The sequence below is a fragment of the Cyprinus carpio genome, chromosome B1 (assembly GCF_018340385.1).
Source record: "Cyprinus carpio isolate SPL01 chromosome B1, ASM1834038v1, whole genome shotgun sequence".
Classification (NCBI taxonomy): Eukaryota; Metazoa; Chordata; class Actinopteri; order Cypriniformes; family Cyprinidae; genus Cyprinus; species Cyprinus carpio.
Window position 1 is genome coordinate 33,604,912 of NC_056597.1, and position 72,089 is coordinate 33,677,000.

Here is a 72,089-nt window from a genome sequence, read left to right on the forward strand (position 1 = left end):
GACATGAACAACCATTTAATCACTTAATTAACCCTCGCACTGAGTTCCTCAATGAGGTTAAAATTATATTAGATTACACCAATTACAGATGTGAGTCTGGAGGTTACTTGCGTTGCCTGTTTAACGGGGTTCCCTTTTGTTGTCGCTGAAAAGGGGGTTTCCCGAAGTTGCTGATTGGCTGGAAGTTCAGTAGTCGTTGAAGTGACGTCTTGGGAAGCCCGTGGTTGGGCGTTGGTTGAAGATGCAGAGTTGTGGGCTGGTTGTAGTTTCAGACGGGCACGCGAGGTCAGACTCGGAGACACGGCGTTACTAAACTTAACTCAGAACACGAAACTCTCAAACGGAAAAGAAAAGAAGTAAAGTTTGACGAGACTAGGTGGTGTTTTTCTTCTCATCGTGGCTAAGTAGCAGCAGGCGTGCAGGCCGAAGCACGCTGGAACGGCGCTCGAAGAACGCTAAAAGTGATGACAAAGCATGACTAAAAGCTAAAGCTAAAAGCTAAAGCTAGGATCAGGCTAAAAGCCGGCATGACTGATAGCAAAAGCTAAACGAAAGCTAAAAACTAAAAGCATGACTAAAAGCTTAAACTACAAGCAAAGCTAAAAGCAGGCTAAAAGCTTAATTTGATGGTGTCCTGAGTATTTAAACTGGCCTTTTGGCCACACCTCAAATGTTGTCTTGACCAATTAGATATTGTCTTTTCTCATGGTGTTGCGATGTTTGTCCCACCCATTCATAAATCATATGTTATCTTATCAAGCACGTGGTCCGAATTTTCCCGCTCTTGCAGGGTATAATTTGGACATGATTCCTATAACAAGAATATGATACATTTGACAAATAACTGATGGTCAGAAACGTTTCAAGCAAGAATATTCGAACACCACACATACTAAACATGAATATGATCCCTTAAGCTATTCAAGAGTTATTTAAAAAGACATACACAATAAGTGATTAGAAACATTAAAATCAAATGTGTGGCTTCATGTATGATATGGAGGTTGAGCAATGGACTGATATCCATTTAGAAGTCTTTTTTGAGTTCATTTTTGGTGCATATATGCATTGGAAGGCATTCTCTGTTCCATTCTGGGGAGAAAGGATATGTCCTGTGAAGACCAGAGGGGTTAACAGGTCTCCTTAGGAATTTCAGTCTGGTTTTGCTAGGTGGGGGGAAGTCAATCCAACGATCATGTTTACTCTCATGGCTTTACATGTGAGGTTCAGACTGTCCATTTCTTCGATTACTTGCCCCAAATTAGACAATCTCTTCTTGAAATTGAAATTGAAATTGTCAATAATTGTTCTAATGGTGTTAATGTTGAAAGCTGTTCTGTGAAAGAGTTGCTTATCAGACTGTGGTGCTGGGAGTTGATTTACAACATCCTGCCTTTCTGTGGAATTCGGCTCATGTTTCAACCAGGCTCCCGATCGAATCTTTAATTTGTCTGGTTCACGCTACAACTGCATATCCAACACACCTGAGAAAAACACTGACTTTCCTTCAGAGGCACATTCTCAACATTAGAAGATGGACACAAGCACTGCCAGTAACTTTACTCTGAATGATCAGCCTTTTGTATTAGATCCTCATGCCTCAACTGTACCATTGCCCAAAGTGCACTTGAAGGACATTCACTCTTTTGAAGTTAATCCAACATGTTGAACCACAAATTAGTATAACCTATGGTATAGATGATTGCCAGTCACCTTTTTTGTGATTCCATTCTTTTAGAAAACATGCACAGGAATCATATGTACTTTTGGTAACAAAAATGACTCAGTGCAGAGTCTGCAGTACAATTATATTATAATATAATGGAGAAGGGTCTGGCTGCAGACTTGCACTTGCACTCTCAGACACTTGCACGTCTGCTAGTGACAACACTTGCAGTCTTTTTTATTTTAGATTTAGTTCTACTTATTGGTTACTTCTTGTTTGAATCTCTCAACATTTGTTTTTTTCTTGTGTAGGTATCATTGACTGGAAGTCTGTCAGTCCAGATGTGAGGAAGACCTACAGAGTGAGTTGGAGCTCAGCAGGTGTGATGGCTGTAGATACTGTAGCCATGGAAAGAAGAGGGTCTTCACAGCTTTCTATTCAGACAAAGAGTTTGCTGGATTCTGTTCTATGGACTGCTACTACAGAATGAATGATTGGTCTATCTATCTATCTATCTATCTATCTATCTATCTATCTATCTGTCTATCTATCTATACTTGAATTGGCAACTAAAACAAAGATTTTTTTTTTTTTTTTACTTGAATTGGCAACTGAAACTGAAAGCTAAATAAATGTTTTAGTGGATAAAGCTGTGTCTGTTTGCTTATGCAACTTAACATAAGGTTACTAAACTCTTCTGACTAATTTTTATATTTGATAATTTAGTGGTTTTGTCAAATATATATTTTTCTCTATCAGGCAAAACATTTCTTGAGGGTAACACATTACAATAAGGTTTCATTTGTTGACACTGATGTATTAACATTAACTATGAGCAATGCATTTGATACAGTATTTATTAAACTTTGTTAGTTAATAAAAATACAGCTGTTTGTTGTTTGTTCTTGTTAGTTCACTTCACAGTGCATTAACTAATGTTAACAAACACAACTTTTGACTTGAACTTAAGAACAGCTGGTGCGACTAACCGTGTTAAGAGATGTTTGTATGCTTGAAAAATAATTGTAATTTGTTTTTGATTATTGATAAATCAAGACTTCAACTTGCGGTGGTGATGACGTCAGTAACCCGCGGCATGCAGAAGTTTTGAAGGTACTTTCAAAAGTCATTTAAAATAATATTCTTAATATCATTATTACCGTTTTTACCTTGGAAGAATTACATTTGGTTTTATAGGATTATGTTGAATTTATGAATTTATAGTTTCCTTTTAATCTGCGATTAAGAGTATATGGCTCGCTATCTTTTTTTTTAACAGCCAGCTTTCGCATTACCTTTTGGCACGCCCATTGCTCCAGGCTGCAGTTACCCCTACTTGAAACAGACGGGCAAACAAAAAAATATTAAACTTTCATTGTTGATTATTGCAGCTGAATGATTCTTCAGCATAGGATTACCAGCATTTTAAATACAATCTGTGGAATTTCTTAAAAGTTGTTTGTTCAAAAATCTTTCAAAAGAGTCTTTCATTTAGACTTGCAAACATCAAGAATCAACCTGTGAACCTCAACGACGGTGAAAATCAAAAAAGCATGTTGCAGGAGACTTGTGTTGCAGTGCATTCTGGGTGCCACCAATCAAAATTCATCCATGGCTCCCATGATGCACTGTGGCATGAATAAATTATTACCTGAATTGTCTTAGTAATTTCCTTTATTCTTACTGTTCTATTTTTGTTTTCAATGCTACTTTTAGTAGTTTGTTTTCTAATTTTTAGAACTAATGTTTTAGGCTTTAAATAAGTTCGGTGATTCAGGTCAAATGATTATTATGTAAAAACATAACTAATATCACACTATCATGTTTTTATTTTATAACAACCAAACCATATCTAACTTTAAAAACGTAAGGGTCAAGAGCCCAACTAAAGCAAACACTGACCACTATAATGGTGACATTAAAATAGTGATTTTCATCTTTGTTGATTCTGCTCGTTAACATCAGGTCTCATCAATAATGGTCAATCATCACTCAGTTAATCACTTAATTATCTCATTAACTTGAACTCTGATTCAGTGTTAATTTAACACTCCTATTTTAACACTTTCACACTCTTGAGTGTGGTCTCACATGTACTCCCAGCAGAGTTGATTTCACTCTGGATTTTTTGCTGTGTATATTTAAGGCTTGAGACAGTAATGTATGGTTTTCTGTAAAGCTGCTTTGAAACAGAATCAAAAGTGATATGCGCTTAAAAATGACTTTTTTTAAAACTGTTTATTTACATTGATATCTGTCTTTTTAGGACTGAAGCATTTTATATTCATTCTGAGGTAAAAATGCATTATTTAAAAAGTGTGAATTGTATGCATTGCTAGCATCATAATGAAACACAATCACAAAATACAGTTTCCAGATGAGTTTCAAACACAGATAATCATAAACTCACGCTATTGATACTGTCAGGTTCAGTGTCATGCACACACATTTTGAGGGGAAGTGGCCAAAACCAAAAAAATAAAAAGGGAGCACTAACGACAAAGGTGCTTGTCAATACAACCTATCCAGTTGTTACAAATATATGAATAAAAGAGAAGACAGCACACTCTGTAATAAATTCAGACTTTATTGTAGATGTTTAGATAGAACATCACAATTACACATTGCTGATAATAACAGAAACTATTTACCATTTTACATTTTGATATTTACCAGTTCCTGTTACAGCAAAACCATTTTTTTTTTATTATTTGGTGCTATGGTACTATTAGTGAGAGGGGCACCGCAGAGGGGCAGTGCCTCTAGCTCTCTGTGCACGGCTCTGGTCAGGTTCCTGTGTTTTAATTGTTTGTTTTATTTATTTTCATCTTGACCACAGATGGCGCTGTTTATCCAAGATTAATTTAGTCTCTCAATATATAAATAAATATATACAGTACCTGTAATTATTAATCACATTAATCTCTGACAAGAAAAAAAAATATGATAAAAGATTGTACATAACACAGCTACAGATGACTGACGCCTCAGTTTAATGAGAGCTGCTGCTGTTTGCATGTCTGTCCACCAGATGCCACTGTCTCTAATGAATGTGATGTACTCAAGAAACAGTTTTTACACTTTTAAAAGTTAAAAACTTTAAATATTACAATTCTGGGAAAATAAGCCTTGATAGAATAATTCTGTTAAAATCTCTGTAAAAATGTGTTTTATAAACTTTTTTTTATCTGCATGTGTTTGCTCTGTTTGTGAGTCCTGCATGTTGATATGCACTATGTGTGAAATAATAGTTTCACTTCCCTGTTTTATTAATAGCTCTCTCTCTCCCTCTCTCTCTCTCTCTCTCTCTCTCTCTCTCAGAGGAAGTGGGCGTCTCTGTCACATTCATCTGTTCATGTTAAACATGTAACCAGGAAAGAAACACTAAAACTCATCTGAACACACATCGAGAGCTTCAGAAGAACTGAATCTACTAACAACAGAGAAGATCACTGAAGAAGAGAGAAGAATGAAGATCATCTGGACTTTCACTCTGCTGATGATTCCTGGTGAGAGTCTGACTAAACTTATGAAAGCATTTGAAGGTTTGCCTCATTTAAGCCTCATAATTATCATAACTACAGTGTTGTATTAAGATGCTGGTTTGTTGTAGGTGTGTTGAGCTCCATCAGTGTGACGGGATATTCAGGAGGAGGAGTCAGCATCACATGCAGATATGATAGAGGATATACAGGAAATGCAAAGTATTTTTGTAAAGGACAGAATCCAGGATGCTCTGACCTCATCAAGACTAAAGAGAAAGATAAATGGGTTGATTCTAGAAGATTCTCTCTGTATGACGACACAAGAGCAGCAGTTTTCACTGTGACCATCAGAGATCTGAGAGAACAGGATTCTGGGACGTACCAGTGTGCAGTTGATATCTCTCTCTATGGAGATTTCTACACTGAAGTGAATCTGAAAGTTGTAACAGGCGAGTAACTGAGACTCTCAAACCCATGATGATCATCAACATCACACACTCAACACTGACTGTGATTACTGCGGTTTGTACGCTACATGTGATCCAATAAAAACACCAGAAAATCAACAACCAGGACAAATATAATATATTATATCTTCCAGTATAGGATTTACACTTATAAAATTAGTAAGCAACCAGATATCTTAATTAAGTACCAGTTAAAATCTAAGGAGAAAATATATGAACACAGTGATAAAGAGGGAGAGATTGTGTGTGTGTGTGTGTGTGTTAATGAAAGAAGATGAAGTGCCATGCTACATCAAGAACATCATCATCATCATCACACTGATATCTGAGTTTGTGTTTAGCAGATCAAAATATCAGTGCTGTGAGAGGATATTCAGAAGGAAACTTAATTATTAACTTCAAATATGAGATGAAACATGAGAACCAGGAGAAATACATCTGTAAAACTGGAGCAGATCAGTGTTTTACTCTAATAAACACTGACAGAGCAGCAGAATGGACACATGACGGCCGATTCTCTGTTCATGATGACAGATCTGCTCGTCTCTTACCTGTGTTTATCAGAGAACTGAATGAGAATGATTCTGGAGAATATAAGATTGCAGTCAAAGTTTCTGAACACTACAGTTTCTTCTCTGAGTTTCACCTGAACATCAGAGACGGTGAGCTGCTTTCTTTCACTCATGCATTTGTTTCTGTGCTGAACTGATGAATCTGTTGTTTAATGTGAACTTGATTTGTCTCTCAAGCAGCTGATTGTTGTGAGAAGAGCATCAGTCTCTCAGCTGCTGCAGGAGGATCTGTGAACATCAGCTGCAGATACCCACAATCCCACAGTGCTGATGTGAAGTTTGTCTGCAGGAGATCTGGATCTGATCTCTGTGCTGAAGAGACGTCTGTGAAGGAGAGCAGAAGATGGAGCGCTGAGGGACAGATGCAGCTGTATGATGACAGAGAGCAGCAGCTCCTGACGGGAATCATCAGTCATGTCACTCAACAACATTCAGCTGAATACTGGTGTGGAGTTCAGTCTGATCAAGGACACAAGAGCCATCACACGAGTCCTCATCAGCGTTACAGGTACAGATGACTTTCTCACTCATATTAACCAGAATATAATCAAAATCACAAAGAACTTCCACTCAGATCACAGTGTGTCTTATATCATGTTGATTGACTGCAAAGAAAGTAATTATTGACATTTTTAAGCGACCGGATTCTGTTCATACAGGTTAAACAGACAGAACATCTAAAATTAACCTGTTGATAAACAAAGCAAAACCACAAACCACAGTTAAAAATAAACGGCAGCTTATGATTGCAGTCTCTGCAGGTAAAAGTGCAGTTTTGTGTAGAATAATGTTGCTGTTCTGCTCAGTGAGAAACTACACACAGAGTAAAGCAGAGGACAGTGTTTGTGTGTTTTATTCTTCATTTCTTTCTTTAAATGTACAGTATCAGCAGATCTGGACTCAGTTTGAAAGCAGCAGCAGTGTGTAGTTTTCTGTCTGGTTGTTTGGTGTTAATACAGTGTTTAGTTGGTCATTTAGGCACAGTATTACTGTAGTTTTTTTATTATTATTTTTTTTTTTTTTACTTGATCAAGTTTGCTCATCTGGATGCAGTATTAGATTTTAGCACTTCTGTGAGTCACTTCACCAGTCTTGTACTATAGTGAAGAAGCTGCAGTTAAAGATGCTCATCCAGTAACCTGCTATGAACTGTTTTATTCACCGAGAAAACATAGGCTTCAGTCACAGAAACTCAGACAGACAGCTTGCAGTTTTATTTTCTGAGTGTCTCTGTATCAGCAAACATTCATTCTGGGTAGTGAATGTGTGAATGACATCAGTAACATTTACCATGGGGAAAGTCATGTCAAGTTCTGTGTGTGAAAAACAACAACAACAAAAAATCCATAAGAAATGCATTGTTTTATTGCTTTATATACAGATATTACAAAAACAAATTCACCACCACCATCATCATCATCACCATCATCATCATCATCACCACCAAAGTCATCATCATCATCATCATCTGCTTCTTCTTTCTCATCAGTCAGAAGTCCACTGATCACAAGTGTTTCCAAATCATCTCCATCCAGTTTCACATCCGCAGGTGCTGAAGTACAATCATGTGATTCATGGTTTAGCTTGTGAACATCTCTGACACCTGAAAGATATTACTAAACATTAAAAAAAAATAGATTTTTTTACTGTAGCATATTTAAAGTAATTAAATACATTGAACTATGTGTGTAAAATAATAATAATAAAGTCATTGTATTTTTGTTGTTATAGACCTGTTGAGTTGAATTTGCATTTTGGCAGTTTGTGTGTCATTAATGAATATTTGACTTCCAGTAGCTTGTGGGTTCAAGAATAAGGTTTATAAGTCTTAACAAGGTGGGAGTCTGCATTTCCTTCCACAAAAACAAAATGCTGTGGTATATTTTTGGGGTGTCTTCACACAGTTTAACCTCAGGTTACAGTATATTTAAACAGAGCTGGGTTACAGTGATGTTGTGCTCAAAAAGTCTGTTTAGGATTATCTGAACAATCTGTACATTAAACTATATATAAGCATTACAGATGTGCAAGTGTGAGACAAGAACATCATTTACTGCGCTTAATGTACAGCGTGAAACCTTGAAACCTGCAGTCTGGCCAAACCTGTCACAAACGTCAAGATACGGCCATGATCTGATCTGATATTTGCTCAGAATGATCAGACTGATGGATCTGATTGTTTCTGTTTTCAGGCTCTTCTCTGATCGTTCCTCTGGTTCTGGTTCTTCTGGTTCTGATCATCGTTGGTCTCTTATTTCTGTTTCTCTGTAAGAAGCATCAGTCTCGAGGTAAAGCTCCTTCTTAATGTCTTTAGATGCAGAAACTCCCTTACTACGGAGTTTAAAACAAATATTTGTTCATCTGTTTTCCCATTTTGAGTCTGTCGCCACCTACAGGCTGCAAAGAGACATGAGGAAATACAGATATTTGATGATGATACTGTATGTGAAAACAGACTTCAGTGTTGAAATGTGATATAATGTCGTTAATTTAGACTCTTTTCTTTAGCAGGCGGTAATTCATCATCTCAGACTAGAGCAGGAAAACATGAAGTGGTTCGTATAAAATAATATGTTGAATAAATGTTAAAGTCTTCCATAATGAATATCTTCAGAGCTGTAAATAATTTCTGCATCTCTCTGCAGGTTTCTCACACTGCTTGTGATTATGAGGAGATTCAAGACTCTCACAAACAATTACCTACAAACCCCTCTGATTCATCTAACACTGTTTATGCCACAGCTCAGTTACCCACAAACCCCTCTGTTTCTCCTGACACTGTTTATGCCACAGCTCAGTTACCCACAAACCCCTCTGTTTCTCCTGACTGTGTTTATGCTAGAGTTCAGAAAGACACTGGTGACTCTCAGATCTTGATCACATCTGCTGAGGACCTGAATTACTCCGTGGTTAATTTCCAGAAGAAAGCAGACTGTCCTGACAGTGTTAGATTGAGGAATAATCACACTGTAAAACCCGACAAGTAACTTAACTCAAACCGTTTGAGTAAACAGATATCCTTAAAAACCTGACAAGGTAGGTTTACTCAAACCGTTTGAGGAAACCGATTGCCTTAAACCTTTTAAGATTTAAAACTAACACACTGTAAAACCCGACAAGTAACGTTACTCAAACCCTTTTGTGTAAACAAATATCCTTAAAAACATGACAAGTTGGGTTTACTCAAACCGTTTGAGGAAACTGATTGCCTTAAACCATTTAAGTTTTGAAAATTTAATAGTCGTGAGTACTCTGAACTTAATTCAGTTGAGTTCACTGAAAGAAGATATACATTGAAATTAAATAATTAAGTGATTAATTGAGTGAATAATTGAGCATTAGTGATGAACACCTGATGTTAACAAACAGAATTACTGAAGAAAAGAGAGACACAAGAACTACAACTGACTTCAGACACAGCCTCACTAAAACCTGACAAGTTATGTTAACTCAAACTGTTTGAGGAAACCGATTGCCTTAAACCATTTAAGTTTTAAAACTAATAGTTGTGAGTACTCTGAACTTAATTCAGTTGAGTTCACTGAAAGAAGATATACATTGCAATTAAATAATTAAGTGATTAATTGAGTGATAATTGTGAATTATTGATGAACACCTGCTGTTAACAAACAGAATTGCTGAAGAAAAGAGAAACACAAGAGAACTACAACTGACTTCAGACACAGCCTTAGATAAAATAAACTGAAATAAAATACATTAAATCTCTCAAGATCTGATTAAACAACCCCACAAACAGCATCACCAGCTCCACTTATTAATAACCAGACTGACTTTATTTCTGTCAGACGTCTACAGAAGATCTGATTGAGAATTAACTAAGGTTTAGATGTTGATTTATTGTTTCATTTAAAATAACCATGTTAGAGATCAGTGTTTGCTTTAGTTGGGCTCTTGACCCTTGACTTCTGTCTTAGTTTTTTCTTTGGCTGTTGTAACCATTTGTTGTAACTCAAAAGCCCAGAGAAAATATCATCAAGTGTTATACACACACTCACACTCTTAGAAGCTGCTTTTATCCAAAGCAACTTACAGTGCATTCAGGTTAACATTTTTTTTTTATCTAACCTGTACCTAGATGTTGGTTGTTATACTGTATATTGGTGATGATAATCACTGATTATTGAACTGTTCGGAATCTAATCTCTGATGAAATACGTGTTGTGTAATTAGTTGGATTGATTACAGTAAAAGTGATCCTAAGAGCCAGTGGTCCTATGATAATCAGTTAATATAAAGAACTTTCCAAACAGTTTGGTTTTCTGTGGTGTCACTTAGTCACACACAGACATCAATAATCAGCATATGAACCTCAACAATGGTGACCATAAAAAAAAAAAAAAAAAAAAAAAATGCAGCAGCAGAGCATGCTGGGAGCCATGGACTGAGTTTTGTACTACAATAGTGCCCAGCATGCATTGCAGCATGTTTTTTTTTTTTTTTTCCGTAACCATTGTTGAGGTTCATATTCTGATTATTGATGTCTGTGTGTGACTAATTGACATCATAGAAGACCAAACTGTTTGGAAAGTCCTTTATATTAACTGATTATGAAAGAACCACTGACTTCATGAATGGCTTTCATTGTAATCAACTGAACTAACTATAGAACACTTATTTAGTAAGACTTTGGACTCTGAACAGCTCCATAATTGATGATTATCATCACCAATATGCTGTATAACGACCAATACCTGATCATATTTTCCTCTGGGTTTTTGGAGTTATAACAAACATGTTTCAAAAAAACACATGGTTACAACGTCCAAAAAAAAAATAATCTAAGACAGAAATCAAGGGTCAAGAGCCCAACTAAAGCAAACACTGATCTCTAACATGGTTACTTCAAATGAAACAATAAATCAACATCTAAACCTTAGTTAATTCTCAATCAGATCTTCTGTAGACGTCTGACAGAAATAAAGTCAGTCTGGTTATTAATAAGTGGAGCTGGTGATGCTGTTTGTTAACAGCAGCTGTTCATCACTAATGCTCAATCAGCACTTAATTAATCACTTGATTACATAATTGCAAAGTTTTAAAACTTACATGGTTTAAGTAAAGGCAATCTGTTTACTCAAACGGTTTGAGTTACTGTGACTTGTCAGGTTTTACAGTGCAGGATTACAGTGAATATGCTGCTGTCAATCATCTCACTGCCTGACGACACACAGCAGATAATCTCATTGAACTGAAAGCTTTGATTTTGGTTTCAGGCTTCCATGTTTCATATTTTTGTTATTTTTTTGGCTCTCCTCTGCTGTATATTTAAGACAGTCTTGCAGGTCAAACTTTTGACTGTCGACGTGAAGGATGTTTAAATGACAGAGCAGTGTTTTGTTCTGCAAAGAAATGATCAGAAACCCTTGAGTTTTTGGTCAGCATTTGATGTAAATAAGTTCTGAATATTTCTGAGACAAAAGAATATGTGTCTGTGATCAGTTAGTTTGGTTAACGTTAAACTACACGTCTGGCTACCTGCGGTTCTTGTGAAACTTTTATTAAGTCTCAGTGTTTAAAAGTTCTCAAACTTTTACACATGCAGCAGCTATTGCTTTTTTTCCTCAGTGTTCATTTTAAAAGCTTGTTAACTTAGAAAGGAAAATTTAGTAAACCAAGATGAAGTCATGATATTGTATTCAAATATGATATGAATGGACTATGGAAAGCTGAAATGATCAAGAAGCAAAACTTCTGTCCTCTGAGATGAAGTGTGAGAGGGAGTTATTTTGGTTAAATATTACCTGAATGTATATGAGTACATGAATGAGTGAGTACATTAATTAAAAAAATAATAATACTGATGATGTGCACAGATAAATATTTTATAATGAATACTGCAATGTTCCATAAAAAGAAACAGTGCATTTTGATTTCAAAGCTATTTTAATCAATCAGCAATGTGCTTATTTGGTCACCATGGTAACCGCTGATGGTTGCAAGTTTGTCCTCTAGATGTCGCTGTCAATTTACAGTCTTTGAGATTCTAGTCTGAATAAAAATTCTGGGTATATTTTTGTAGAAATATCTCAAATAATGCTTTGAAAACAAATTTGAATTGTCAAACGTCCATGAGTCTTGCATGTTTATCTGAACATATATTATCATATCTTCTCTTTTTATCTCTCTCTCTCTCACTTCCGGTGTGTTTGTTGAGTGTGAGCAGATGGAGTGGTGCGAGTGTGGGTGGTGACTGTGAGTGAATCATTTTTCTTTTCTTTTTTTCTTGCTTAAGTTTTTGTCTTAGGCATTACACGAGGAGTTGGCCAAGATGGCGCTCTGACTATTTTGAAGAAAAGTGCGTATGTTTATCTTTCTTTTGATGCATAAGAGGATTTTATTATGATTATAATGATTGAAAATCGGAAAATCCGGAAAAAAGGAAAAACAAGAATGTGTGTCAGGCCAATGCTAATCCTGCTAAAGCTGCGTTGACAAAACAGCAAGTTTCAAACAAACTTTTGAGTGACAATTTGCATGATTACCTCGAGTCAGAAATGGATTGTGCAGATATTATGCCTCCTGAAGTAGGGGAGAGTGGGGTAAGTTGTCACACGGGTAAGTTCTCACACTGTTCATAACTCCAACACTAGAGGCTCTATCTCAAAAATCAAATAGCCACTTTGTGTGACTACTTCTTCTATAGTCAATTTCCTGTTCACATGTGGTCAAGATCACTCTAATTTGAGGTTAGCACAATTTTCTTATTTTTTGGCTTAAAAAGTAAAAATGTGCACTTTAAATTTTATGCAATACAACTTTGTTAGGTATGAATGTTAAACATTATTATTTTGCATATAATAGAGGAGACAATAATGTGTATTTTCTTACTTTCGCTGATGTTCCAACTATTCTGTCCCTGCGGCAAGTAGGTTGCACTTCGACAGATAGTTAAACAGGATGAGGGCTGAACGAAAAGTCAAAACTGAAGGAGGTCTTTTTCAGTGTTTTACTTGAAATCTTCAGTTGCACAACATCGTTTTCTTGTGAAACTATGATGCAACACAAAACATAAATTAAGTATAAAGTATGAGTAAAGGTAATTTTAAAGAAAGAAATACAATCTAATATTAATATGTGAGAGGGAACAACAATCTTATTCAAATGTACAACAAATGTTTCTTTTTAACAGATGAAATTCAATAAACAGTTTAACTTACAGACAATGGCCTCTGGCATGAAATAACAAGAATATAGCTTTTATCAGGGAGACATCTAGACATCAGTGCTGCATCACTGCTGTTGTGAAGTGAAACCTAAGATGGCTGCCATGACCTCTAACCTAAGTCACATGATGCACCTCAACCAATAAAATAAACTTAAAATTAAATGACTATACAAACAGTCAGAACACCAACATTAGCACACATGTCAGTTTGGGGCAAGTTGTCTCAATGACTTTGGGGCAAGTCGTCACATGTGACAACTTGCCCCAGTACAAATAAACACATAAAACATGCTCAAAAAAATTGGGATGTATTTTTGGAAACCAAGTTTGCACAGATCGACCCATTCAGAACTCTGCCCTGCCAGACCCCAGCACCAACTCTGCCCTGCCAGGCCCCAGCACCAACTACTTTCAAACTCCTCCCTGCCAGGGCCCAGCACCAACTCTGCCCTGGCCATGCCCCAGCACCAACTCTGCCCTGGCAGGACCCAGCACCAACTCTGCTCTGCCAGGACCCAGCACCAACTCTGCCCTGCCAGACCCCAGCACCAACTACTTTCAAACTCCTCCCTGCCAGGCCCCAGCACCAACTCTGCCCTGGCTATGCCCCAGCACCAACTCTGCCCTGGCTATGCCCCAGCACCAACTCTGCCCTGCCAGGACCCAGCACCAACTCTGCTCTGCCAGGACCCAGCACCAACTCTGCCCTGCCAGGACCCAGCACCAACTCTGCCCTGCCAGGACCCAGCACCAACTCTGCCCTGCCAGGACCCAGCACCAACTCTGCCCTGGCCATGCCCCACCACCAACTCTGCCCTGGCAGGACCCAGCACCAACTCTGCTCTGCCAGGACCCAGCACCAACTCTGCCCTGCCAGACCCCAGCACCAACTCTGCCCTGCCAGGCCCCAGCACCAACTACTTTCAAACTCCTCCCTGCCAGGCCCCAGCACCAACTCTGCCCTGGCTATGCCCCAGCACCAACTCTGCCCTGCCAGGACCCAGCACCAACTCTGCTCTGCCAGGACCCAGCACCAACTCTGCCCTGCCAGGACCCAGCACCAACTCTGCCCTGGCCAGGCCCCAGCACCAACTCTGCCCTGCCAGGCCCCAGCACCAACTCTGCCCTGGCCAGGCCCCAGCACCAACTCTGCCCTGGCCAGGCCCCAGCACCAACTCTGCCCTGCCAGGACCCAGCACCAACTCTGCCCTGGCCAGGCCCCAGCACCAACTCTGCCCTGGCCAGGCCCCAGCACCAACTCTGCCCTGCCAGGCCCCAGCACCAACTCTGCCCTGCCAGGACCCACCACCAACTCTGCCCTGCCAGGCCCCAGCACCAACTCTGCCCCGCCAGGACCCAGCACCAACTCTGCCCCGCCAGGACCCACCACCCACTCTGCCCTGCCAGGACCCAGCACCAACTCTGCATAGTCAGATACAGGGCATCTCTTTTGTTCAGAGGTTAAACATGTTAAGTTAAGCGAGTTATCTGCAGCATTCCATTCAGTTATCATGGATCTATGTGAAAGCCAGAGAACGTTTGAGTATAAAGTTCAATGTAAATTGGTCTTGCCACTTAATGTGTTTTGATTGAAATGTGTATTGTTTGGATTGAAATAATTGTTTTTCCAAATTCTCTAGGCATGATTATTTATATTTCCAGTTCTGGTTTGAATTAAAAAATTTAAATCAATAAACACAATTAAGTAGTTGTGTTCTTATTTTTAGATAATCTAGTGTGACAACTTACCCGCCAATGGGGCAAATTATCACAAGTGCACATTCTCTATTCAACAGTCTACAGCTCATGAGATAAGTTATGAAAATGTAATGAAAACAACATATAAGACTGCATTCTTTCATTTGGTATGACTTATATCATTGTGATGTATGGTGCTCAGTAAATGTTAGACAGTTTGAAAAGTGTGACAACTTACCCCGCTCTCCCATAGTTATCCCTCCTCTCCCCAAAACGCCATGTAAGTCTCCTGTTATTAAACAGCGGAAGATAGAGAGTCTAGATGCCGCTAATATCCTTTCACAACTCAAAGAACTCTTGATTCTAATTAACAATCGATCTGATGGCCTGGAACGAATGGTGGTGGAGAATGCTAGAGCGATCGCGAGTATGAAAGAGACAGTTAATGAAAACACCAAACAGATAGCTGACATAAAGACAGATGTTGAGTTTGTATGTGCCAAACTTAATGACGTCAAAGGCCAGCTCGGTCTGATGGAGATAATAGCGAAGAAGTTTGAGGCGAAATCATCTGAGCATGAACAACGTTTATCCCATCTCGAAGGATACACGTGCCGTTGGAATCTGAGAATCTACGGGATCCCTGAAAAGGAGAGGGAGGATGTTCGGGAGAGGGTTATCCAGGTTTGTCAGCAGCTTTTACCAGAAGCAAAGGACAAACTTCCATACACTGTTGATACTGTACATCGACTTGGGCGTAAGCAAACGAGCAGCGACAAACCTAGAGGGATCATTTTTCAGTTTACTTCGCGCTTCTACCGTGATGCCATTTGGCAGGCAGCGAAAGACTCTCCTTTTCTCAGGAATAACAACTTAAAATTGTCTGAGGATCTGTCCCCGACAGATAGAGAAAAGAGGAACAAACTATGGCCTCTCGTGGACAAAGCACGTCGGGACAACAAGCGGGAATACTTTGTAGGAGGAAGAGCTTTTGTGGATGGCACTAAAGTTTTTCCACCAACCTGAGTTTCCCTCTACGATTGCTTATTTGCTTCACTCTGTCGCAGTGCACTTTTGCTGATTCAGGACTTCTATGTTAATAAGCTAGAGTGCATATCCACGTGAAACAACTACGTTCTCAAGTCAAGTACTTTGTTACTTTTAGGGTTTAACCCTGATTATAACGTTTAGCGTTGCACTTTGTTAAAGTGGCACTGGGTTTAGCTTAATAAAAAACCAGGTTCTTAAATGCTACTTGTTTGTTTGACACATGTTTGTTAAGGGTTCTTATATACTACTGTTTTAAAGTTAATTATTATGCCTATTTTTTTGCAGGCTACTGCACTACATCAGTATATTGTTTTTATTGTTGTTTGCTGTGCTCGTTTTTATGCACATATTTCTTTTATGTCCGATCTCAATGCGTTATTTCTATTAGCTTATTATTATTATTATTATTATTATTATTATTTCTTTCCTTCCTTATTTTCCTTTATGGTTCTTTCTATTCACTCACTTAATGTTAGAGGCCTAAGAAACATAAAGCTATATGTTTGCACCTTAAACAGTTCAATTCAGATGTTTTTTACAAGAATGTCATTCAGTCAAAGATGACTTTAATTTTTGGAGATCACAATGGGGCTTGGACCTGTGGATGTCCCATGGAACATCAAGTTCAGCTGGGGTCTGTATATTACTTCATCGCTTTAAGGGGAAAATTTCTGTTTTCTGACTGTGATCCAAGTGGTCGGTATATTTGCCTCCTACTTGAAATCTCAGACATAATGTTTATTATTATCAATCTTTATGGACCTTATCAACCAAAAGAAAATGAAGATTTATTTTATAGAATGGAAGAACGTATACTTTCATTGTTAAATAACTACCCCAACTCTTATTTGGTTTTTGGAGGAGACTTCCATGTGGTTATGGATAATAATAATATTGATAGATGGCCCCCAAAATCTAATAATTCTAATTCCTACTTAAAGATGTTCATGCAAAAATTTTCTTTGGTTGATAGCTGGAGGGAAACTCATCCATCTTTAAAAGTATTCACATGGAATAATAAATATTTTTAAAGCTTGCTTCTAAAGAGCTAAATAATATTTCAACTGATATTATCCCTTTACCTTTATCTGACCATAAAAGCATTTCTATTCACATCCCTATTTCAACTAACGTTAATTCATATAGTACTCCCTCTTATTGGAAGCTCAATAACTCAATTCTTGCCTATAATGGATGATGTTAGAATTAAAATTGATGACATTATCACAAATTTTTGGAACATATGAAATGAAGAAGGTAACTACTTCAGTAATTGGGAGCTAAATATGAAGTCTGTAAATATTTTCGAAAATTCAGTAGTGACTTGGCTAAAAAGAGGAAGTCTAATGAAAGTAGTGTTATATGTAAAATTGCTAGTCTTTTAGCCAAAAATGTGGAAGATATGACTGATCTTGATAAAGCTGAACTTGCTGAACAGCAACAACAATTAGATAAAATATATATATAAATATAAAGCTGAAGGAGCTGATGTCCGATCACGCAGAAAGTGGCTTGAGGAACGTGAGCAAAGCTAGCTCTGCTTATTTTTTTCGTTTAGAAAAACAACAAGCTAAAACAAATAATATAGGGAAACTCATGATTGATGGAGTATTAAATGAAGATCAAAAAGTACTTGGAAAATTCTGTTCTAAATTTTACACAGATTTATATACATCTAAATTTTGCCACCAAGATGCAACTGATTTCTTCGAGTCTCTTCAGAACATACAACAATTAAATATGGTACATAAAGATTTTTGTGATGCTCCTATTACCACGAATGAGATTGTAGAAGCAATTAATTCATTAAAAAATGGAAAATCTCCTGGCACTGATGGGCTATATTCTATAAATTATTTAGTAAAAAAAAGAACCATTTCTATTAGAGGTTTTTAGAGAAAGCATAGAGAAAACATTTCTTCCTCCCACCCTATGTCAAGGAAAAATCTAATTCCAAAGCCAAATAAAGATCCCCTTCTTATTGATAATTGGCGCCCAATTACTTTATTAAATAATGACTACAAAATTATAGCTTTAGTTCTGGCCAAAAGACTAAAATGTGTCCTAAATTCCATTATTGATGAAACACAGTCAGGATTTCTGCCAAACAGACATATATCAAACAACATACTACATACTATATTTACTCCCAAAATAAAGTTTTATTTTATTTTTAGACTACTATACAGCATTTGACACATTAGAACATGGGTTTTTGTTTCAAGCACTAAATAGAATTGGTTTTAGTGACTCCTTCTGTAATATGTTCAAAATGCTGTATATGAACAGTAGTAGCTCCATTAAGTTGAGTAACAGTACCTCTCCCAGATTCTTCCTTATCTTTTTTTAATTGCGACACATTTTCTTAGTTCGCACATCAAAGCAAGCCATCTAAAAGGCGTCAGTATTGGCAATACAGAGATAATCATTATCAGTTAGCGGATGATACTGTTCTGTTCTTAGAAGACTCTCTGCAAATACCTGCAGCCTTATGTACTCTTCATCCCCTCTCTAAAGCCTCTGGCCTACATCTTAATATTAATAAATGTGAATTACTTCAGATAAAAGACAGTATGATCTCTTCAATTGATGGTATTGCAATTAAAAACTGTGTTACATACTTGGTTATAAAAATAACCAAAGATAACTGTAGATGTTCTGTTAATTTGGACCCAATTGTTATGAATACAAAGAAACGGTTTAACTGCTGGCTGCAGAGAGACCTTTCTTTAAAAGGCAGAGGTTTACTTGTTAAAGCGGAGGGTCTGTCTCACCTTACTTATGCTGCTCAGTCACTGTTCATTAATAAGAACACAAATTATCGATGGAATCTTAGTCAATTTTTTATGGAAAAATAAACCCCATTATTTGAAAAAGTCAGTGATACTAAATTCTCAACAAAAGGGCTGATTAAACTTTATTGATTTTAGTTTGGAATATTTTCCCTCAGCTTTCCTTCTCGCAACTTGGTGGCGCAAAGTTTGATTTAATGTGTAATTATGATATTTATAAACTCCCTGTCAAGCTATCTGTCACATGGAATTGATGTTGATGGTGTTGAAATTATGCAGCCAAGCGATGATATCTCAGATCATTATTTAGTTTTGTGCAAACTTCATATAGCTAAAACTGTAAATTCCACTTCTTGTATTATCCATCACTTCTACCACAAAAGACTGCTTTGTAAGTAATCTTCCTGATGTATCCCAATTCCAATCAAAACCTCAGAACAACTTGATGATGTAAGGAAAACAGGACTGACACTCTTTTCTAGCATTTTAAATACAGTGGTTACGCTTAAGGAAGGTTACAGTCTGACACCGTGTGTAATGAGCACACTCGCACCCTAAAGAGAGCAGCCCGGAAAATGGAGTGCAGCTGGAGGAAAACAAAAACTAGAAGTATTTCGTATTGCTTGGAGGGAAAGTAACCTATCTTACAGAAAAGCATTAAAAACTGCTAAATCTGATTACTTTTTTTGTCTCTTTTAGAAGAAGACAAACAAACATAACCCCAGGTATTTATTCAATACAGTGGCTAAATTAACGAAAAATAAAGCATCAACAAGTGTTGACATTTCTCAACATCACAGCAGTAATGACTTTATGAACCTACTTTACTTCTAAAGTCGATACTATTAGAGATAAAGTTGTAACCATGCAGCCATCAGCTACAGTATCACATCAGACAGTGCACTATAGATCCCCTGAGGAACAGTTCCACTCATTCTCTACTATAGGAGAGGAAGAATTGTATAAACTTGTTAAATCATCTAAACCAACAACATGTATGTTAGATCCTATTCCATCTAAGCTCCTAAAAGAGGTGCTTCCAGAAGTCATAGATCCTCTTCTGACTATTATTAATTCCTCATTGTTATTAGGGTATGTCCCAAAATCCTTCAGACTGGCTGTTATTAAGCCTCTCATCAAAAAACCACAACTTGACCCCAAAGAACTAGTTAATTATAGACCGATCTCGAATCTCCCTTTTCTTTCAAAGATACTAGAAAAGGTAGTATCCTCACAATTATATTCCTTCTTAGAGAAAAAATGGCATCTGCGAGGATTTCCAGTCAGGATTTAGACCGTATCATAGTACTGAGACTGGTCTCCTTAGAGTTACAAATGACCTGCTCTTATCATCTGATCGTGATTGTATCTCTCTATTAGTGCTATTGGATCTTAGTGCTGCGTTCGACACTATTGACCACACTATTCTTTTGCATAGACTAGAACACTTTGTTGGCATTAATGGAAGTGCATTAGCATGGTTTAAATCATACTTATATGACCTCCATCAGTTCGTAGAAGTGAATGAAGAGGTATCATATATCGATCACAAGTGCAGTATGGAGTACCTCAAGGCTCAGTACTAGGGCCGTTACTCTTCATACTTTACATGTAACCCTTGGGAGATATCATCAGGAAAACACGGGTGTTAGCTTTCACTGTTATGCTGATGATACTCAGCTCTATATTTCATCGCGGCCTGGCGAAACATACCAATTTGAAAAAACTAACGGAATGCATAGTCGATATAAAAAAACTGGATGACGAGTAATTTCTTACTGCTAAATTCTGAAAAAAAACAGAGGTGTTAATTATAGGGCCTAAAAAGCTCTGCATGTAATGACCTAGAACGCTGTCTAAGCCTTGATGGCTGCTCTGTCAATTCTTCGTCATCAGTTAGGAATCTAGGTGTGCTATTTGATAGCAACCTTTCCTTAGAAAGCCACGTTTCTAGCATTTGTAAAACTGCATTTTTTAATCCTCTCAAAAATATATCTAAATTACGGCCGATGCTCTCAGTGTCAAATGCAGAAATGTTAATCCATGCGTTTATGACCTCAAGGTTAGACTATTGTAATGCTCTATTGGGTGATTGTTCTGCACGCTTAGTAAACAAACTCCAGTTAGTCCAAAAGTGCAGCAGCTAGAGTTCTTACTAGAACCAGGAAGTATGATCATATTAGCCCGGTCCTGTCAACACTGCACTGGCTCCCTATCAAACATCGTATAGATTTTAAAATCTTGCTTATTACTTATAAAGCCCTGAATGGTTTAGCACCTCAGTATTTGAACGAGCTCTTGTTACATTATAGTCCTCCACGTCCGCTCCTTTCTCAAAACTCTGGCAATTTGATAATACCTAGAATATCAAAGTCAACTGGGGGTGGCAGATCCTTCTCCTATTTAGCGCCCAAACTCTGGAATAACCCTACCTAACATTGTTCGGGAGACAGACACACTCTTGCAGTTTAAATCTAGATTAAAGACCCATCTCTTTAACCTGGCTTACACATAACATACTAATACACTTATACTATCCAAATCCATTAAAGGATTTTTAGGCTGCATTAATTAGGTAAACTGGAACCGAGAACACTTCCCATAACACCCAATGTACTTGCTACATCGTTAGAAGAATGGCATCTACGCTCATATTAGTCTGTTTCTCTTTCTCTCTTATTCCGAGGTCACCGTGGCCACCAGATCCAGTCTGTATCCAAGTCAGAGGGTCACTGCAGTCACCCGGATCCAGTATGTATCCAGCCCAGATGGTGGATTAGCACCTAGAAAGGACCTCTACAGCCCTGAAAGACAGCGGAGGCCAGGACTAGAGCCCCAGAGACAGATCCCCTGTAAAGACCTTGTCTCAGACGACCACCGGGACAAGACCACAGGAAACAGATGATTCTTCTGCACAACCTGACTTTGCTGCAGCCTGGAATTGAACTGCTGGTTTCGTCTGGTCAGAGGAGAACTGGCCCCCCAACTGAGCCTGGTTTCTCCCAAGGTTTTTTGGCTTGCTTAGTTGGGGACACTTCATTTACAGCGATATCGTTGACTTGATTGCAAATTATTGCACAGATACCATTTAAACTGAACTGAGCTGCATGATGACATCACTGAATTCAATGATGAACTGCCTTTAACTGTCATTTTGTATTATTGACACACTGTTTTCCTAATTAATGTTGTTTAGTTGCTTTGACGCAATCTTTTTTGTTTAAAGCGCTATATAAATAAAGATGACTTGACTTGACTACAAAATCTAACTTTCACCAACAAGTTCTGTTGGCGTGGACTCTCATTTACAAACATAACTTTTCTCCTCATCAATGTTACATATGGAACAATAGGTATATTTTATTAAGATTAAATCTTCTGTTCTATAATAACTGGTTCAGTAATGGAATATATCACGTTAGACAGCTCTTTAATAATGAAGGTCTGCATTTTAGGTATGCAGAGTTTCTTTCAGAATATAATATACTGGTAACTCCCAAAGAGTTTGCCACAGTTATGGATGCTATTCCTTCTGGGATACTCATGCTTTTCAAAAACAATACTCTCTCCTTGGGTTCATTGTCTTATCCTGAGCCTGTCAACACACCTATTGGTAAGATATGTTTCACTGAATAAAAAAGGAAGAAATTATAAAATAAGAGTTCTATTCCTTGAAAACATTATTTCTGCCCCTCCTGCAATCTCATACTGGAATAGGCTTTTTGATCATTTAAATTGGAAAAAATATATGGTCCATACAACACAGATTTTTCCTCACAAACAAAGTAAAATAAATATCTTTTAAATTAGTTAATAATATTTACCCAATCAAAAATTTCCTTCAAAAAAAAAAATTCAGATCTGATTTTGACACTAATTGCTCTTTCTGTCAGAATGACGCTGAAACTCTTCTTCACTTGTTTTGGTCGTGCAGTTATACTCGGAAACTTTGGAAAGATGTTAGTTGGTTTATCTCAAGAAATATCTTGCAAAATGTTTCTATGAATCCCCAAATTGCTATTTTTGGATTTTTTTTAAAGCGGATTCTAATGCCTGCTTTATAATAAATCTAATTATTTTCCTGTGCAGATTTTATATTCATAAATGTAAATTCTCAAACTTCTGCATGAGATAAAACATTATTTAAATACAATCTCGTCATCTCTTAACCCAAAAGCGCTCAGAACTTGTAAAATTTGCACGATTTACAAACTTTTTACTTTATTAAATGTTTAGATTTCCTTTCATTTAAGTAATGCCCTCTTTCTTTATCCTTTTCTTTTTTGTAAATGTAACACTCTCTACCTTTTTTTGTGTGCTATGATGTTGTTGAAATGTTCTCTGTCTCTATTCTTTATATTTTGTTATTCTTAAAATTATTGTTTTATTCTAACTCTGTTTCATACTGTAAACGGAATGTTCAAATAAAGCATTTGGGGGAAAAAAAAAAACAAACAAAAAATAAACCTTTTGTCTTTAAGTGTTTGGTACTTATTTGACTTGTCGGGCCGTGTGCTGCAGTTCACTGTGCAAGCAGCATGACGCCCTCACGGTCACAAGTTTTGAGTAATCTCACGCGGCGTCATGGTGTGAAAGTGGCGTCCGCGGTGAGTGTGGAAGACTGTTGCTTAGCTGTAGGTGAGGTCGTGGGGCATGAACATATCATGTTGGCCTTCATCTTAAAATTGATGATTGTGATTATGTTATTTATGCTACCATGGAAATAATGAGATGTTTCAATTGCAGGGAGGTGGGCCATCTAATTCACAAATGTCCTAGTAAAACTAATGAACACAGATCAGTGACTGTTGAAAGTGTGAGTGATGTTGGTGAGTCGGCTGAGACCGGACCGTCAAACACTGCTCCGTCTCAGACAGACTCAGGTAAAAGGAAAGACCGAGATGACGTGAGTCTGTCTACGAGTGAGGGTGTAACAGCTCAGGTAACTAACCCCGAGATCGTGGCTGAAAAAAGCAGTTCAGCCAATACTGATACTCCGATTTCTAAATTTGTTATGGAGACAGACATGCAAAGAGAAGATGGTGCGGTTAATGTTTTGCAGTCCGATTTGCTTTGGGATGCCATTGAAATGGAGGCAGAACAGAGTCAATTTAAAGTGCCAACAAAAAGGAAAAAGCCGGGCGATTTTCAAACTGTTAAATCAAAGAAAGCAGATGTGGAGAATGTTTATTGTGACGATGGAATGGAAAGCGGTAGTGAGTCCTCAGATTCTAGCGTTAGTTTGTCTCAGAGTGACTTTTCTGCCTGCAGTTATGAAGCTGAGGACATTAAACTCTTTCTCAAGGCTACAAAAAAACAAAAGAGGGGTGCGTGTAATTGAGTATTTTCCCAACACAAAACAGTTTGTTGACAAAACTAGGCTTTTCATGTCAGAAGGTTTGTTTACAAACAAAGAGATATATCGATTAAAAAAGATAGTGAAAACACTCTCGTCTGGTGATGTCCTAGGTCCTCTGCTATTTTCAATATACATGTTGCCCCTTGGTAATATCATTAGAAAATATGGGATTAGTTTCCACTGTTATGCTGATGATACTCAACTATATATCTCAACAAGACCAGGTGAAACTTCTAAATTATCTAAGCTAACAGAGTGTGTTAAAAATGTAAAAGATTGGATGACCAATAATTTTCTCCTATTAAATTCAGATAAGACAGAGATATTACTTATTGGACCAGAAAACATTACACAGAATCTCGTAGATTACAATTTGCAACTAGACAGATGTACTGTTACTTCCTCTACTGTAAAAAATCTGGGTGTTATATTAGACAGTAACTTGTCTTTTGAAAATCATATTTCCCATGTTACAAAAAACAGCATTCTTCCATCTTAGAAACATTGCCAAGCTACGAAAACATGTTACCTGTTCCTGATGCAGAAAAGCTAGTTCATGCATTCATGACCTCTAGACTGGACTATTGTAATGTAGTCCAAAATGCATGTTGTCCTGCATCCTCAATAAACAAGCTACAGGTAGTCCAAAATGCAGCGGCTAGAGTCCTTACCAGGTCAAGAAAATATGATCATATTACCCCAATACTACAGTCTCTGCACTGGCTACCTATTAAGTTCCGTATCAGTTACAAAATATTATTACTTACTTATAAGGCCCTTAATGGCTTAGCTCCTGCGTACCTAACTAGTCTTCTACCACGCTACAACCCATCACGCTCCCTAAGGTCACAAAACGCTGGACTTTTGATAGTACCTAGGATAGCAAAGTCCACTAAAGGAGGTAGAGCTTTTTCGCATTTGGCTCCCAAACTCTGGAATAGCCTTCCTGATAATGTTCGGGGCTCAGACACACTCTCTCTGTTTAAATCTAGATTAAAAGACACACCTCTTTGGCCAAGCATTCAAATAATGCATCTCATAATTTTGGACTGCAGTTATATCTGATCAAATGTGCATTATTATTCTTTAGCTTGGTTAAACTAATTAATTTTACTTGGCTGGAAAAGCAGCTACGCTAATTATGTCTCTATTTGTTTCTCTGCTTTGCCACGGGATTTACATCCCGTGGTAACTAGGATTTACACAAGCTCCAGTCTGGATCCAAAACACCTGAGAAGAGATGATGCCAGCCCCTCAGAGGACCTCAGATGATGCTAACCCTGAAACAACATACAGAACTACCACATTTTGCTATAAGTTTGATTGCATAATTGCTGTTATTAGTGTTAATCATCTGTTTGTTTACGTCTTTTTATTGATTTTTCTGAACATTTCTGCCATATGCACATGAACTGACAGTCACCACTGATAAGCTACTACTAAATATTGTAGAAACTTAATTTTCTGTAAAGTTGCTTTGTAATGATTTGTATCGTAAAAAGCGCTATACAAATGAACTTGAATTGAATTGAATTGAATTGATGTTAATGAAGGTAGTGAGAAACCTTAATATTATGACCATGAATGTAGTGGGTGTGGGTCTGTGTAACGCTTCACAATACAGTTTTCAGACCACATGGAGCAAATGCAAAAATGCAAAAATGAAATTAATAATAAACATATAGGCTACTATTTACAGACAAGCAGAATAGCCCAGAACATGAAAGCAAATTGTGCTAAATTGCACTCATACTGTGTGAACAGATCATATTTAGCAAATGAACATTAACTGTAATGTCAGGGGAAAACTGTTTCCTCCAGATTTTTTTCTTGATTTCCAGTGTGTCACTTGTGTATTTAAGGCTAAAAACATTTACAGGTCCTTCTCAAAAAATTAGCATATTGTGAAAAAGTTCATTATTTTCCATAATGTAATGATAAAAATTAAACTTTCATATATTTTAGATTCATTGCACACCAACTGAAATATTTCATTCCTTTTACAGCTTTAATACTGATGATTTTGGCATACAGCTCATGAAAGACCAAAAATCTCAAAAAATTAGCATATTTCATCCGACCAATAAAAGAAAAGTGTTTTTAATACAAAAAAAGTCAACCTTCAAATAATTATGTTCAGTTATGCACTCAATACTTGGTCGGGAATCCTTTTGCAGAAATTACTGCTTCAATGCGGCGTGGCATGGAGGCAATCAGCCTGTGGCACTGCTGAGGTGTTATGGAGGCCCAGGATGCTTCGATAGCGGCCTTAAGCTCATCCAGAGTGTTGGGTCTTGCGTCTCTCAACTTTTTCTTCACAATATCCCACAGATTCTCTATGGGGTTCAGGTCAGGAGAGTTGGCAGGCCAATTGAGCACAGTAATACCATGGTCAGTAAACCATTTACCAGTGGTTTTGGCACTGTGAGCAGGTGCCAGGTCGTGCTGAAAAAACGAAATCTTCATCTCCATAAAGCTTTTCAGCAGATGGAAGCATGAAGTGCTCCAAAATCTCCTGATAGCTAGCTGCATTGACCCTGCCCTTGATAAAACACAGTGGACCAACACCAGCAGCTGACATGGCACCCCAGACAATCACTGACTGTGGGTACTTGACACTGGACTTCAGGCATTTTGGCATTTCCTTCTCCCCAGTCTTCCTCCAGACTCTGGCACCTTGATTTCCGAATGACATGCAAAATTTGCTTTCATCCGAAAAAAGTACTTTGGACCACTGAGCAACAGTCCAGTGCTGCTTCTCTGTAGCCCAGGTCAGGCGATTCTGCCGCTGTTTCTGGTTCAAAAGCACACGCCTGTGCACGGTGGCTCTGGATGTTTCTACTCCAGACTCAGTCCACTGCTTCCCCAGGTCCCCCAAGGTCTGGAATCGGTCCTTCTCCACAATCTTCCTCAGGGTCCGGTCACCTCTTCTCGTTGTGCAGTGTTTTTTTGCCACACTTTTTCCTTCCCACAGACTTCCCACTGAGGTGCCTTGATACAGCACTCTGGGAACACCCTATTCGTTCAGAAATTTCTTTCTGTGTCTTACCCTCTCGCTTGAGGGTGTCAATGATGGCCTTCTGGGTTAATCTCTTACTCATGATTGCGGTTTTGAGTAATGAACCAGGCTGGGAGTTTTTAAAAGCCTCAGGAATCTTTTGCAGGTGTTTAGAGTTAATTAGTTGATTCAGATGATTAGGTTAATAGCTCGTTTAGAGAACCTTTTCATGATATGCTAATTTTTTGAGATTCTTTGGGTTTTCATGAGCTGTATGCCAAAATCATCAGTATTAAAACAATAAAAGACCTGAAATATTTCAGTTGGTGTGCAATGAATCTAAAATATATGAAAGTTTAATTTTTATCATTACATTATGGAAAATAATGAACTTTTTCACAATATGCTAATTTTTTGAGAAGGACCTGTATATGTGATTTTCTGTAAAGCTGCTTTGAAACAGCACTGAATGTGAAAAGCAATATGCAAACAAATATGACTCTTTTAACGAGTCTTACTTTTCTTCGAGTGATATTTGTCTTTTTAGACTGGAGTGTCTAGATTCAGTCTGAGGTAAAACTGTCATCTTCTTAAGAAGTGAAGTGTGCATTTTAGCATTAACTACTTTAAAATCAAGCTTAATCACAAAAAGTTTCAAACACTGGCAGACAGATAATCATAAACTCATGACACTGGTTGAGCCACTGTTATTATGTGGAGCTCCGTCAGACTGAACAAATAAACCATTTCTGTCCAGTGCCAGAATTTGTTGTTTGTTTATTTAATTTCATAATTGATCACAGATTGTGTTCTTTTCTTGAAGATTCATTTAGTCAATTATATTCTGTATATAGTACCCGAAGAAAGCATTTAGCGATAAAATTAATCTCTGACATATATAATAAAAATGTAATAATAAATCATTTTATATAATCAGCACCCAGCTGAAGGTGAATAACACCTCAGTAAGAGCTGCTACTGTTTACATGTCTGTCCACCAGATGTCACTGTCTCTAAATCAATGTGATGCACTCAAGAAACAATTTATTAAACTCTTAAAAAGTAAAAAAAAAAATCATTGATTAATTCTGAGAAAATAATCTTTTCGGTTAAAATCTCAGAAAAAAAAAAAAAAGCCTTTATAATGAGGCATTTTGTCTGAGTCCTCCAGGTTCATGTCAATTTTGAGTGAAATACTAGTTTTACTTCTCTCTCTCTCCCCCTCTCTCCCTCTCTCTCTCTCCCTCTCTCTCTCTCTCTCTCTCAGAGGAAGTGGGTGTCTCTGCCACATTCATCTGTTCATGCTAAACATGTAACCAGGAAAGAAAAACACTAAAACTCATCTGAACACACATCGAGAGCTTCAGAAGAACTGAATCTACTAACAACAGAGAAGATCACTGAAGAAGAGAGAAGAATGAAGATCATCTGGACTTTCACTCTGCTGATGATTCCTGGTAAGAGTCTGAACTCACAGTAAATCACTAAAAACAGCACAGAGTCGTTCACTTCAGCTCATGTTGTTGAAATGGAAACTTTAAAGGCAATTAGAAAGTTCATCTCTGTTCATTCTCATATAAATATGTTTATTGTTGTATTAAGATGCTGGTTTGTTGTAGGTGTGTTGAGCTCCATCAGAGTGACAGGATATTCAGGAGGAGGAGTCAGCATCACATGCAGATATGATAGAGGATATACAGACAATAAAAAGTATTTTTGTAAAGGACAGTGGTCAGAGTGCACAGACCGAATCAGGACTAATACTAAAAATAAACAGGTTGATTCTGGAAGATTCTCTCTGTATGATGACACAAGAGCAGCGGTTTATCACGTGACCATCAGAGATCTGAGAGAACAGGATTCTGACATTTATTACTGTGGGACTGATATTTATGCAAAAGTAGATTCCTACACTGAAGTGAATCTGAAAGTTGTAACAGGTGAGTAACTGAGACTCTCAAACCTATGATGATCATCAACGTCACACACATCTAACTAATTTAAGAGTTTTTATTTTTGTTTGTTTGTTTTTTTTACTTCAAATGAACACTGTAAAAAATGATTCACTTTATTTACTCAATAAAATTGTTTAAAATTTTACATCCAATATTATTAATTAAATTTAACACATTATAATTAATTAGAAATAATCAAATTAGATGCTTACAAGCAGCCATTCAAAATGAGTAGAAGAACATGAAAAAATTAAGTAAAATTTACACAAAAATATTGATTTCATTGAGAGAAAAAAAAACAAACAACAACAACAACAAAAAACACTATGCTAAAGAATGCTATGTTATACATGTCAGGCCAGTAGTTGGCGATCATGAAACACCCAGTGAAAACATTATATGCATGCACATGATGTCAGCCTTTTTACAAATTCACATTTTTGTTGCTTATATAGATATGATACAGGCATCATGTTCAAAAGTTTGTGTCTTAAGGCCCCCAAAACAGAGTTATTGAAGACACCTAAAGTTCACAAACAGAATCACTGAAGGAGAAAAGGGTAAATTTATAGGGTTACCATTATAGTGGTCAGTGTTTGCTTTAGTTGGTCTCTTGACCCTTAGCTTTTTAATATTACATTTTGTATGGCTGTTGGAACTGAATTATAACAGCTAGAAATGCTCAGAGTAAAGAAGATCAGTGGTGTTGGTTATGATTTTACATAATCATTGTTTGGCCTGAGTGTTACAAGTAGAGCTTGTAGTATTGCAGTATTGCAGCCCCTGTAATTCAACAATAGAATACCCAAAATTTTCTGTAAAATCCAGAGCTTAAGAATTCTGATTAAAAAAAAATTGTTGTGGGAGAGGGAAGAATTATTTTAGGCACACAGTGACATCAAGAACCAGAGTATGAATCTCAAGAATGGTGACAAACAGCATATTCAGATTAACAGATGAACTGTAAGCATCACAAAACAAGCTACTAAAAATTTAGATTTGATTGGTGGCACCCAGAATGCAGTGCAGAATGCTTTTTAGATTGTCACCATTGTTGAGGTTCTCAGCCTGATTCTTGATGTCTATGTGCATAAATGAAAAAAAAAAAAATCTTTTTTTTTTAAATGTTGTGATCAGAAGTGCTTCTAAGAATCTATTTGATTATGCTGAAAATACCAGACCTTACACTGTTCATCCAAAGGACGCCTGTTGCTGATAAGACACAACCAACTCAGAAATCTAGATCAAATGATGTCAAAACAACCAACACCACCTGATCTTATTCTTCTTTGGCTTGTCTAACTGCTGTATTACAATTAAAGCAACCAAAAAAAATTGTAAGTTTAAGGGTCAAGAGCTCAACTAAAGCAAACACTGACCACCGTAATGGTAACCAAAATGTAGATTATTCTACTTCAGTGATTCTGTTTGTTAACATCAGGTGTCTTCAATAACTCTGTTTTGGTGGCTTGAAAACATAAGCTTTTGAACACAATGCCTGTGTCATCTCCATGTAAGCAACAAAAAACATGAATTTGTGAATTACATTTTTGCTCTGTGTTTCTTAATCACCAAATACTGGCCTGGTATGCATAACATAGTATTCATTAGCATAGTCTTTTGTTTTTTCTTTCTCAAAGAATTTTTTTTTTTTTAAACTTTACTGTATTTATTTTTTTTTGTGCTATTTGACTCATTTTGAATGGTTAATTTCTAAACATTTCATTTGATTAATTCTAATGAATTCTTATGTGTTAAATTTAATCAATAATATTGCTTGTAATCTGTTGCCACAATTTTATTAAGTAAATACAGTGTATTATTTTTAACAGTGTACACCAACTACGCACACATCTCCTATCATGTATGCCTATGAAAGACGATCGAACCGATCAGAGTAGGTATGGGGCGGGTTAACATGTGCAACCCCACCTCTATATGCAGGCTGCAGCCAGGTGCTTCTCGTTTTTTGTCCAACAAAACAGTATTTTTGTATACCTTTTACTTATTTTTTTCATGTAATTTTTACTCATTTTGAATGATTGCTTGTAAGTATCTCATTTGAGTAATTCTAATTAATTCTAATGTGTTAAATTTAATTAATAATATTGCTTGTAATCTGTTGCCACAATTTTATTGAGTAAATATAGAGTATCACTTTTTACAGTGAAGATGAATTATTATTACTGACTTCACTGTTTACATTGATATCTAAGTTTGTGTTCAACAGGTCAACAAATCAGTGCTGTGAGAGGATATTCAGGAGGAAATGTCATTATAAACTACAAATATAAAACACTAGAAGAGAATCCTTTGATAGATGTGTGTAAAACTGGAGCAGATCAGTGTTTTACTCTAATAAACACTGACAGAGCAGCAGAATGGACACATGACGGCCGATTCTCTGTTCATGATGACAGATCTGCTCGTCTCTTACGTGTGTTTATCAGAGAACTGAATGAGAACGATTCTGGAGAATATAAGATCACAGTCAAAGTTTCTGAAGACTACAGTTTCTTCTCTCTGAGTTTCACCTGAACATCAGAGATGGTGAGCTGCTTTCATTCACTCATGCATTTGTTTCTGTGGTGAACTGATGAATCTGTTGTTTAATGGGAACTTGATTTGTCTCTCAAGCAGCTGATTGTTGTGAGAAGAGCATCAGTCTCTCAGCTGCTGCAGGAGGATCTGTGAACATCAGCTGCAGATACCCACAATCCCACAGTGCTCATGTGAAGTTTGTCTGCAGGAGATCTGGATCTGATCTCTGTGCTGAAGAGACGTCTGTGAAGGAGAGCAGAAGATGGAGCGCTGAGGGACAGATGCAGCTGTATGATGACAGAGAGCAGCAGCTCCTGACGGGAATCATCAGTCATGTGACTCAACAACATTCAGCTGAATACTGGTGTGGAGTTCAGTCTGATCAAGGACACAAGAGCTTCATCACACGAGTCCTCGTCAGTGTTACAGGTACAGATGACTTTATCACTCATATTAATCAATGTAATTCAGAATCACATCTAGCTTTCATTCAGCAGATCACTGTATTCTGTGTTGCTTGACTGAGCAAAGAAAAGTGCAGGTTTACACAGAGGGCTATTTTAGTGTAATGCTGTCTGATTGACAAAACAATGCCACAAACCACAGTTAAAAAGAGGAAGTGTACAGAAATGCAAGTGTAATTGTAAAAATGAGCTGCAGTTTATATTCAGTAAAACGTGTTTGTGTAGAATTATAATGCTGTTCTGCAAATGCAGTGGTCAGTGTTTGTGATTGTGAATGTTTTATTCTTCATGTGGTTCTTCATACTGTATGTGTACGTATCATTTATTTGCTTTTGCAAATAAATTATTTACTTGCATTTTCTTGGGAAAGGCTACAGCAGCGTGTGAATGCAGGACCTGCAGATCTGCGCGTATTTAAAAGCAGAAGATTTTTGTTCTTCATGTGGTAATTGCATATTTCAACAGTGTTTGTTGTTGCAGCATTAGTTGGTCATTCGGACACATTATTACTACAGATTTTAACTAGTTGAAGTTTGCTCATCTGGATGCAGTATTAGTGCAGTTTTTAGCACTTCTGTGAGTCACTTCAGCAGTCTTGTACTATAGTGAAGAAGCTGCAGTTAAAGATGCTATGAACTGTTTTATTCACTGAGAAACCACAGGCTTCAGTCACAGAAACTCAGACAGACAGCTTGTGATTTTATTTTCCAGGTGTCTGTGTATCAGCAAACATTCATTCTGGGTAGAGAATGTGTGAATGACATCATAACACTTATATTCACTGAGACACATTATATAAAGTTCTGTGTGTGAAAATAACATCCTTTAGAAATCCATTGTTTATTTCTTTATATACAGATATTCCAAAAACAACTTCACCACCATCATCATCATCATCATCATCATCATCATCTTCACCATCATCATCTTCGTTGTCATCTTCACCACCATCTTCATCTTCATCATCTTCATCATCATCATCAGTTGAATCTCCTCTGCAGAGAATGTGTGTCAGAAACTGATTTATTTTAAAGGAGTCTGAGATGTTCAGTATTCAGTGTCTGAAATAAACACAGATCATCAAATGACACTCATACTGTGTGAACAGATCATATTAAGAAAATATACATTATCTGTAATGTCAGAGGAAAACCGTTTCCTCGATGAGTCTCTGTTTCTTCTGATATGTAAACAATTTATGTAGTTTTTTTTCTTCTTGCTTTCCACAGTTAAAGGCTTTAGACACAAATGTGTGTTTTATTGTAAATCTGCTTTGAAACAGCACTGATTGTGAAAACTGATATGCAAATAAAAATAACTCTTTTAAAAAACTCTTACTTCACTTACATTGATCTCTGTCTTGATAGACTGGAGCATCTGGTTTATTTTTTTTTATTTTTTTTTATTTTTTTTTTTAAAGAAGTGTGTATTTTATGCATCACTTGAATCATAATCAAGCACAATCACAAAATATTGTTTTCAAACTATTTTCAAACAGTGCCAGACAGATAATCTGAACTCTCATGTGTTTTCATCTTGACCACAGATGTTTCTCTTTCTCCAAGATTAATTTAGTCTCTCAATATAGTCTACATATAATACCTGGAGAAAGCTATTAGTTATCACATTAATCTCTGAAATGAAATGTAATGATAAACACGGATGACTGACACCTCAGTTTAATTGAGAAGCACCCAGCTGCAGCCTGCAGATCGAGGCGGGGCTGCACCTGGGGAGGAGCTGCACGTGCAGCCCCGCCCCATACCTACTCTGATTGGTTCGATCGTCTCTCATAGACATACATGATAAGAAATGTGTGTGTGTGTAGTTGGTGTAGGACAGAGTATGTTGATTAAAAAGCTAAAAATGCTGTGTAGTTTTATAAAGCCTTCATTATAATGCACAAAAAAAAAAAAAAAAACATTAGTCTGTTATTCTCCATGTCTGTGAAATGATTGTTTTGTTATATTAAGCTGATGTTTAGGCTAACAGACGAACAACCCACCACATTTAGTAAATTAATTGGGTTTATTATCCACAGTGGGAGGATCAGGCCTTTAGATAGAAAAATGAATTATGAATTAAATATTTTTTGAAAATTTTATTATTTCATATCATCAGAGTATGAGAAAGGAAATGAAAAGAATGTATCATTATTGTTTTAATTTATATAACATGACATATTGTTACATATAATAATCTGTACTGCAGTTGATAAATGACACTGCAATAATGTGTCTGTGTGCCATTTAAATTTTTATGAAACTTGAATTTTCTTTACTATATTGCAATTTTCCTCCCCTTTATTTCAGGAAAATATGCTGCTGCTCATTATTTTAAAGTGAAGAAATCAAGAAACTTTTATTTCTACCAGTTGTGATGATTCTGAAAGGACATAACTGTAATCTGTTGCTATAGTAACGAACGCAATTTCATGATCATCATGCTCTTATTTTAGTGCAGTTGTGTCACAGCCATTGCAGTGAAATATTGAGATAAACTTTATAAAGTATCATCTATTTATATTAAATTAATATATTAAATTGGTATCTTCTCCGATACCCATTTTACGACCATTATTGAACCGATTCTTTTCAATCAGCTGGAATGATTCGGGACATTCTACAAACCCGATTCCAAAAAAGTTGGGACACTGTACAAATTGTGAATAAAAACAAAAAGCAATGATGTGGAAGTTTCAAATTTCAATATTTTATTCAGAATACAACATAGATGACATATCAAATGTTTTTAACTGAGAAAATGTATAATTTAAAGGGAAAAATATGTTGATTTTAAATTTCATGGCATCAACACATTTCAAAAAAAGTTGGGACAAGGCCATGTTTACCACTGTGTGGCATCCCCTCTTCTTTTTATAACAGTCTGCAAACGTCTGGGGACTGAGGAGACAAGTTGCTCAAGTTTAGGAATAGGAATGTTGTCCCATTCTTGTCTAATACAGGCTTCTAGTTGCTCAACTGTCTTAGGTCTTCTTTGTCACATCTTCCTCTTTATGATGCGCCAAATGTTTTCTATGGGTGAAAGATCTGGACTGCAGTCTGGCCATTTCAGTACCAGGATCCTCCTTCCACGCAGCCATGATGTTGTAATTGATGCAGTATGTGGTCTGGCATTGTCATGTTGGAAAATGCAAGGTCTTCCCTGAAACAGACAACGTCTGGATGGGAGCATATGTTGTTCTAGAACTTGGATATACCTTTCAGCATTGATGGTGCCTTTCCAGATGTGTAAGCTGCCCATGCCACACGCACTCCTGCAACCCCATACCATCAGAGATGCAGGCTTCTGAACTGAGCATTGATAACAACTTGGGTTGTCCTTGTCCTCTTTAGTCCAGATGACATGGCGTCCCAGTTTTCCAAAATGAACTTCAAATTTTGATTCGTCTGACCACAGAACAGTTTTCCACTTTGCCACAGTCCATTTTAAATGAGCCTTGGCCCAGAGAAAACGCCTGCACTTCTGGATCATGTTTAGATATGGCTTCTTTTTTGGCCTATAGAGTTTTAGCCGGCAACAGAGAATGGCACGGTGGATTGTGTTCACCGACAATGTTTTTCTGGAAGTATTCCTGAGCCCATGTTGTGATTTCCATTACAGTAGCATTCCTGTATGTGATGCAGTGCCATCTAAGGGCCCGAAGATCACGGGCATCCAGTATGGTTTTCTGGCCTTGACCCTTATGCACAGAGATTGTTCCAGATTCTCTGAATCTTTGGATGATATTATGCACTGTAGATGAAGATAACTTCAAGCTCTTTGCAATTTTTAGCTGAGAAACTCCTTTCTGATATTGCTCCACTATTTTTCACCGCAGCATTGGGGGAATTGGTGATTCTTTGCCCATCTTGACTTCTGAGAGACACTGCCACTCTGAGAGGCTATTTTTATACCTAATCATGTTGCCAATTGACCTAATAAGTTGCAAACTGGTCCTCCAGCTGTTCCTTATATGTACATTTAACTTTTCCGGCATCTTATTGCCACCTGTCCCAACTTTTTTAGAATGTGTAACTCTCATGAAATCCAAAATGAGCCAATATTTGGCATGACATTTCAAAATGTCTCACTTTCAACATTTGATATGTTATCTATATTCTATGGTGAATAAAATATAAGTTTATGAGATTTGTAAATTATTCCATTCATTTTTTACTCACAATTTGTACAGTGTCCCAACTTTTTTGGAATCGGGTTTGTAAGTTTAACGTGGCATAATGCATTAAAACAGTGTTTTTAAAAGACTAAACTCAGTAAACACATTATTAATAAAGTATTATATTCACAGACAAGCAGATGAGTCCAGAATAAGAACGCAATGCGTATAATCACACGTTAAGTGTTTTCCTCCCATAGAAAACCATTAGACTAAAAGGAAAATGCTTAACGTGGCGTAATGCATTAAAACGTGTTTTAAAAAGCTGACCTAACTCAGTAAACATTTTTAATAAAGCATTCTATTTACAGACAAGCAGGTTACGGGAGGAAAATGCTTAACGCCAAATTAATCGCGTTGCGTTCGTATTCTGGGCTCATATCTGCTTGTCTGTGAATATAATGCTTTATTTGTAATTTGTTTACTGAGTTTGGTCTTTTTAAAACACCGTTTTAATGCATAAGTCCACGTACTTTCACGTTAAATGCTTTTGAAAGTCCCAATGATTCATTTGTGAATTTGACTGGTCCAGATTAAACTTGCAGTAAACATCTCTTGATTCAATTATAGTTAGTCAAGTTAACAATAAACAACTGCATTATAGTAAAGGCTTTGTAAAACTGCACAGCATTTTTAGCTTTTTAATCAACATACTCTGTCCTACACCAACTACACACACATTTCTTATCATGTATGTCTATGAAAGATGATCAAACCAATCAGAGCAAGTATGGGGCGGGGCTGCACGTGCAACCCCGCCCCAGGTGCAGCCCCGCCTCGATCTGCAGACTGCAACCGGGTGTACTTGGTTTAATTAGAGCCGCTGCTGTTTTCATGTCTGTCCACCAGATGTCACTGTCTCTAAAATAAATGTGATGCACTCAAGAAACAGTTTATTAAACTCTTAAACAGTTAAAAAAATCTAATAATACTATTGTGAAAAAAATCTATATAAAATAATAGCATAATTCTGTGAAATAATGTTTTCTATGGTGAGTTTTTTTCTGCATGTGTCAGTTCTGTCTGTGAGTCCTCCATGTTCATTTGAAGCATGTGTGAAAAACTAGTTTAACTTCCCTGTTTATTAACCATCTCTCTTGTATTAAGATGCTGGTTTGTTGTAGGTGTGTTGAGCTCCATCAGAGTGACAGGATATTCAGGAGGAGGAGTCAGCATCACATGCAGATATGAGGAAAAATATAAGAAAAATCAGAAGTATTTTTGTAAAGGAGAGTGGTCCTCATGCTCTTATCTCATCAAGACTAATAAAAAAAATAAATGGGTTGATTCTGGAAGATTCTCTCTGTATGACAACAGAAAAGCAGCAGTTTTCACTGTGACCATCAGAGATCTGAGAGAACAGGATTCTGACATTCATTACTGAGGGACTGAAAGAACTTGATTCGATTCCTACACTGAAGTGAATCTTGAGTAACTGAGACCCTCAAACACATGATGATCATCAACAACACACACATCTAAACTCATTTAAGAGTTTTTTTTTTTTTTTTTTTTTTTTTTTTTTTTTACTTTAAATGAAGATGAATTATCATTACTGACTTCATTCTTTACATTGATATCTGAGTTTGTGTTCAACAGGTCAACAAATCAGTGCTGTGAGAGGATATTCAGGAGGAAATGTCATTATAAACTACAAATATAAAACACTAGAAGAGAATCCTTTGATAGATGTGTGTAAAACTGGAGCAGATCAGTGTTTTACTCTAATAAACACTGACAGAGCAGCAGAATGGACACATGACGGCCGATTCTCTGTTCATGATGACAGATCTGCTCGTCTCTTACGTGTGTTTATCAGAAAACTGAATGAGAATGATTCTGGAGAATATAAGATCACAGTCAAAGTTTCTGAAGACTACAGTTTCATGCATTTGTTTCTGTGGTGAACTGATGAATCTGTTGTTTAATGGGAACTTGATTTGTCTCTCAAGCAGCTGATTGTTGTGAGAAGAGCATCAGTCTCTCAGCTGCTGCAGGAGGATCTGTGAACATCAGCTGCAGATACCCACAATCCCACAGTGCTGATGTGAAGTTTGTCTGCAGGAGATCTGGATCTGATCTCTGTGCTGAAGAGACGTCTGTGAAGGAGAGCAGAAGATGGAGCGCTGAGGGACAGATGCAGCTGTATGATGACAGAGAGCAGCAGCTCCTGACGGGAATCATCAGTCATGTGACTCAACAACATTCAGCTGAATACTGGGTGTGGAGTTCAGTCTGATCAAGGACACAAGAGCTTCATCACACGAGTCCTCATCAGCGTTACAGGTACAGATGACTTTCTCACTCATATTAATTATAATGTTATTAATAATCACAGCTAGCTTCCATTCAACAGATCACTGTGTGTCTTGTATCATTTTGCTTGACTCTGTAAAGAAAGAGGTCAGTGACGTTTGTACGAGAGCAATTCTGTTCAGTTTTATCAACAGGTTATTTTTACATGTTCTGTCTGTTTAACAAAGAAAAAACACAAACCACAGTTAAAAAGACAACTTTTCCTAATAAATAATGTTGCTGTTCTGCTCAGAAAGAAAAAGCACACATATTAAAATGTGGCGTGAGGGTCGGTGGAGACTGAAAATGTTACGTCACGGGGGAGTGACTTACAATGATAAATATAACCAGACTACGCCACGATGGGAATTTCACCCAAAGATTTTAATCAACCCACCTTTTAAAAGGGCAAACACAGGTTCGTATCACCAATTATATACGAGTCAGAGACAGAGGTAACCATATAAAAATAATCTTTTTATTGACAGTTAAAACCACTATAAAATAGGCAATGGAACATTTGGTTATTCAGCCCAATGGGCCACCAAGAGAAATTTGATACAATGCCAAAAGGCAAAGGGGCTGGAGCTTACCACAGGACAGCGACTGACCAGACCACACCACCTATAAGTGAATCACGGTGTGCACACACACACACACACACACTTGGAGACACACCACAACACACTGTGAGAAATCACTGCACACTGTGACAGAGGTGCCACCACCTAAAATAAGCTGGTCCTCTGCCCTGGTGCCCAGACCCTGCCAAGACAAAAATATTATATATATACACTTTTGCAAATATAAAATCTACAGTCGCCTCGCGGGGAGGTCACAGTAACAATATAAATGAATACAATATATAAATGAATACAATATATAAATGAATACAAAAGAAAATCAAAATTGAACAGATATCTAAATATATGGAATAAACACAGCCGCTGGAGAAGAGCATGTGGCCAGAAAATAAATCACAAAATAATCAAAAAGAAACAAAACAACAATATAAACCTACCACAAAAATAAACAAATAGATGGAAACAGACAAATTCAACAAAATATAAGAATATGAAGACAGAAAGGAAGTCACGCAATTAGGACTTTGCTGTAAAACAATTCAAATATCAAAAAGAATAGCAGAGAATGCAACTAAGGCAGGTAGACAAAATCAATGAAAAACCACCAAAGCAACAATATTGAAAAAAACACAAGAAAGAGAAAAAAAAGAATATTTGAAAACAAGAAAATAATATTAGAAACCCAAAGTATTATTTGGGAACAAAAAAAAAAAAAAAAAAAAATAGTTTCTGGAAACAGGACAGCAATGCAGCTGTAAAAAGACACGAGTGCCTCAAATGAAAAGCAGCTACTGGCTTCCCCAAACCTATACACAAAACGAGACTGTTAGATTGGTTCTCTCCCATCCCAATATAAAAAAAAATACCTTACCAATCGTCAAGGAGATTTGAATAACACACACGACAGGACTCTTACAGCCAAGGCCAGGGTAGGAATTAACAAAATCACAGCGACTGCATTGGGTCTCACAGCTGAGAAAGGGAGCAAGTTATCGTTCTTAACTTTTCAGTTGCTATAAAATGTGCGTCATGAATAGATACACAAAGCATTCATCCTACCGTCATTAAAGTCTACGCACGGCTTGTTTACATAGCCGCACGGCAGCAATCACTGAATCGAAACAGACGTTCCAAACTAATTACAACCTTGATGTTTGCTAGCGCCAAGGAGGGACGGAAGTGCGGAAGTGACGGAAACGCGTTACCGACGCAACAATTCAACAGGTGACGTATCCCAGGTAGCACATAATTTACCTTTTTATAGCCTGTGAGCGCCCACAATTCCCTAATCAAGTGTGCCAAATTTCACAACTTTCCATCTACCCCTCCATTTTGCATCGGCGCCACGACGATGGACTAAAAGAGAAAATGGAAAAACCCTTAACCGCATCAACTCCAAGGCCTAAACAAAGCTGAAATAGAGTTGGAGATCGTCTCCGAACTAGCATATGCGCTATTTCTCTCTTCTCTTACAGCTTGAGGAAGATGATGAGGATTTGAATGCTGACCTGCCCCAGTTCGGCCAGAGCGCCGAGGTACTACCACCACCTCATTCTGAGAACCTTCTGATTCTACTGGGACAGCACTTACAGGAGGAATACCTGCTGATGACAACTCCTCTTGAATCCCCGGCTGTACCAAGCGCCCAACATCTCGAGGCTCCGTTTCTTGAATAGTTTGAGGAGTCTCAGGCACCAACATCACCAAATCAACATCATCTACCTCTTCATACTCCTGAGGATCCTCTTGGTTCTCTACACTGCCAATGCATTGCTCGACAGGCAAAACCTCTAGCTGCACACAAGCCTTCAACAGAGAACGATGCACTCTCCTTATCTTGCTCAGATCTGTAACCGGTGCAATGCTATAAACTACACCTCCCTCTTCGGGAGGGCGGACCACCTGATAGATCACTGAACTCCATAAGTCCTGGATCTTATGGCGACCCCGCACTACCTTATCTCTCAGGTAGACTAACTGACCTTCAGCCAAGGGTAGATCACGTACATGCTGGTCATGCTGCCTCTTCCGACGATCTGCTGCAGCCTTCAGCCGTTCCCGTGCCCCCTCAAAGGCAACCTGCAATCGCCTACGATGTTCCACTACCCAACTGTGTACACTTCCTGCAGCGGGTTCGGGCACCCTACCTAGCAAAAAGTCTATCGGCAACTGGGGTTCTTGACCAAACATTAGGTAATATGGAGACTCTCCAGTCACTTGGTGAGGAGTGGTGTTGTAACAAAAGATAACTTGAGACAAACAGGACACCCAGTCTCTTTTATGAGAGTAAGGCAATGTTCGCAACAAATTAAACAACGTGCGATTAAATCGCTCACATTGTCCATTACCGGCTGGATGGTACGGGGTGGTACGAGATTTCCTTACCTGATAAAGCTCGCAAAGCTGACGAATGAGCGCAGATTCAAAGTTACGGCCCTTGTCTGAATGAAGGCGGCCTGGGACACCAAACTTGTAAAACCACTCCTCAACCAGGACTTGTGCCACAGTCTCAGCCCTTTGGTCGTGAGTAGGCACTGCAATAGAAAATTTACTAAACACATCAGTCATGACTAATATGTTTTCTTGGCCAGAGTATGAAGGTTCCATTACCGTGAAGTCAATGGCAAGGACTTCATTGGGCCTTGAAGCTAATAGGTGGCCCATGAAGGCACGTGCTACTGGCCGATTATCTTTAGCAAGTTGGCACCGTTCACACTCCTGGCACCAACGTGTAATATCAGCCAGCATATTTGGCCAATAGCACCGCTGCCTAGTCAACTCACTGGTGCGTTCTACCCCTTGGTGTCCATGCTGTTGATGTAACTGTGTCAATACCTCATCCCTTAAAACATCAGGCAACACTAATTGGTAACACTCTTCACCTCCGTCAGGGCGGAATATCCTTCGATACAAAACTCCTTCCTTTGTTTCTAGTCTATTCCATTGCTGGAGAAGACTCAAAACTGGTTTATCTAGCTGTCGCCGCTCTGCTGACCCTGGTCGCTGACCCCGCTCCCAGAACTTTATTACCTGGCTGATAACAGGATCAGCCTCTTGCATAGACCTTAAGTCCAAAGCAGAATAACCTGGCAAAGCACTGACGGCCCTCACATCTGCCTGAACTGCAACTCCTGTGCCAATGGCCTGCCGCAGCGACTCAGGAATGGTCACGCCAGCAGCTAACTCCTTGACTTCACCCTGGATGACTGGGTTCTGGCGGGAGAGAGCATCTGCATTACCATTACTCCTTCCTGATCTATATCTTACCTCAAAGTTAAATGCAGCCAGCTCTGCAGCCCAGCGCTGTTCTGTAGCTCCAAGCCTTGCTGTGCCCAGATGACTCAGGGGATTATTGTCAACACAATAATGTGAACACAATACACTTGTGACCTAAAAGATATTCCCTGAATTTTTCAACCATGGCCCACTTGAGAGCGAGAAACTCTAGTTTCATTGAGCTGTAATTATTCATATTTCGCTCAGTGGGCCTTAAACTACGACTGGCATATGCTATAGGTCGAACCTTACCTTCAAATTCTTGAGAGAGGACGGCACCCAGACCCGCATGGCTGGCGTCTACTTCTAAGATGAAGGTTTTAGAAAAATCTGCATACGCAAGTACTGGGGTAGACGTTAATTTCCCTTTCAGGTCCTCAAATGCTGTCTGACACTGCTCTGTCCATGCATTAGTCAAACTCTGCCCTCTTCGTTTACCTGCCTTACCTCCGATCACTTCAGCCACCAGCCTATGCAGGGGTGCTGCCAATTTGGCAAATCCCTCCACAAAACGCCTATAATAACTTGCAAAGCCAAGGAAGGTTCGCAATTCAGACACAGTCTCAGGGCAACGCCATTGTGCAACAGCCTCAATTTTACCTGGATCAGTTGCTACCCCTTGCACAGATATAACATGCCCCAAGAACTTCACTTCAGGCTTGAAGAAAACACATTTCTCCAGCTTTGCCTTGAGTCCCTCCTTCTCCAGGCGACCCAGGACCATCTCCAATCGGTCCAAGTGCTGAGCTACAGAAGAGGAAAACACCACAACATCATCAAGGTATAACAATAGAGACTGGCACCGTTGATCACCAAATAGTCGCTCCATTAACCTTTGGAACGTGCTTGGGGCATTACAAAGGCCAAAAGGCATACGGTTCCATTCAAATAATCCAAACGGAGTACAAAATGCAGTCTTTGACCTATCTGGTTCTGAGACTGGAACCTGCAAGTACCCGCTGGCTAAATCCAATGTAGAGAACCAACGTGCCCCAGCTAAGGAGTCCAAAGTCTCCTCAATACGAGGCAGGGGAAATGCATCCCTTCTTGTCTTGGCATTTAGGTGACGGTAGTCCACGCACATCCGCAGACTACCGTCCCTTTTTTTTACCAACACAATGGGCGAAGCATAAGGACTACAACTTTCCCGCACTATTCCATCCTCCAATAGCTGGTTGATATGAGTTTTTACCACCTCATACTCTGAAGGAGGAATTCGTCGGTACCGTTGACAAACTGGGACATTATCTATCAAAGGTATGTCATGAGATATTAAGCGAGTACAACCTAGATCGCCCTCATGACCTGAGAACACCGTCTGATATTTCTGCAGAAGGGCTCTAACCTGACCCTGCTCTGGACCTGACAACACAGATAAATCAAGGGATTCGATCTGATGGGACAAGGAATGAGCACCCGCTACACTATGAGACTGAACTGTAGCAGCTAATGGCTTTTCCTCACTGATTCCTGTTGGCAAACTAACCATATAAACCTCCCTCACGTTACCTACCACTGTGGTAGGGCGAAGAATTACCTCCACTGCGCCAACATTCACTACAGGAACATAAACTGTCCCTCGATTTACCCTTACCAAAGCAGGTGATGCTAGAAGACCAGCTGGGAGGCCTGACTCAGGGGGCTCAAACAAAACAGTACTGCCAGAGTCTAAAGCTGCACATGTGGCAGCCACCAGCTTCATTGTACCACCTGGGATACGACACACCCTACGTCCGCGTACACGCACACTTCCCACATGAACAGAGAGTTTCTTAGCACTTACCTGATGACAATATTGCAATGCACTAGACACATCAGGCAGTTGTGTAACCACAGGTAAATCAAAGAGAGCGCTGCCATGTTGCCCAAAAAGCTCCTGATAACACCGGCTAAGGATGTTCATCCCCAACACCCCAGGAACATCCAAACTCATGCCACCAGGAGGATCCCGAACAACAAGAACACCACACCCGATGACCAACCTGCCACAAAATTCCACATCTAGCTCCAAATATCCAACATATGGAATGCTAAGCCCATTAGCGGCTCGAAGCTGTAACCATTGACAATTTTGAAGGCGATCCTGACCCCACGGTTCAAAATGTTGGCGGAAACAGCTTTCGGTAATTGTTGTCACCATCGAACCTGTATCCACCAAGCAAGGTACCGAAACACCCCCCATAAGGGCAATCACATGTGGACAAGATGAAATCAAATTAGAAACTGAACGATGTGTGGCCATTTTACTTGAGTCAATTTCTTCCCCACCCAGGCTGTGACTCCGCGACCTGGTGGGAACTAGTTTTCCGACGGTCTGGGGGAACGAGGACGTCTATTCTCAGCTGTGGAGAGGCCAGCAGTAGGCTGGGGAGAGGGCGGGAACCTCCGTTCCCCATCACAATCACGAGCAAAATGGCCTGGTCGTTGACAAAGCCTGCATATAACTGGGCCAAAACGAGGGGAACGATTATGTGACGTTTGGAACCGGGCAAAAGTTTGGGTGAGCTGATTTAGCTGTTGTTGTTGCTGTCGCAACATTTCTCTTAATTCACCGAGCTCTGACTGTGGCGACGACCTAGGAACTTCAACCGTTGTCCCACCCCGTACCCCATACTGAAGTCCATATGCCAGCGGGACAGACTGACTACGCCCTCTTGCCCCCCCAGGCATCCCCTCTTGTTCCCACCTAATTGCTTCGCCGCGAACTTCTAACAAACTAATAGTAGGCTGGCGACGTACTAGCTGCTTCAATTCTCGTCTTAGGGCACTATCCGCAACATGCTCAACAAATTGGTCACGCAGCAAGGTTTCTGTATTAAGGATGGACTGCGGGGCCCGATTCTTAACCCTTTCCAACAGGTCCATAAGCGCAAGAGAAAACTCCAACAGAGTCTCGCCCTCTTGTTGCTTTCTGGAGAAGAATGCCTCTTGTAATGCTACATATGACTGAGAACAACCATAAAGATCACGCAGTGCTTTAATAATCTTATCAGGGTCCCCACGTTCTAAATCAGAGCGATACCTGATCTCTTCTCGAGCCTCTCCCTCCAAGTGGTCAAACAGAAAGAAGGCTTGGTCTGCATTTGACATATAACGTACCCTCATGCATGCCTGTGCCTCCTCAACCCATTCGTCAATACTCAAACCTGATTTTCCATTAAACTTTGGGCACCGTCGATCTCGCGGAACAAAAACAAATCGTTCAGGTGCAACGGCACCAGAGGGTTTAGGGGTAAACAGGCGGAGCAGTGGAGGTAACAGGCAACTCCCTCAAGTCTTGTAACTAGGCACCTGCCGCAACAGTGCATTATCAGCTCTCAGCTGCGCTACCAACTCCCTCAAGTCTTGTAATTCATCCTCCATTATTGGATTTTACCTCTTTTTTCCTGACAGGAACACTTACCACAGAGAAGGAAAGGCCACCAAATGGAGCTCTGACACAGTACACGGCTGCCCTGTTTCCAAAAACAAACAAATACAGAATATACAAAGCACACAAAATAAAGAAACTCAATGTCTCTGACTCAAACTATGGTGAACCCTGCCGACTACGCCACAATGTGGCGTGAGGGTCGGTGGAGACTGAAAATGTTACGTCACGGGGGAGTGACTTACAATGATAAATATAACCAGACTACGCCACTATGGGAATTTCACCCAAAGATTTTAATCAACCCACCTTTTAAAAGGGCAAACACAGGTTCGTATCACCAATTACATACGAGTCAGAGAAAGAGGTAACCATATAAAAATAATCTTTTTATTGACAGTTAAAACCACTATAAAATAAGCAATGGAACATTTGGTTATTCAGCCCAATGGGCCACCAAGAGAAATTTGATACAATGCCAAAAGGCAAAGGGGCTGGAGCTTACCACAGGACAGCGACTGACCAGACCACACCACCTATAAGTGAATCACGGTGTGCACACACACACACTTGGAGACACACCACAACACACTGTGAGAAATCACTGCACACTGTGACAGAGGTGCCACCACCTAAAATAAGCTGGTCCTCTGCCCTGGTGCCCAGACCCTGCCAAGACAAAAATATATATATATATTATATATATACACTTTTGCAAATATAAAATCTACAGTCGCCTCGCGGGGAGGTCACAGTAACAATATAAATGAATACAATATATAAAAAACAAATACAAAAGAAAATCAAAATTTAACAGATATCTAAATATATGGAATAAACACAGCTGCTGGAGAAGAGCATGTGGCCAGAAAATAAATCACAAAATAATCAAAAAGAAACAAAACAACAATATAAACCTACCACAAAAATAAACAAATAGATGGAAACAGACAAATTCAACAAAATATAAGAATATGAAGACAGAAAGGAAGTCACGCAATTAGGACTTTGCTGTAAAACAATTCAAATATCAAAAAGAATAGCAGAGAATGCAACTAAGGCAGGTAGACAAAATCAATGAAAAACCACCAAAGCAACAATATTGAAAAAAACAAGAAAGAGAAAAAAAGAATATTTGAAAACAAGAAAATAATATTAGAAACCCAAAGTATTATTTGGGAACAAAAAGAAAATAATAAAAAATTAGTTTCTGGAAACAGGACAGCAATGCAGCTGTAAAAAGACACGAGTGCCTCAAATGAAAAGCAGCTACTGGCTTCTTAAAAAACTTCCCAAACCTATACACAAAACGAGACTCTGTTAGATTGGTTCTCTCCCATCCCAATATAAAAAAAAAAAACCTTACCAATCGTCAAGGAGATTTGAATAACACACACGACAGGACTCTTACAGCCAAGGCCAGGGTAGGAATTAACAAAATCACAGCGACTGCATTGGGTCTCACAGCTGAGAAAGGGAGCAAGTTATCGTTCTTAACTTTTCAGCTGCTATAAAATGTGCGTCATGAATAGATACACAAAGCATTCAACCTACCGTCATTAAAGTCTACGCACGGCTTGTTTACATAGCCGCACGGCAGCAATCACTGAATCGAAACAGACGTTCCAAACTAATTACAACCTTGATGTTTGCTAGCGCCAAGGAGGGACGGAAGTGACGGAAACGCGTTACCGACGCAACAATTCAACAGGTGACGTATCCCAGGTAGCACATAATTTACCTTTTTATAGCCTGTGAGCGCCCTCAATTGGCTAATCACGGCAGGTGACGTAACAACTGCCACATGTAGAATAATGTTGCTGTTCTGCTCAGTGAGAAACTGCACACAGAGTAAAGCAGAGGACAGTGTTTGTGTGTTTTATTCTTCATTTCTTTCTTTAAATGTCCAGTATCAGCAGATCTGGACTCAGTTTGAAAGCAGCAGCAGTGTGTAGTTTTCTGTCTGTTTATTTATTATTTCTACAGTGTTTGGTGTTGCAGCATTAGTTAATTCACTCTAACAAAAAAAGCCACAAGCTTTTAACAAACTAATTTATCAAACAAAAGCCACAGCATAAAGAAACATAAACTCAAACAAACAGCTTATGGTTTTGTTTTCTGAGTGTCTCTGTATCAGGAAACATGAATTCTGGGTAGTGAATGTGAGAATGACATCAGTAACATTTATATTTACCATGAGACACATGATTCAAGATCTGAGTGAGAAAACATCCTTTAGAAATTCATTCATCATCATCTTCATCTTCATCATCATCTTCATCATCAGTTGAATCTCCTCTGCAGAGAATGTGTGTCAGAAACTGGGTTGAATCTCCTCTTCAGAGAATGTGTGTCAGAAACTGATTTATTTTAAAGGAGTCTGAGATGTTCAGTATTCAGTGTCTGAAATAAACACAGATCATCAAATGACACTCATACTGTGTGAACAGATCATATTAAGAAAATATTTCAAAATATTTCCTCGATGAGTCTCTGTTTCTTCTGATATGTAAACAATTTATGTAGTTTTTTTTCTTGCTTTCCACAGTTTAAGGCTTTAGAAACGAATGTGGGTTTTATTGTAAATCTGCTTTGAAACAGCACTGATTGTGAAAAGTGATATGCAAATAAAAATAACTCTTTTAAAAACTCTTACTTCACTTACATTGATCTCTTTCTTTATTGAACGGAGCCTCTGGTTTATTTATTTATTTTATTTTATTTTTTTAAGAAGTGTGTATTTTATGCATCACTTGCATCATAATCAAGCACAATCACAAAATATTGTTTTCAAACTATTTTCAAACAGTGCCAGACAGATGATCTGACTCTCATGTGTTTTCATCTTGACCACAGATGTTTCTCTTTCTCCAAGATTAATTTAGTCTGTCAATATAGTCTACATATAGTACCTGGAGAAAGCTATTAGTTATCGCATTAATCTCTGAAATGAAATGTAATGATAAACACGGATGACTGACACCTCAGTTTAATGAGAGCCGCTGCTGTTTTCATGTCTGTCCACCAGATGTCACTGTCTCTAAAATAAATGTGATGCACTCAAGAAACAGTTTATTAAACTCTTAAACAGTTAAAAAAATCTAATAATACTATTGTGAAAAAAAAAACTATAACATAATAGCGTAATTCTGTGAAGATTTCAGCGAAATAATGTTTTTTTTATATGATGAGTTTTTTTTCTGCATGTGTCTGTGAGTCCTGCATGTTCATTTGAAGCATGTGTGAAATACTAGTTTAACTTCCCTGTTTATTAACCATCTCTCTCTCTCTCTCTCTCTCTCTCTCTCTCTCTCTCTCGCTCTCTCTCTCTCTCTCTCTCTCTGTCATTCTCTCTCTCTCTCTCTCTCTCCTCTCTCCTCTCTCTCTCATCTCTCTCTCTCTCTCTCTCTCAGAGGAAGTGGGCGTCTCTGTCACGTTCATCTGTTCATGTTAAACATGTAACCAGGAAAGAAACACTAAAACTCATCTGAACACACATCGAGAGCTTCAGAAGAACTGAATCTACTAACAACAGAGAAGATCACTGAAGAAGAGAGAAAAGAATGAAGATCATCTGGACTTTCACTCCTGCTGATGATTCCTGGTGAGAGTCTGAACTCACAGTAAAATCACTAAAAACAGCACAGAGTCGTTCACTTCAGCTCATGTTTGTTGAAATGGAAACTTTAAAAGCAATTAGAAAGTTCATCTCTGTTCATTCTCATATAAATATGTTATTGTTGTATTAAGATCCTGGTTTGTTGTAGGTGTGTTGAGCTCCATCAGAGTGACAGGATATTCAGGAGGAGGAGTCAGCATCACATGCAGATATGATAGAGGATATACAGACAATAAAAAGTATTTTTGTAGAGGACAGAATCCAGGATGATAAAAAAAATGGTGAAATGATATTAAAAATAAATGGGTTGATTCTGGAAGATTCTCTCTGTATGACGACACAAGAGCAGCAGTTTTCACTGTGACCATCAGAGATCTGAGTAAACAGGATTCTGGGACGTACCAGTGTGCAGTTGATAAATCAGGAATAGATTCCTACACTGAAGTGAATCTGAAAGTTGTAACAGGTGAGTAACTGAGACTCTCAAACCCATGATGATCATCAACATCACACACTCAACACTACTGCGGCTCACACATCTAACTCAATTAAGTTTTTTTTTTTTTTTTTTTTTTTTTTTTTTTTTTTACTTTAAATGAAGATGAATTGTCATTCCTGACTTTATTCTTTACACACTGGTATCTGAGATTGTGTTCAGCAGGTCAACAAATCAGTGCTGTGAGAGGATATTCAGGAGGAAATGTCATTATAAACTACAAATATAAGACACTAGAAGGGAATCCTTTGATAGATGTGTGTAAAACTGGAGCAGATCAGTGTTTGTACTCTAATAAACACTGACAGAGCAGCAGAATGGACACATGACGGCCGATTCTCTGTTCATGATGACAGATCTGCTCGTCTCTTACGTGTGTCTATCAGAGAACTGAATGAGAACGATTCTGGAGAATATAAGATTACAGTCAAAGTTTCTGAAGACTACAGTTTTTCATGCATTTGTTTCTGTGGTGAACTGATGAATCTGTTGTTTAATGTGAACTTGATTTGTCTCTCAAGCAGCTGATTGTTGTGAGAAGAGCATCAGTCTCTCAGCTGCTGCAGGAGGGATCTGTGAACATCAGCTGCAGATACCCACAATCCCACAGTGCTGATGTGAAGTTTGTCTGCAGGAGATCTGGATCTGATCTCTGTGCTGAAGAGACGTCTGTGAAGAAGAGCAGAAGATGGAGCGCTGAGGGACAGATGCAGCTGTATGATGACAGAGAGCAGCAGCTCCTGACGGGAATCATCAGTCATGTGACTCAACAACATTCAGCTGAATACTGGTGTGGAGTTCAGTCTGATCAAGGACACAAGAGCTTCATCACACGAGTCCTCATCAACGTTACAGGTACAGATGACTTTCTCACTCATATTAATCAATGTAATTCAGAATCACATTTAGCTTTCATTCAGCAGATCACTGTATTCTTTGTTGCTTGACTGAGCAAAGAAAAGTGCAGGTTTACACAGAGGGCTATTTTAGTGTAACAGTCTGATTGACAAAACAATGCCACAAACCACAGTTAAAAAGAGGAAGTGTACAGAAATGGAAGTGTGATTGCAAAAATGAGCTTATATTCAGTAAAACGTGTTTGTGTAGAATTATAATGCTGTCCTGCAAATCCACAAATCAATTTTTCAGTTTTTGTGGTTGTTTTGTACTTCATGTGGTTCTTCATACTGTATGTGTTTGTATCATTTACTTGCTTCATTTCATTATGAGATATTCACGTGTTTTTGTCCTGCCAGTACATTCATATTCTCATTTCTGTTCATATAACTTCTTAAAACACCATCAAGCAGTGGTTTTAATTTTCTAGGTTAAGGGTTATTATTATTATTATTATTATTATTATTATTATTATTATTATTAGCTGGAGATGTTTGACCTTAAAAATGTAAAAAGTCCCCCTGAGATATTAAGTTAATTTAACAACTCATTTACTTATTCAGCTTACATAAAATGTTTAATATTTTTGGTGATCAATTATTATTTTATTTTTTTCATGGTTTGATTATTAGCTTTTCATCAACTTATAAACCCCTTGCTGTTCTATTGTGAACCACCAAGTGTCCTGTTTGGGGAAATCCTGTTATTCTCTAGATCAGGGGCGTCAAACTCAGTTCCTGGAGGGCCGGAGCCCTGCAGAGTTTTGTTCCAACCCCACTCCAAGACACAAACCATGTAGTTTTCAAAAAAGCCTGAAGGACTTGATTAGTTGGATCAGATGTGTTTAATTAGGTTTGAAGCTAAACTCTGCAGGGCCGCGGCCCTCCAGGAATTAAGTTTGACACCCCTGCTCTAGAGTCTAGATTGAGTAGTTGTAGTATTTGCAGGCAATTTCCTTGCAAAAGCCTACAGCAGCGCGTGAATGCAGGAAATGGACATCTAAAGACAGTTTGAAAGTGTGTGGTCATTTAGTATTGCAGCAGTGGTTGGTGTTGGTGCTCATTTGTCCTCAGTGTTACTAAAGTATTGTCATTTGGATGTGCAGCAGAAGTGCAGTTTTTGAGTATTGCTTTACCACACTTGTACTGCAGTTAAGGAATCTTGCAGATCAAAATACTGAAATAGTTTTTGTTTTTCATTTGTGCTGTTTTATAATGTTCACTATGTGCTTATTTTGCTCATGTGCTTATTTCTAAGTTCCTAAAACTCAAATGAACTGCTTGCCGTTTTGTTTCTGGCCGTCTGTGCTTCAGCAAACATGAATTCAGGACAGAGGACGTGTGAATGACAAATAAACATAGCTCAGACTGCATTTGGTTTCACTGTAAATAGCGTTACAATATAACACTGATCTCACTGCTTTGCAACACCACATGTATTGCTACAGAAAAAGATCTTAACACGAGTCAAGGGTCAAGAGCCCAAGTAAAGCAAACACTGATCTCCATGATGGTGCCATCATTTCTAAACAATTAAACATCAACATTTAACCCCTTTGTGGTCAAAGATTGGCGACGGCCCCAGATTATTGTTGTTTCACTTTAACAGCACGTTAAACATCACTCTCTTATTTGATCTGGAGAAACTGTGCATCAGCTGAAAGTTTAAAGATTCTAGCTTCGATATTTGACCACTGTTTTGATTAAACATTGCAGTGACAGTAATTTAGTAATTTATGTCAGGAGTGCAAAATAATAAATATTTATTAGTCATTTCACAATTCACCACTCATTCATATTCAGTCACGTCAGCAGTGGTTTATTTGTGTTCAAATAGATTCACTGAACATAGTCAATAAGGGATTATAGTCCAAAGTTGCATATACATGGAGATATATGGATATGTTTACTCATGTTTACTTCATATTTCTTCAGACAGAATCATAATTTCTATTAATTTTCCACTGATGATAATTAGCTGCTCCCAGCGATGTCTCTGTGTTTACTCTTCCGTGTTCGCGCTGCCACTGACAGAGACCTGATTCGTCCGTGTCTTGCCAATCATAACTGTGCATCATATCCTGCCCAGTCCTATCCTGTGATGCACTTCCTGTACACTTCTGTGTTTATATCTGACCACAACAACACAGAGAAACCTCTGTACCAATGAAATATCCAAATAATAAACACACGATTACATTAGTAAATGGTTTGTATGTGATTTTCTTGAGATTTGGGGGATTTTTATAACAATATTGAAAATGTACATCTGTAATGCTAATTCGTGCAGCGATATAAAAGGCTATAAATAGCAGATTTTTACAATAGTAAATGATCAAATTCCACATGAGATCACAAAAGGAAGGTATTACAAACACTCAATCGGGGTTTAAAGTGAGTTTTGAGTAAAAGTACTAATAATCTCATAAACTGTCTTATGAAGCTTGATGCTATTGTTAGCTCTAATGCAGCTACATAACAGGTGCAGTTCTTCTTCATAACACATTTTGTCATAATAATTCATGTAAGGTCATAAGAAAATGATCTGTTGTATTTTTATAGAAAGACTTTTGATAATAGTTGGGTAAATGTATACTGGGATTGAATTGATGTGGCTTGGTAAACCTTGTAATGCCAGAATAAAGGCTAATAATGGCTGAATAAAACAAAAGAATAATGATAAAAGAATAATGGGGATAATGTTTCATACCTGGCCGATGTGTGAAAGGCTCATTGAGTGACAACAATAGAATCATGAATGGGGCACTTGGGGCCGGTCCAGACATGATATAATAGCACACAGGATAGATGACAGAGATCATAAATCAATTTTATTAGCCTTTTAGTAGCCTTCTCTAAAAACACACATGACATGGCCTTAGAAAATGTTTCATAAAATTCACAGTTTGTGAGATTATGTTCTGAAATATCAAATGAAGCATCAGTAGACTTGTGGCTTTAGCTTTATTGTGTTTCTAAAATCATATCCTCAGTAAGTGCCTCTTTATTCGTCTGACAGAAAGCAAATTCAATCTGGTTAATAATGAGTGAAGCTGGTGATGCTTTAATGAGAAATTGAATGTATTTTATTTCAGTTGATTTCATCTAAGGCTGTAGCTGAAGTCATGTTCTGTTCATCACTAATGCTCAGTCTGCACTTAATTAATCACATAATTATCTCATTAACTTTAACACTGCTTCAGTGTTACTTTAACACTATTTAGAGTGGGACCAAATACAGTCTGGGGCAGTGTTGATTTAACTCTGGGGATTTCACATTACTGAGACATGTGATGTCAAGATCTGTTTGTAAAAAAAAAAAAAAAAATATCTCTTCATGTTATTGTTTTGGACACAGATGTTCCAAAAACGACATCATCATCATCATCATCATCATCAGCTTCTGTTTTCAAAACTTCTACATCTACCATCACATCAGAGTCTTCTAACAAGTTAAAAGGTGCCTGTGTGCTAAAATATAAACATATGATCTGATATTCAGCTCAGAGTGATCAGATTCACTCATTATTTCCTATAATCTGTTTTCAGGTTTATATCTGATCATCACTCTGGTTCTGGTTCTTCTGGTTCTAATCATCATTGGTGTCTTGTTAGTGTTTCTCTATATGAAGCATCAGTCTCGAGGTAAAACTCCTTTAGATACAGAAACTCCCATTCATATCAGGTTTAAAATGAAGATTTGCTTTTTTTTTCACTATGATTCTTTCGCCACCTAATGGCTACAGCTACAAAATACAGATATTTGATGATGTGTGAAAAGATTTCCATTATACATCCGTGTTGAAATGTGATATAATGTCATTAATTTAGACTCTTGTTTTAGCAGGCGGTGATTCATCATCTCAGACTGGAGCAGAAAAACATGAAATGGTTCGTCCAGTTACTGTATAAAATAATATGATGATTTTTATTCATAATGAGAATAAATTCTATTGCCTCCATAATTACATTTTTCAGAACTGTAAATAATTACTCTGTCTCTCTGCAGGTTTTTCACACTGGTGGTGATTATGAGGAGATTAAAGACACTCACAAACAATTACCCACAAACCCCTCTGTTATTCCTGACTGTGTTTACGCTACAGTTAAGAAAGCCACTGGTGACTCTCAGATCTTGATCACATCTGCTGAGGATCTGAATTACGCCGTGGTGAATTTCCAGAAGAATCCGAACTGTCCTGACAGTGTTAATTACTCTGTGGTGGATTTCCAGAAGAAAGCAGACTGTCCTGACAGTGTTAGATTGAGGTATAATCAGGATTACAGTGAATACGCTGATGTCAATCATCTCACTGCCTGATGAGCCTGATGGCACCATATGAGCTTCAATCTAGTATTTCTGAACCTTTTTTGTATAAAATGTCTGGTTATTATCTGCAGTCAGAGCAATGTAAATATAAAAGTATGAACTCTTTGTGCAACATGCAGGTGAAATATGAGAAGGCTATAGCGAGCTGTTTAATCATAATGAAAGAGCATTAGCTGTCAACTTTGTTTTAAAAAAAACTATTAATATATGATATTAATACATTCTACAATGTCACATATTAAATATATGACAATAAAATATTACAAAACATATTATGGTGGTTCGTCCTGACATGTATTCTTAATTCTGTTTCTGTTTGGTTTCGGCTTTTAGTGAGTTTGTGTTTAGCGTCCGGAAGAGCAGACAGAGAGATGTCCAAGATCTGTTACACAAAATATCTGCGGACATTCAGAATAAGTGTCTTACATTCATATTAAAATTTATGATAATCTACAAGAAAATCTATGTTGTTTAATAAGCATGTTAATATCATGAATATGAAGTGCAGCTGCAGTGGCGCAATAATACAAAAGTAATTTGGTCACCGGTGTGTGTTTATAGAGTATTTTACAACAGCTTCACAAGCCACTCGGCTAATCCAAGTCTATCTATTGTATAAATGTTATAAATAACAACTTTAAAGTTTGAAGGTCAGCTATTCAGCTTTATAAGATGCTTCTGAAGTGTAAGGTCATGTCGATGAGAACAGGAGCTCATCTGGACAGACTGTGTTTGTGTTTGTGAGGAATCTCGGTTGCTGTCCGTAGTGCTGAACTTCTGCTGAGTGTAGACTCTCCTCGGCTGGACATTTGCTCATGTCATCTCATATAGTGAAAACACATGACACATATGTTGCTATGTTAATATGATATGTTTAAAGTATGTTTGGATTATTAGCAAAATATAAAAATTAAATAAACAAAAAAACAAAACTTTAATACTCACTTCACAAACTTCACAATTTTGATATATTTTCTCAAAATTATCAAAATTACTCCCTTCCTCCACTTTACCTGTTTTATTCCTATCTATATTATGAAAGGTTTTACAGAGGTGTTTGTTCATATACCATTTGCATATTATATTGTTTTTAACATTTTACTACTAAAACCACACTGTAAAACCTGACAAGTAACAGTAACTCAAACCGTTTGAGTAAACAGATTGCCTTTACTTAAACCATGTAAGTTTTAAAACTTTGCAATTATGTAATCAAGTGGATTAATTAAGTGCTGATTGAGCTTTAGTGATGAACAGCTGCTGTTAACAAACAGCATCACCAGCTCCACTTATTAATAACCAGACTGACTTTATTTCTTTCAGACGTCTACAGAAGATCTGACTGAGAATTAACTAAGGTTTAGATGTTGATTTATTGTTTCATTTGAAGTAACCATGTTAGAGATCAGTGTTTGCTTTAGTTGGGCTCTTGACCCTTGATTTCTGTCTTACATTATTTTATTGTTTTTGGGCGTTGTAACCATGTGTTTTTGAAACATGTTTGTTATAACTCAAAAAAAACCCAGAGAAAATAAGATCAGATATTGGTTGTTATACAGCATATTGGTGATGATAATCATCAATTATGGAGCTGTTAAAAATCTTACTAAATAGGTGTTCTATAGTTACTTCAGTTGATTACAATGAAAGCCATTCAAAAAAGTCAGTGGTTCTTTCATAATCAGTTAATATAAAGGCCTTTCCAAAACAGTTTTGTTTTCTATGGTGTTAATTAGTCACACACAGACATCAATAATCAGAATATGAACCTCAACAATGGTTACGAAAAAAAAAAAAAAAAAACATGCTGCAATGCATGCTGGGTACTATTGTAGTACAAAACCCATCCATGGCTCCCAGCATGCTCTGCTGCATTGTTTTTTTTTTTTTTTATGGTCACCATTGTTTGAGGTTCATATGCTGATTATTGATGTCTGTGTGTGACTAAGTGACACCACAGAAAACCAAACTGTTTGGAAAGTTCTTTATATTAACTGATTATCACAGAACCACTGGCTCTTAGAATCATTTTTACTGTAATCAATCCAAGCTAATTACACAAACACCTATTTCATCAAAGATTAAACTCCAAATAGTTCAATAATCAATGATTAATCATCACTAAAGCTATACAGTATAACAACCAACATCTAGGTAAAAGTTAGGTAAAAAAAAAAAAAGATGCTAACCTGAATGCACTGTAAGTTGCTTTGGATTTAAATAAAGAGGCTAAAAAGCAGCTTCTAAGAGTGTGAGTGTGTGTGTATAAACACCTGATGATATTTTCTCTGGGCTTTTGAGTTACAACAAATGGTTACAACAGCCAGAGAAAAAACTAAGACAGAAATCAAGGGTCAAGAGCCCAACTAAAGCAAACACTGATCTCTAACATGGTTACTTCAAATGAAACAATAAATCAACATCTAAACCTTAGTCTAATTTTCAATCAGATCTTCTGTAGACGTCTGACAGAAATAAAGTCAGTCTGGTTATTAATAAGTGGAGCTGGTGATGCTGTTTGTGGGGTTGTTTAATCAGATCTTGAGAGATTTAATGTTTTTTATTTCAGTTTATTTTATCTAAGGCTGTGTCTGAAGTCAGTTGGAGTTCTTGTGTTTCTCTTTTCTTCAGTAATTCTGTTTGTTAACAGCAGGTGTTCATCACTAATGCTCAATTATCACTCAATTAATCACTTAAACTTATTTAATTGCAATGTATATCTTCTTTCAGTGAACTCAACTGAATTAAGTTCAGAGTACTCATAACAATTAGTTTTAAAACTTAAATGGTTTTTTAAGCAATCGGTTTTTTCCTCAAACGGTTTGAGTTAACATAACTTGTCAGGTTTTAGTGGGGGCTGTGTCTGAAGTCAGTTGTAGTTCCTTTCTCTCTTTTTCTTCAGTAATTCTGTTTGGTAAACAGCAGGTGTTCATCACTAATGCCTCAATTATCACTCAGAAAGTTAATCACTTAATTACTTAATTGCAATGTATATCTTCTTTCAGTGAACCCAAAAAAATTAAGATCAAACCAAACTTGTCATGTTTTTAAGGATACTTTAAATGGTTTAAGGCAATCGGTTTCCTCAAACGGTTTGAGTAAACCCAACTTGTCATGTTTTTAAGGATATTTGTTTACACAAAAAGGTTTGAGTTAAGTTACTTGTCGGGTTTTACAGTGTGTTAGTTTTAAAACTTAAAATGGTTTTAAGGCAATCAATTTGCCTCAAACGGTTTGAGGTAAACCTAACTTGTCAGGTTTTTAAGGATATCTGTTTACTTACTCAAACGGTTTGAGTTACTGTGACTTGTCAGGTTTTACAGTGCATGGTGAACATGTTTTTTGTTGTTGTTTTTCTTTTTTCTTCTTTTGACAGTATTTTAAGATTCATTGAGTCATATAGAGAGAATCCAAAATCCTTTATGTGAAAACAATGTTGTCACTTAATGTTAATTTACAGCCCTCTACCTTTAATTTACAGCTCTTCATTTTTCATATTCATAGGTTGATAGCACTGTGAACTTATTTCATTTGAGTCCACTGTGAAATAATATTTGTCAGTATAAAATTGCTAGCACTTAATGTGCAACAGATAAATAACGATAGATAGATAGATAGATAGATAGATAAGCTTTAATATATCCAACTTTTAAAATGCATAGACATATATTTTCTTTCTGCTGCCAAACTTTTGCTGCAGCAGTAGTGTTTATTCCTGCCTTGTAAATGCGTTAGATTTTTATTAACGGCATTTCTTCCTTACATCAATCTTCAGCAGAAAATTTCAAGTACACTGTAAAAAATGATTCACTTTATTTACTCAATAAAATTGTTTAAAATTGTTTAAAAAGCATGTTGCACTGCATTCTGGGTTCCACCAATCAAAACTCAATTTTTAGTAGCTTGTTTTGTGATGCTTACAATTCATCTGTTAATCTGAATATGCATGTTTGTCACCATTCTTGAGATTCATACGCTGGTTCTTGATGTCACTGTGTGCCTAAAATAAGTCTTCCCTCTCCCACTACAATTTTTTTCTTAATCAGAATTCTTAAACTCTGGATTTTACAGAAAATTTTGGGTATTCTATTGTTGAATTACAGGGGCTGCAATATTGAATGCTAATTTAACTCCCGAGAACAAGCTCTACTTGTAACACTCAGGCCAAACAATGATTATGTAAAATCATAACCAACACCACCTGATCTTCTTTACTCTTAGGCATGCCTAGCTGTTATAATTCAGTTCCAACAGCCATACAAAATGTAATATTAAAAAGTCAAGGGTCAAGAGCCCACAACTAAAGCAAACACTGACCACTGTAATGCGTAACCCTATAAATTTTTACCCTTTCTCCTTCAGTGATTCTGTTTGTGAACTTTAGGTGTCTTCAATAACTCTGTTTTGGGGGCCTTAAGACACAAGCTTGAATCGATTCACTTTATTTACTCAATAAAATTGTTTAAAATTTTACATCCAATATTATTAATTAAATTTAACACATTAGAATTAATTAGAAATAATCAAATTAGATGCTTACAAGCAACCATTCAAAATGAGTAGAAGAACATGAAAAAATTAAGTAACATTTACACAAAAATATTGATTTCATTGAGAGAAAAAACAACAACAACAACAACAAAAAAACACTATGCTAAAGAATGCTATGTTATACATGTCAGGCCAGTAGTTGGCGATCATGAAACACCCTGTGAAAACATTATATGCATGCACATGATGTCAGCCTTTTTACAAATTCACATTTTTGTTGCCTTATATAGATATGATACAGGCATCATGTTCAAAAAGCTTGTGTCTTAAGGCCCCCAAAAACAGAGTTTATTGAAGACACCTAAAGTTCACAAACAGAATCACTGAAGGAGAAAAGGGTAAATTTATAGGGTTTACCATTATAGTGGTCAGTGTTTGCTTTAGTTGTGCTCTTGACCCTTGACTTTTTAATATTACATTTTGTATGGTTGTTGGAACTGAATTATAAACAGCTAGACATGCTAAAGAGTAAAGAAGATCAGGTGGTGTTGGTTATGATTTTACATAATCATTGTTTGGCCTGAGTGTTACAAGTAGAGCTTGTTCTCGGAGTTAAATTAGCATTCAATATTGCAGCCCCTGTAATTCAACAATAGAATACCCAAAATTTTCGGTAAAATCCAGAGTTTAAGAATTCTGATTAAGAAAAAAATTGTAGTGGGAGAGAGGGAAGACTTATTTTAGGCACACAGTGACATCAAGAACCAGCGTATAAATCTCAAGATGGTGACAAACAGCATATTCAGATTAACAGATGAACTGTAACAGCATCACAAAACAAGCTACTAAAAAATTGAGTTTTGATTGGTGGGGAACCCAGAATGCAGTGCAACATGCTTTTTGATGGTCACCATTGTTGAGGTTCTCAGCCTGATTCTTGATGTCTGTGTGCCTAAATGAAAAAAAAAATCTTTTTTTTAATGTTGTGATCAGAAGTGCTTCTAAGAATCTCTCTGATTATGCTGAAAATATCAGACCTTACACTGTTCAGCTAAAGGACACCTGTTGCTGATAAGATACAACCAACTCAGAAATCTAGATCAAATGACGTCAAAACAACCAACACCACCTGATCTTATTCTTCTTTGGCTTGTCTAACTGCTGTATTACAATTAAAGCAACCAAAAAAAATTTGTTTAAAAGTTAAAGGGTCAAGAGCTCAACTAAAGCAAACACTGACCACCATAATGGTAACCAAAAAATGTAGATTATTTCTCCTTCAGTGATTCTGTTTGTTAACATCAGGTGTCTTCAATAACTCTGTTTTGGGGGCTTGAAAAAATAAGCTTTTGAACACAATGCCTGTATCATCTCCATGTAAGCAACAAAAAAAATGAATTTGTGAATTACATTTTTGCGCTGTGCTTTCTTAATCACCAACTACTGGCCTGGTATGCATAACATAGTATTCATTAGCATAGTGTTTTGTTTTTCTTTCTCAAAGATTTTTTTTTTTTTTAAACTTTTACTTATTTTTTTTGTGCTATTTGACTCATTTTGAATGGTTAATTTCTAAACATCTCATTTGATTAATTCTAATGAATTCTTATGTGTTAAAATTTAATTAATAATATTGCTTGTAATCTGTTGCCACAATTTTATTAAGTAAATATAGTGTATTATTTTTAACAGTGCACACCAACTACGCACACATTTCCTATCATGTATGCCTATGAAAGATGATCGAACCAATCAGAGTAGGTATGGGGTGGGTTAACGTGCAAAACCGCCTCTATATGCAGGCTGCAGCCAGGTGCTTCTCGTTTTTTGTCCAACAAAACCAATATTTTTGTATACATTTTACTTATTTTTTTCATCTTATTTTACTCATTTTGAATGATTGCTTGTAAGTATCTCATTTGATTAATTCTAATTAATTCTAATGTGTTAAATGTAATTAATAATATTGCTTGAAATATGATTCCACAACATTAACAACCAAACATATATCATAACTAATTAAACTTCACTAACACATTTCCTATCATGTATGCCTATGAAAGACGATCGAACCAATCAGAGTAGGTATGGGGCGGGTTAACATGTGCAACCCCGCCTCTATATGCAGGCTGCAGCCAGGTGCTTCTCGTTTTTTGTCCAACAAAACCAATATTTTTGTATACATTTTACTTATTTTTTTCACGTTATTTTACTCATTTTGAATGATTGCTTGTAAGTATCTCATTTGATTAATTCTAATTAATTCTAATGTGTTAAATTTAATTAATAATATTGCTTGTAATCTGTTGCCACAATTTTATTGAGTAAATATAGAGTATCACTTTTTACAGTGTAGGGGTAACTGCAGCCAGGAGCAATGGGCGTGCCAAAAGGTGGGGGCGTGCCGAAAGGTGTGGGGCATGCCAAAAGGTTTCTCATTGGTGAAACGAATGGTAGGGGGCGTGCCAAAAGGTAATGCGAAGGATGGCTGTAAAAAAAAAAACTGGCGAGCCATATACTCTTAATCGCAGATTAAAAGGAAACCATAAATTCAACATAATCCTATAAAACCAAATGTAATACTTCCAAGGTAAAAACGGCGTTAATGATATTAAGAATATTATTTTAAATTACTTTTGAAAGTACCTTCAAATCTTCTGTATGGAGCGGGTTACTGACGTCATCACCACTGCAAGTTTAGGTCTTGATTTATCAATAATCAAAAACAAATTACAATTATTTTTCGAGAATACAAACGTCTCTTAACACGGTTAGTCGCACTAGCTGTTCTTAAGTTAAAGTCAAAAGTTGTATTTGTTAACATTAGTTAATGCACTGTGAAGTGAACTAACAAGAACAAACAACGAACAGCTGTATTTTTATCAAATAACAAAGTTTAATAAACACTGTATGTGTCAGCAAATGAAACCTTAATGTTAGTTAATACATCAGTGTCAGCAAATGAAACCTTATTGCAAAGTGTTACCCTCGAAAACTATGTTTTGCCTAATAAAGAAAAATATATATTTGACAAAACCAATATATAAAAATTAGTCAGAAGTTTAGTAACCTTATGTTAAGTGACATAAGCAAACAGACACAGCTTTATCGACTAAAACATTTATTTAGCTTTCAGTTTCAGTTGCCAATTCAAGTAAAAAAAAAAATATATATATAGATAGATAGATAGATAGATAGATAGATAAACCACTCACTCATTCATTCATTCTGTAGTAGCATTCCATAGAACAGAATCCAGCAAACTCTTTGTCTGAATAGAAAGCTGTGAAGACCCCCTTCTTTCCATGGCTACAGTATCCAGTGGTGTGTCTGTAAATGCATCCACAGCCATCACACCTGCTGAGCTCAAACTCTCTCTGTAGGTCTTCCTCACATCTGGACTGACAGACTTCCAGTCAACGATACCTACACAAGAAAAAAACAAATGTTGAGTAGTAGAACTAAATATAAAATAAAAAAGACTGCAAGTGTTGTCACTAGCAGAAGCGCAAGTGTCTGAGAGTGCAAGTGCAAGTCTGCAGCCAGACCCTTCTCCAATATATTATAATATAATTGTACTGCTGATTCTTCACTGAGAGTCATTTTTGTTACCAAAAGTACATATGATTCCTGTGCATGTTTTCTAAAAGAATGGAATCACAAAAAAAGTGACTGGCACTCATCTATACCATAGGTTATACTAATTTTTGGTTCAACATGTTGGATTAACTTCAAAAGAGTGAATGTCCTTCGAGTGCACTTTGGGCAATGGTACAGTTGAGGCATGAGGATCTTATACAAAAGGCTGATCATTCAGAGTAAAGTTACTGACAGTGCTTGTCTCCATCTTCCACACAGCAAAAAATCCAGAGTGAAATTAACTCTGCTGGGAGTACATGTGAGACCACACTCAAGAGTGTGAAAGTGTTAAAATAGGAGTGTTAAATTAACACTGAATCAGAGTTAAAGTTAATGAGATAATTAATTGATTAATTGAGTTATGATTGACCATTATTGACGAGACCTGATGTTAACGAGCAGAATCAACAAAGACGAAAATCACTATTTTAATGTCACCATTATAGTGGCCAATGTTTGCTTTAGTTGGGCTCTTGACCCTTAATCTTTTAAAGTCAGATTTTGCTTGGCTGTTGTAATGGAGTTATAAAACAGATGGGCAAACAAAAAATATTGGTTTTCCTGAATCACTGATTTAAACTTTCATTGTTGATTATTGCGGCCGAATGATTCTTCAGCATAGGATTACCAGCATTTTAAATACAATCTGTGGAATTTCTTAAAAGTTGTTTGTTCAAAAATCTTTTCAAAAGAGTCTTTCATTTAGACATGCAAAACATCAAGAATCAAAACTGTGAACCTCAACGACGGTGAAAATCAAAAAAGCATGTTGCAGGAGACTTGTGTTGCAGTGCATTCTGGGTGCCACCTATCAAAATTCATCCATGGCTCCCATGATGCACTGTGGCATGAATAAATTATTACCTGAATTGTCTTAGTAATCTCCTTTATGTTTTAGGCTTTAAGTAAGTTTGGTGATTCAGGTCAAATAATTGTTATGTAAAAACATAACTAATATCACATAATCATGTTTTTATTTTTGCTTGTCTCTCTATTACAACTGAGTTATAACAGCCAAACCAAATCTAATTTAAAAAACGTAAGGGTCAAGAGCCCAACTAAAGCAAACACTGACCACTATAATGGTGACATGAAAATTTTTCATTTTCGTCTTTGTTGATTCTGCTTGTTAACATCAGGTCTCGTCAATAATGGTCAATCATAAATCAATTAATCACTTAATTATCTCATTAACTTTAACTCTGCTTCAGTGTTAATTTAACACTCCTATTTTAACACTTTCACACTCTTGAGTGTGGTCTCACATGTACCCCCAGCAGAGTTGATTTCACTCTGGATTTTTTGCTGTGCACATTGTTGACAAAGTGCCTCTGAAGAAAAGTCAGTGTCTTTCTCAGGTGTGTTGCAGTGTTGAAAGAAGAATACATCCAGAAGGCTGTTATGAAGGCTTCATCAAGGCTGGTGCACTGGCACACGTCTATTCCATCTTCTGTCACCACACTGAGCCCTCCTCCTATGATTACCATTTTACAGTCAGTATCCATCAGTTGTATGGTAGGAAAGGGTGTAGCAGGGTCCCCCTTCATAAAAAAAAATTAAATAAAAAATAATAATATTTAAAAAAAAAGAAACGCTTTTCAAATTCATCAAATTCTGTTCCGTCCTCTTTGGCTCAGACAGTGTAGCTACATACAGTGCAGAACTGCAAAAACTATTAGAAGCTAATGTATAAGGGTCACAATATATGATGCATTTCATGTTCTCGTTTACACTGATAAATCTTACATTGTTTTCTAAAACTATTGTTTTACATTTTTAACAGATGGGCTAAAAGGGTACAGAAGAATAAAATATTACATGAAAAGATTTGAAACAAGATATTTTACAGTTGATGATTTATTTTATTATACTCACTCCAGCAGGTGTCCTTAAGTATGGATATTTTTTTAGTACATCCTCCACAGACATTACTTCTGTGCTTTCTCAGCGTCTCCAGGAGAATGTTCGTGCCGTGTGGTCTTTGACAGTCCAGGTGTCTGGAGGTGTTTTCTGATACTCACTTTGTAGCACATTCACATGGGCCTCAACAGACACTGAATCCTCCCCAACACAAGTTTCCTTCATCAGAACAACAGAAACAGATAATACCTAGACCCTGAAAGATATGAGAAACATCTAAATACTTACTGAACAAGGTGCTTAAGATATAAAAAAATAATAAAAACATTGAACTGCATAAACATTAAGATGATGGTCAGGCAGTGAAAAAGTGGAGTAGATACAAAAAAAGATTTAAATATCTGTAGTACAGTATCTTCCTTACATTTAAGTTGAAAATGTAAAATTGATTAACAGTGCAAAAATAAATGATGGATATGGCAGTGTGCTTACATATGTTACAATAACCTGCAAGTGGTGCACGTTCTGCTTTAAATTTCAGGTTTAGGGATGTGTCAGGTGTGCTTAAAACACAAATTTGACTGATTGTCATTTTCCAGCAAACAAAGATTACAATATATTGTTACTACAATATTGTGTGTGATTATGTTGATAGAGATAAACCAATGGATTAAAAACAATGCAATTTACAGTCATCTCCTTTTATATTTCTCTGGAAAGGGTTCTTCACAACCAGTGTGTTGGAAACTTGAATATACTCTGCATTAGCTGGATATCTAGCAGAAAGGTAGAAACAAACTCTGAATTAGTTTTTTTTTTTTTTTTTTTTGTAAAATCGTCTTCATAGATTGTGAATTGATCTTAGTACAGTTGTAATAGCAGAGGTGGTAATAATTATTATACTTACAGGATGTATTCTGTACTGTTTTGCACAAAAAAGATGCAGATATAAACTATCAACTCTGAGAGCTTCGATGCAGATGCGGTCAACAACAATAAACTAATTACTAAAGCTGCAAGATATAACGCAAAGGGAAAATTATGATCGTATTGTAACAAGCTATCTTAATATACATATTTGTGGTATATAAAGTATAGATAAACGTATGATGAATAATTACCTCACGTCTTATCGCCGCCACCTTCTCTTGTCTAAAGGAAATTATGTACATTTATATTTACCGTAGTGATGTGTCGTTCGTGAACAAATTGAACGAATCTTTTAGGTGAACGACTCGTTCTCGTTCATGTAATCCACTGACTCATATTTCTCGTTCACTGAAATTCCTCCCTCCACAGCAGCGCGGCGCTATTAGCAGCGCATGCGCAGCTCGGTGAACCGTAGCTCTGTGAACTGTTTCATCCTGTCAAAGAGTTTACTCAACCTCGAGCCAATAGCCTTCGAATATGAGATGTGACTAAGCATGTGATTTGTTGAATGTAGTGAATGAATACGCCCTTCACTGAACGAGTTTCATATGAGTCTGAACCAAATCGAGAGATCTTATCGTTCGTGAACGAGTTGAATGATTTGGTACATCTCTTTCATGAATGAAATGACTGAACTGGTACATGTCGTTCGTGAACGAGTTTAATGAATTGATACATCTCGTTCCTGAATGAAATGAACTGGTACATAGCTTATCTCATTCGTGAACGAAATGAATGAGAGTAAAACCGGGTCAGTCGGCCATCTGTCAATCTTGCAAAAAGCAAAGTGCAGTTATAGGTACTGTGCACATACGCTTGTTTTCATATTTAGCATACAGAACATAACTCCACGTTTAATCCCCGATTTATGAATGTGAATATATAATATATGAACTGTCTGACCAAACAATTAAAATGTTAATTATGCAAGAAAACCTTGTGCTTTGTTCATCTGAACAACTTTAGACTTTATTCAAACAGATGCTCTCCATGTTCCCTGTGATTGGCTGTTTCATTGGCACGTTCAGGTGCACGCGCTCCAGAGTCAATCACAAACTCAGGTTCAAACTCTGAGTTGGGAGAGAAGGGTTATATCGAGCTTTGTGAGCCCAGTGAACCTGATCTTAACCAGGTTGACTTTATCGGGTTCTGTCTACTCAAAACTTACTCTGCAACTCTGAGTTTGTTCTTCTCACTTCATGCTGCAGGCCATTGCTGTTAACAAGCAGAATCTCGGAAGGAAAGAGAAATATATTTGTATGATATGTTAATGATGAAGCGCTAATATAAGTAATACATTATATATACAAGGTAAGTAATACAAGGTAATATATTATTCTAATATGGTTATTTATTTTATTGGCATATATAACAGTTATCTGTATAAATTATAAAACACTATGTTTTGAATGCCCAAAACATTCAAACAATTTTAATAAGGGCCATTTTTAACTCCGTAAAACAAAATAATGTTGACAATATAATAATATAAATATAACATGAGATAAATTTCCTTGTAACGGATCAAATCGGGGCAAATAGCCTACATTAAATAGAGGCTACCAAACAATAATAAAATATGCAAGCAGACGGTCAAAATGGCAGTCAAGAAATTAACCGATAGGCCTACCCTTGAAAAAACACATGCACTGTAAAAAATTATGCCATTAAATAACAGTAATTAACTGGCAGCAGGGGTGCCAGTAAGGTACTGTTAATTTACAGCTCTCAACTGTTAATTTACAACTCTTAATTTTTTTAAAAGTGTTTTAGCGTAATTCTACCATGGAAACTAACTCCGCTCCCACTGCTTCAAACAGTTTGAGTTTAAAAACTAGCATTCATACAATGTTAGTACTGTGAATTTATTTCATTTGAGTCCAGTGAGAAGGAAGATTTCTTAATATAAAACTGCAAACACTTAATGTGTAAAAGTAACTAAAAACTTAACTTTTACTCAAATCACTGTAGTTCATTGTCAGCTATAGCACACATGTATGTGCTGAAGTACTTAACATAGAGATCATCGCTGTATCAGCAACTCCACATTTACTGTCATTATATAAAGCAGCAGAACATCAGTGTTTGTGGCTCATCATTGACTGAAGCACAGGCTCTACTCTCCAGAACAATGGTGAACCACAAAACTACATTAAACTAACAGATCTCTCTTGTGCAATCACATATTAATACAGTTGAGATCAGTATTTACTCTCCTTATCAGTGTATAACTTTTTTTCTATGAATGTTCACAAATATTATAGTCAAATTAACTTTTTTTCATTTGGTAAATCTGTCTTTTACGTTTTACAGTATAATGCTGTTTTTTCCTTGACTTAACGACAACAAACCGTAGTGCTAGTAAATAACTGTTTTTCTACAGTTTGTTTTCTGTAAATTAATTACAGTTTATTACTGTTAAATTATGTTTCATGCTGTTTTTTCTTCATCTTATATCTTTAACCCTTTAAACCCCACAACAAAATCCTCAGTTTTAAATGAACACTTATAATGTGTGCACACTACAGAGTGTTAGAGTAACACTGAATCAGTGAAGTTAATGAGATAATTCTGTGATTAATTGAGTGATAATTGTGAATTAGTGATGAACACCTGCTATTAACAAACAGAATCACTGAAGGAAAGAGAAACACAAGAATTACAACTGACTTCAGACACAGCCTTAGATTAAATAAACTGAAATAAATAATTCATCAAATCTCTCAAAATGTGATTAAACAACTCCTAAAACAGCTTCACCAGCTTCACAATACTAACCAGACTGACTTTATTTCTGTCAGATGTCTACAGAAGATCTTGCAACAGATCTTCTTGGAGTCTTATTGAGAGTTAAAGAGGTTTTCTTTTTTTTTTTTTGTTTTTTTTTTCACTACCATGATGGAAATCAGTGTTCACTTTAGTTGTGCTCTTGAACTGTGACATTTCAACACTAAGGTTTTTTTTTTTTTTTTTTTTTTTTTTGCCTGCTGTAACAATGCAGCTTTGGAACTTGTTATAGCAAAAAAGTCAGCGTAAAAAAAGAAAAATCTGTTATTGTTGTTTATGGATTGATAACAACAAAAATTCTCTTATTTTAAATCCAATCCCATGCCCGTTCTCTTAGTGAATATTGGTACTACAGCAAAAGAAGAACACTGCTGAGCTGTAAGTTATGAAAGACTGTTAAGAATTCACATTAAACTCATTAAAATAAAAAAAAGTCCTTTGTTGTAACTTAGGCGGACACATCAAGGATCAGTGTATGAATCACAGCAATGGTGACAATCCACAAAATAAATAAAAATAAGTTCTAAACATCACAAAACATGCTACTAAACTTAAGACAAAAGCAAAAATACAAGCACATTGTAAGAATTCAAGAAAATAAGTGGACAATTCAGGGGCATAATTTATTCATGCCGCAGTGCATGCTGGGAGTCATGAATGAGTTTTGTACTGTGCTGGTACCCAGCATGCATTGCATCATGAAGCTTTTGATTGTCACCATTGTACAATCAAACCATAATACATAGATCTGCACAGTCCAAACTAATCAAATCTAGCAGTTTTCAAGGATTTATCAATCTGGACCTTTTAAAAGATAAAAGACAGGATCGTATAAACCGAGATATTTAGTTTCGGTTTTGATTAAAAATTCAAATGTTCTCTGATTTCGGAGTTGCAGTGATAGGTTTAATCCTTGAAAAAAGAATTATATTGTTTGTTTGATGCTAATTATATATTAAGTCATATCAGATATGTATTTTTATTATAGAAATACATTATAGAAAATGCAGGTCCATGTGTGAGATGATAATATAAAATGTAAAAAATATATTTTAATAAATTAAACATACCTTGTCATAATAGTGTTTTATAATTTATACAGAAAACTATTATATATGCCAATAAAATAAATATAATAACCATATTAGAATAATATATTAACTTATTTATTACTTATATTAGCACTTTATAATTAACATATATATATATATATATATATATATATAATATATATATATATATATATATATAAAGGCTCGTCAGTAGATCACACATGCGCTGATGGTGAAAATATCGTCAGCAAACCACAAATCCCACTAAAGAACGGACTCTGGTGATCTTTAATCACATAAATGCAACATAGCAACTTGCTCTTTGTTCACTTCAGAACTATTCGCTGATAGTTCTGAAGTGAACAGAGAGCAAGTTGCTATGTTGCATTTATGTGATTAAAGATCAGCACACACAGGCTATACAGATGCGTGCAAAATCATAATGAAGAAACTAATAAAACCATTTGATACAGAAAATCTACTGCCATGTGATGGAGCCCCAAACGGATAATGAGAATTGATTTATTGTTTTATTGTTTATGTTACTGGAATGAGCATTACAGTTTTGATTGCACGTGTGAGCATTTTTGTGTCATGTCATCATAAAGATGTTTAAGATAAATTTATTGCCGTTTGTTCATGTTTGTACAGTACATCTCTGTGAAGCAGCAGCAGGTTACCAGGAGTCAGACACATATCACTTTCACTTTGAAACACTAGACAGGCGATAATGATTTGTAACCATAGAAACAAACAAAACATAATCAGAAACCAAGAAAACTGAAACTAAACAGAGCAAAGAAACAGGACCTAAAGATAACAGAACAGACGATAAAAAAAGAGTCCACATAGCAGAACATAACTGTGACAGTAAGACATTTAATCGTTTTAATGGTGATAAGTGCTCCATTTACTTCTTAGATATTGTATATTCATATTCAAATTCATGATTTATCTGAGTAAGAAGTGTGAGAAATTAAGACGTCTTGAAATAATGACAATATAGAATCTGAAATAAGCTAACTGGTTGATTTAATTTAGCCAGAGGTGGATAGTCAAGGGGTCAGAAAGTAAAAGTCCTGCCATATATTTATTCCACCCATGAACTCAGCAGCTGATTTCACCAGAGTAGGAATCAAGTCATTCCTTCCAAGTCACAAACAAGTCTCAAGTTAAATCCCAAGTACGCAAAGAGTTAAAGTTAATGAGATAATTAACTGACTAATTAAATGATAATTGTGCATTAGTGATGAACACCTGCTGTTATTGTAAATTACAGAAGATCAGATGTTAATGTTTTATTGGTTAAAATGATGCCACCATCATGGAGTTCAGTGTTTGACTTAGTTGTGCCCTTGACCCTTGACTTGTTGTGCTAGATCTCACTCTGTAGTTTTGTATGGGGTGTTTTAGAAAAGAGTGATCAGTGATCTACAATAAACAGATTGTCACAATGAGTTGGTGTAATTATGTTCAAAATAATATTCGTTTGTTTCATAAGTTTAGATTTTGAATAGTCATCCCAGAGAAACTACAGCATGCAAAAAAAGTACTGCTTTAATATTTACAGAGAATTAATTTTAAATCTGTGCAACACATGAACTCCAGTGGTTTTTAGACACACACGGATATCAAGAACAAGCATATTAATCTCTACAATGGTGACAATCATCAAAATGCTTCTTGTTGCAATACATGAAAAACTCCCATAATGCACTGCAGCATGAATAATTATTTTCACCACTGTTGAGGATCACATGATAAATGTTCATGGCTAAATGCCTAAGCAGGGTTTTTTTTTTTTCTTAATATTGAAGTATTATAGTGGTAATGTACAATGAAATATCACTCTTTTTTGAAAAATAATAAAGAAATTCAAATCAAGATCATACAGTCATCAAAAGCATCGGACACCTGGTAGCTCAAGATTTGTTTCAGCATTGCACAAATGTTTTCTGTGAAACAGTAATGCATTTGCTTAGAAGCAGATTTATCTAAACTGTTAAAAGGCTCAAGAGCCCAACTGAAGCAAATACTGACCACAATTATGG

The 72,089-nt window shown here is 37.0% G+C and overlaps 3 protein-coding genes and 1 long non-coding RNA gene across 5 annotated transcripts in view; 3 read left to right on the forward strand and 1 right to left on the reverse strand.

The window, feature by feature from the left end:
* LOC109068164 (polymeric immunoglobulin receptor-like) overlaps positions 1-6,708 on the forward strand; it is a 169,125-nt gene extending 162,417 nt beyond the window's left edge. The window contains exons 2-4 of the mRNA XM_042716056.1: positions 4,988-5,175; positions 5,280-5,600; positions 6,368-6,708. Of these exons, the coding sequence (XP_042571990.1) occupies positions 5,136-5,175; positions 5,280-5,600; positions 6,368-6,708 (702 nt within the window). The 5' untranslated portion in view covers positions 4,988-5,135. The remainder of the gene's footprint in view (positions 1-4,987; positions 5,176-5,279; positions 5,601-6,367) is intronic.
* A 723-nt stretch (positions 6,709-7,431) lies between these two features.
* On the forward strand, positions 7,432-9,183 carry LOC109068173 (putative protein TPRXL). 2 transcript variants are annotated; one of them, XM_042717233.1, is made up of 4 exons: positions 7,432-7,739; positions 8,383-8,478; positions 8,702-8,745; positions 8,836-9,183. In XM_042717233.1, the coding sequence occupies exons 1-4, from the start codon at positions 7,544-7,546 to the stop codon at positions 9,175-9,177; spliced, it is 678 nt and encodes a 225-aa protein (XP_042573167.1). In that variant the 5' UTR covers positions 7,432-7,543; the 3' UTR covers positions 9,178-9,183. The 2 variants fall into 2 exon arrangements, with proteins under 2 accessions (XP_042573167.1, XP_042573166.1); XM_042717232.1 differs by having other exon boundaries at positions 7,437-7,739; positions 8,699-8,745.
* A 19,927-nt stretch (positions 9,184-29,110) lies between these two features.
* Positions 29,111-55,585, forward strand: LOC122135951. Its single transcript, XM_042717231.1, has 6 exons — positions 29,111-29,213; positions 31,866-32,198; positions 54,308-54,409; positions 54,499-54,594; positions 54,794-54,840; positions 54,959-55,585. The coding sequence occupies exons 2-6, from the start codon at positions 32,051-32,053 to the stop codon at positions 55,268-55,270; spliced, it is 705 nt and encodes a 234-aa protein (XP_042573165.1). The 5' UTR covers positions 29,111-29,213; positions 31,866-32,050; the 3' UTR covers positions 55,271-55,585.
* LOC122135956 lies at positions 39,955-40,563 on the reverse strand. The gene is made up of 3 exons (XR_006153812.1): positions 40,352-40,563; positions 40,164-40,264; positions 39,955-40,098 (listed from the first exon to the last, which is right to left on the reverse strand). It is a non-coding gene; the product is annotated as an uncharacterized LOC122135956 (long non-coding RNA).
* Positions 55,586-72,089: the final 16,504 nt, after the last annotated feature.

Excerpts from the sequence above, each read along its gene's own strand:
- LOC122135951 (XM_042717231.1), top strand. The coding sequence starts at position 32,051 with ATGCAGCTGTATGATGACAGAGAGCAGCAGCTCCTGACGGGAATCATC. Across the intron at positions 32,199-54,307 it reads AGTCCTCGTCAGTGTTACAG|ATGTTCCAAAAACGACATCA; the intron begins GTACAGATGACT and ends TTTTGGACACAG. Across the intron at positions 54,410-54,498 it reads GTCTTCTAACAAGTTAAAAG|GTTTATATCTGATCATCACT; the intron begins GTGCCTGTGTGC and ends ATCTGTTTTCAG.
- LOC109068173 (XM_042717232.1), top strand. The coding sequence starts at position 7,544 with ATGCATTGTTTTATTGCTTTATATACAGATATTACAAAAACAAATTCA. Across the intron at positions 7,740-8,382 it reads ATCCAGTTTCACATCCGCAG|GCTCTTCTCTGATCGTTCCT; the intron begins GTGCTGAAGTAC and ends TTCTGTTTTCAG. Across the intron at positions 8,746-8,835 it reads GAGCAGGAAAACATGAAGTG|GTTTCTCACACTGCTTGTGA; the intron begins GTTCGTATAAAA and ends ATCTCTCTGCAG.